This window comes from Micromys minutus (assembly GCF_963924665.1).
Source record: "Micromys minutus genome assembly, chromosome: 21".
Classification (NCBI taxonomy): Eukaryota; Metazoa; Chordata; class Mammalia; order Rodentia; family Muridae; genus Micromys; species Micromys minutus.
Window position 1 is genome coordinate 44,158,658 of NC_137956.1, and position 71,655 is coordinate 44,230,312.

The 71,655-nt window shown below is 48.5% G+C and overlaps 1 protein-coding gene across 1 annotated transcript; it reads right to left on the reverse strand.

Annotated features, from left to right (window-relative positions):
• Window positions 1–7,071: 7,071 nt before the first annotated feature.
• On the reverse strand, window positions 7,072–36,276 carry GPD1L (glycerol-3-phosphate dehydrogenase 1 like). The gene is made up of 8 exons (XM_080934142.1): window positions 36,090–36,276; window positions 27,033–27,210; window positions 24,415–24,555; window positions 22,028–22,166; window positions 18,435–18,547; window positions 11,895–12,128; window positions 10,867–10,973; window positions 7,072–9,603 (listed from the first exon to the last, which is right to left on the reverse strand). The coding sequence occupies exons 1-8, from the start codon at window positions 36,134–36,136 to the stop codon at window positions 9,507–9,509; spliced, it is 1,056 nt and encodes a 351-aa protein (XP_080790268.1). The 5' UTR covers window positions 36,137–36,276; the 3' UTR covers window positions 7,072–9,506.
• Between the last annotated feature and the right edge of the window lie 35,379 nt (window positions 36,277–71,655).

Here is a 71,655-nt window from a genome sequence, read left to right on the forward strand (position 1 = left end):
AGGTAGAAGACCCTGATGCTCACCTCTGCCCGCTCAGGCACACAGACAGGCGTATGCACAGGTACTTGAAGTTGAGCGAGGAGCCAGCAGGTGCCACACACACAGGAGAATTAACACTTGGCGTCTGGAAGATGAGGCTGGGCTGCTTGGCCCCGTAAGAGAGATCTAGATCAGGTGAGCAGCCCAGTCACCGGGCGCTGCTGGCGGGAACCCGAGAGGTTATTGGACACCTGAGAGCACCCTCCCTGGTGTGGATTTCAGCGACCTCCCGGCCTTTGATTCTTAGTGGTCACTGGTTCCCGAAGCCAGAGGGACATAGCACAGCTTTAAAGGTGTCTTGGAACACCACAGCCAGAGAGTGTGCCAAAAAACAAATATGCCCCCCTCCAATTTCTTTTGTTACTTTTAAAGTTTTAAATTTGCGCATGTACGTTTTGTCTGAATGCAAACATGTAGCACTTGCATGCAGTGTCCACAGAAGCCTGGAGAGGGTGTTGGATTCCTTGGAGCTGCAGTCGACAGTATCGAACCATCATGTGTGCACTGGGAATTGAACTCAGGACCTCTGGAAGGGCAGCCAGTATTTTTAACCAATGAGCCATCTCTCAACCCCATATATATTTTCAAAACTTAGGTTCAAGTTGTTTTGAGTCAGGGTCTCACTTTGTAGCCTTGGCTGGCTCAGATCGCACTCGTTAGCCCAGGTTGGCCTCAACTCCTAGGGATCCACCTGCTTCTGCCTCCTGGCTGCTGGGATTAATGACGTGTGCCATCCCACCTGGCAGGGGTATTCACAAACATCTCAGAGTTTTTATTTATTTTATTTCATGTGTATGTGCACCATATATGAAAGTTGGTGTCCTCTTAAACACAGATCCTCGGAACGATACAAGCTTCTCCGTATGCTTGGCTTTCTTCGTCTGTAAGGGTGGCATCCCCACATTTCCCTGTACCTCCTTGTCTTTCCTTCCTTCTCTCATTAACCCTGCTGGCCTCTTAGGCTATTGGTTCTCAACCTGTGGGTTGAGCCCCCTTTCCAGGGGTAAGGCCATCAGAAACCACAGATATTTACATTATGATTCATAACAGTAGCAAAATTACAGTTCTGAAGTAGTAATGAAAATAATTTTAGGGTTGTGGGTTCCTACAACATGAGCAAGAAGGAACCTTATTTAAGAGGCCCATCTTTCAAGTGAGTCTGATCTCATCAAGCTGAGAATTGAGATTAAACATCACACACGTGACATTTACGTTCCCGATTCCTGATTCTGAAAACCACCTTCAACCGAGGTGCTTGGTCAGGCTATGACGTCACACTTGACAGGTGGAGAGCAGGTTTCTAAGTGATAAGGGGATAGAGATAACCACCTGAGGAAAGGGAGGTGCTCCTGTCTGTGAGGTCCCAAAGACAGATCAGAACACACACACACACACACACACACACACACACACACACGTACAATGGGGAAAAATGTTCAGAGGGGCTGGAGAGATGGCCGCCCATGGTGAAGACTGCTCCTCCAGAGAATCCAGGTTCAATTCCCAGCACCCACATGGCAGGTCCAAACCATCTATAACTCATTATGGAGAGCTGATGATCTTCTCTGGATTCCTGGGGTACCAGGCATGTATGTAGCACATAGACATATGTACAGGCAAAACACCCATACACATAAAATAAATTTGGGGGTGGGGGGGCATGCAGAGATGGTATTACACAGGCTATCCTGCAAGCTGAACCACCTGACATCTTCAAGGTCAGCCATGCCTGCTTGCATAAGATCTCCACAGCTGGGTTAGTCGCATTTCCACTGACACGGCTCCCGACATGGGTGAGACCACACAAAGGACCCAAGGCCAGGGTGATGTCTGCTTCCCCTGTCCTCATGGAAATCTCACTGGTTCCCCAGGAAGAGGACCTCATTGCTTAGTGTGTCGCGCACACCCCCCAGGCCACCCCCATCCCTAAAGGAAAATCTGGCAACGGATGGGAACGGCGGGGAATAGACTGACAGGCAGCCGGTGACTGCAGTCCTTTCCTTAGTGGAGATAAGACCTGGAGGTTATTTAAAGAGACAAACTAAGATGTCCATTCTTACCGTGTGTGATCTATTGGCAGGAGCATGGATGTTGTTTTGGGTAAACAGTGCTAAATGTAGTAACCATACCTCACCCTGTACGTAGGTGAGTTAGATACTGAAAATGAACCCAAAACAACAACAACAACAACAACACACACACACACACAAACAAACCCAAAGCAAAAAAACAAAAACCTAGCTGCTCTTCGGAGGCATCTTTGTCAATAAAACTCCAAGCACCCATTCACCAGCAGGGGTCAGGGTGGGAAGGTAGAAAAGTACCATCAAGCTCTGGCTCCTTAAGAAAGGTCTTTTATTTCATGTTTTGAGATAGGGTCACAGCCCAGGCTGGCCCTGAACTTGTTCTACACCACAGAGAAGCTTCTATTTCTATACTGTGTGCGAGCCTATGGAGGTCAGAGAACAACTTTGAGTAGGTGGGTTCTAGGAATTAAACTCCGGTTAGACCTTACCCACCAAGCAGTCTTTCACCTTGACCTTGGATTTCTGTCCCTCTTGATGGGATCAGGCATGCACTGCCCTGCCTGTCTTATGTGGTTCTGAGGATTAAATTCAGGGCTTCATGTATACCAATTAAGCACTCTACCAAATGAGCTATACCCTCAGCTTGGCTTTATTTATTTAGATACTGTATCTAGCCACGTAGCCTAGGTTGCCCTCAAATTTGCAGTGCTCCCTGCCCTCAGTTTCCTGACTGCTGGGATCGCAGGAATGCACCACACCCTGCCTGCGCCTGCTTGGTTAGCTTTGATAAAAGTTCCAGAGCCAGTAGATTAACACAAACACTAAACATTCTTTTTGTTTGTTTGTTTTTAAGACAAGGTTTTTCTGTGTAATAGTCTTGCTGTCCCGGAACTGGCTCTGTATATAGCCTGGCCTCAAACTCACAGAGATCTACTGTCTCTGTCTCCTGGGTGCTGGGATTAAAGGTGTGAGCCACCATTGTCCAGCATAGTATTTAAATTGTCAACTTGACACAATCTAGAATCACCTGAGAAGAGAGTAGCAAAGAAGAATTGATCAGGTTGGCCTGTGGGCGTGTCTGCAGGTTATTTTTGTCCTAATTGAGGCAAGAAGAGTTGTCCACCGAAGGCGGCACCATTCCCTAAGCAGGGGTTCTGAACTGTGCTCTCTGTTCTTGGCTGTGGATGTAACATGACCAGTTCTCTCAGGTTTCCGTCACTGTCATGTCTACTGTTATGGACTATAACCTGAAACCATGAAACAAAAGAAATTCTTTCTCCCTTAAATTGCTTTTGTCTGGGTATTTTATCCTAGCAACAGAAAAGACTAAGATAGGACTGGAGAGATGGCTCAGTAGTTAAGATGACTGTTCTCCCAGAGGTCCTGAGTTCAATTCCCAGCAACCACATGGTGGCTCACAACCATCTGTAATGGGATCCAATGTCCTCTTCAGCTGTGTCTGAAGACAGTAACAGTGTACTCATATACATAAAATAAACAAATCCTTAAAAAAAGTAAAAAAAGAAAAGACTAGGGCACTGACTGACCATTGACTATGTTCGTAAATTCTCCTAGGTGACTTCTGTATGGAGCAGTGTATGTGTGAGAGAAAAATGCAAGGGGACTGAGCCAAAGATGTCTTAGAAATTAGTGGCCATTCTGGAACAGGCCTGAGCTTTGGTTTCAGTCTGTGTATCTGGACTGCAAGCTTTAGACCTAAACAGGAAACTTCAGCATAGTAGGCATAGGCTTGGGTTAACTTCCGTAGTTCTGAGGACTGGTTGGAACAGTGCCTCAGCAACAGAATGTAGCTCAAAGCTTTTTGATCACGGGGGTGAAAACATCTTTCTAGGTGGTGCGGCACTTGCTTGTAATACCAGCATTTACTGAGGCTGAGGCAGGGGGATCTTTGACACATCCAGCTTGGTCCCAGGGACAGTTTTGACTGGGCAGCAAAGGAATGAAGAAAACACAGGCTGTAGAAGAACACACAGAAATAGCTGGGAGTTGGATGAACTGGGCTCCCTGATATGAAACCTCAGTTCCCATCTCAGTGCCTTTATTATATCAAATTGGACAGAGTCGGGGTCACTGCATACTTCTGAACAAGGAGGCGAGGTTTTTAAACACTGATAAACAAGGGAATAGGGTTACTTATATACAGCTGACCAAGGAGACAGGCTTAACTACACTCAGTAGCAGCAATCTCTGTAAGGGAGCAGTCTTGGGCTGTAAACATCAGTAGCCAACTATGGCAGACATTTTCTACACACACCATCAACATCCACACGTGGGCCAGAAGGGGAGAAAGGCTTTGCTGTTTTCCCGTGAGGCTAAGTCTGGGGTCCTGGACATAGCCAGTTCCTTTCAATAGCACACATTCACTCAGGAGGACCTATTCAGGGCTTCCTCTGCTCCTCACAGATCATGAGCCTGGGCTGACAAAAGGCTACAGAACTGGAGAATGCAAGGTGACAGCCAGGCTCATAAGGGACAGTTCCCACAGCTTAGGACCTCACAGTGGACTAATGAAAGCTGTGTGTGGGGTGAGGGGGTGTTAGTTTCTGTTGTTGTTTTTTTTCACTTAAAAAAAATTTTTTTTTAGTAAATTTGAAGTTGAGAGCTTTGCCCGTGTGTGTGGGAAGCAGGCATAGAAGAAATGATTCTCACATGTGTGTTTGTGTGTATCAATGCAAGACAACAGACAGTTTAAATCTCAACGGTGTAGAGAATTATTGGAGTTTATTGGTGCGATAGAAATTTAGATAGCAGAAAAAAAAATCTGAGTTTGGGCTGAGGATAGAGCTCAGCTGGCAGATCGTTTGCCTGGAACACACAAGGTCGTGGTTTCGATCCCCAGGACCACTAAATACAAAAGCAAACTACCACATGCATTAAAAACACTTCAAGCCCCGGCCATAGACTGGTGCTGCCCACTCAGGGTCAGCCTTCCTACTTCCTAACTTTAACTTCCCAGTCTAGAAATACCTTAGACATGCCCCATTTTTAAAGGTTTATTATTAAATCGTGTGTGTGCATGTGTATGTGTGTGTGTGTGTGTGTGTGTGTATAAAATAACCCTTGCAAAGTGCTGTCCTCAAGTACTGACTCTTGGCAATACAGGAATTAACTGACCCACTCCAATGACTTTCCACATTGGGGCCAGATCCAAGTAGCACACAGCCTGGTAGAGAACTCTGAAGGATCAGGTGAGAGACTTCGATCCCTAAAACACACATGGTGGAAGGAGAGAATTCCCAGCCTGACTTCCTCAGCCTCCTGAGTTTGGGGGTCCCAGGGTTACATGCTTGGCTGGAATATTTCCCTTTATAACCAAAGTGTCTTTAATTTAGAAATGCAACACAATTCAGTTTTTTAAAAGAAAAGCTGACCTAAATGGATTTAAAAAAGAGAGAAATGGGGACCCAAGTATGTAACTCAAGTAAGTCTTTAGGAGTCAGAGGGAACTCCTTCTGTTTGAGGCTAGCCTGGTCTACATAGGCCTTATATCAGGAGGGGTAGGGAGGGAGGAAGGAAGGAAAACAGGGGACTATGGAGATGGCTGAGTGGATTAAAGTATATACTTGCTATACAACTAAGCTGAGTTCGATTTTTAGAGCTCACAAGGGAAGGAAAGAACTACTTCAATTGTCCTCTGAGCTCCACATTCACTGAGGCACATGGGTGCCCACACTCACACAGGAAGAGAAGAAAATAAAGAGAACTAGGCATGGTGGTACAATCCCAATTGTCTGGGAGGTAGAGGCCCAGGAGGTGGAAGCTGCCTGCAGCTATGTAACAAGTCTGAGACTAGCCTGAGCGACATAAAACCCAGAGGCATGAAACCAGAGGTCAGGGAGACGATGGCTCAGCACAGCTCTTCCAGAGGACCTAGGTTTGAAACCGTCTGTAACTAGAGGTGCCTCTAGCCTCTGTGGGCACCAGGCACACTCATAGTATATTATATACATGCAGGCCAAACACAACCATGCACATAAAATACAATAATAAAGGTGTAATATAAAATAATTTAAATTCTGTATTTATTAATGAATGCTGGAATATGACAATTATCCCTTTCCAAATTTCCCCAAATAATCACACAGAGACCTTTTAATATTTCAAAGCTTTAGTCTTAAGCTGGGGACTCTCAACTAACGCATCTAACACAACCACACAGCCCCATTCAGCCACGTGGCTACCCTCCACTCTCAGTCATGTCTGTCTCCTCTCTCGCCTTCTTCCCAGACTTCTCTTCTTAATTTCAGGGAGTCCCATCTTCTACTTCCTGCCCAGCTAATCGGCCATCTGATCTCCCCCACCCCAATTTTCTTTTTATTGGAAAATCTCTGCATTTACATTTCAGATGTTATCCCTTTCCCACAATTCCATCCCCCCCCCCCCCATTGCCTCCATGAAGGTGCTCCCTCTCCCACCTGAGCACCTTCACTGGGAAAAGAAGCCTTCACTGGACCAGAGACTTCTCCTCCCATTGATGTCAGGAAATGCTTTCCTCTACTGCATATGCACCTCTGGCCATGGTTCTTTAGTCCCTGGGAACTGTGGTTGGTTTGGTTAATTGATAATTTTGCTCTCTCCATGAGGTTGCAGACCCTTTCAGCCCCTTCAGTTCTTTCTATAGCCCCTTCTTTGGGGTCCTCATGATCAGTCTGATGGTAAGCTGCAAGCATACGCCTCTGTATCAGTATGGCTCTGGCAGAGCCTCTGAGAAGGCATCCATATCAGGTTCTTGCCAGTGAGCACTACTTGGCATCAGCAATAGTGCACGGGTTTATTGGGCACATATGGGATAGATCCCCAAGTGATGCAGTCTCTGGATGATCTTTTCTCCAGTCCCTGCTCCTCTATTTGTCCCTTTATTTCCTCCCACTGATTTTTTAATTAGTGTCAATCAAAAGATGCCTTAGGTAGGTAAGAACAGAGACACAATTTCACCCAGCATACCCCAACATAAAATAATAATTTATAAAAACACAGGTTTGAGAGGTTGTGTTTATTAAACCAAGCCTTCACACCGTACATCCACCCACAGTCCGTAAACAAATACAGTACATATGGAAGTAGGAGGCTAGCCAGTCAGAAGTGGCAGAGAAACAACTCTGTTCAGACTCTGCAATCTCACCACAGCACCCTCCTCAGGCCAGCCGTGAGAACACCAGAAGGCGGGCTTAGACCCCAGGAGAGGATCTCCAGAGATTTGTCCAAAACTGCCGTGGAGAGGGACAAGGCAAGAGCTTAGCTGTACATTCACAGGTGGAGTTTCTAACCTAGGTGTCCCTGATCCCATCACCACGAGAAACACCGATCAGCAGGTGGTTACAGAAATAGATAAACAAGAGGTTCACCAGTTTCCACCATGGGTGGGTTATGTGAGGCACATCACTGACTTCAGGGGGTGTGAGTCAGTGAGGGGCACTCATGAAGGAAAGGAAGGACCCGGATGTGCAAGGCCAGAGAGAGGGTGAATGTAAGTGAAGATACCAAACACCAACGTTAGCAGTTCTGCACTGTCCTACTTTGTAGACACCACGGTTGCTAACAGCCCTTTGGATATCTTAAGAACAAGAAAAAATTGATTGACAGCGTCATTATGAAAACTGAAATATTCAGCCTGCTGTGCGTCTTAGGTATGGGACTTTATAATGCCCCCAAAGTCTTCTTGGGTAGTTTAAAAATTCCCATAAAAGTTTATTTTACAATCATTTTCAGTTATATAAGGGACTTAGAGTAGGGTGGGGGATATCAAACCCAGGCTCTTCCCACCCTCATGGGGCGCCTGGTTTTTGAATAAAGATAAAATCATTTGTGTTCTAATTTCAGCATCCAAAGCACTCACTCCATACAGTGTGCGTTTCAGCGAGGTCAACAGACTTGTCTGTGTCTGACCCTGTCTCCTGAAAGCTTCCTCAGGGATTCAGAAAGGTCAGAAACTGCAAAACCCAGGCCACTCAGGAGACAGAGGCAAGAAGGTGAAGAAGGCCAGCCCAGACTACATAGAACAAACTCTCGCAGGAAGTCAGTCATCCTGATTTCCTGTGGAGAGCGAGGGTCATCTCACTCTATAGCAGTATACTCTAGAAATGTTGATTAATATTCTAGTAAAAACCAAAACTCTCATAGTCTAATGTGTTTGGGACTTAGCAGGTTCCTGGCATCAGGCTCCCCCGTCTAGTAAAGTGTGAAGAGGCAGGCAGGTAACTGGAATGTCCGAACTCACCTGGCCATTCCAGGGTCCCCTGGCATAGCCAGGAGACTGCAGGACACTTGTCTCTTACAGAACATTGTGAAAATGCAGTGGCTCTCACACTGTAGTGAGCATCAGAAAAGCAGGGAAGGCATTCTGAGCCACAGGGGCCATTTTTGAGGCCCGGGGACACTCTTTATTAAGAGTGCAATGGCCCTGCCAATTGGGGACATCACTCAGAAGTGGTGACCTTTCAACTCTTGGCCACACAAATCTCCAAGGCGGGAAAAAGCCTACTGAGGCTTCAGGAAAGGCTGCACATATTCCTACAAACAGCAGGTCAGAGAGGCCCAGTGACCTCATAGCAGGTCCCGTGCTGGAGGGACAGAGTGTCCGTGTCCCTGGGTGACTAGGTTCAGCAATGGCTTCTTACATGAGAGGGGACAGTAAACCCCTTCAGGGTTCCACCAGCCTGAAGAGACACGGCTGCAGAATGGTCCCACCTAGAAATGAGCATGATAAAGTGTCCCCAGGAAAAGCCAGTCACTGCAGGGGTGACTTCTTCCTCTGCCTTGCTGGGTCTGTATAAAAGCCCATTCTAGCAGCCAATAAGGAGGAAAGAGGCGAGAAATGTGGCATCTGTATCAAGAAGAAACGTGTATGTGGAGTATCTAATTAAAACACCTGATTGTTAAGATGTCAATCCACAATCCAGGAGCTTGAGCTGCTGAGATGCTGTTTAAAAGTGTGGTGGTCTTCAAACACACACACATGCAGACTTTTTAACAAAAGGTAACTGTTTCAGAGGGAAAAAGCCGTTCCTCCCTTCACTGGCATATAAACGAGTCACAGCCATAAAATTTAGCTGAGTTAGTTCTAATCTCACAAGCTTCCCTGGAGGGGAAATTTAAAATGTGATCATTAAAATAGACACCTGATTTGGAACACTCACAGAATGAGAAAGGTACACACTGGTACATGCTTGCACACACACACACACACACACACACACACACACACACACTTACTCACTCATGTGAGTGTGTATCTGTAGCGGTTACCCGGACATATCTTAGCCAGAGGAATGCCTCTCCTGGCACAGAGACAAAGCTGTGACAGTTTGGATGTGTTCGGGTCAGAGTGCAGTTCAGCAGGACCTCACCGCCCAGCACTGGTTTTCTGGATGGTCCACTATGGGCAAGGCAGAGCTGTTCCTGATGGCTGCCTGACTTCCTTCAGATGTGCTCCGGGTGGCTCTGCAGGCAGGACAGCATCTCTGAGACAGGCTTGCCTTCGTAGCAGATCTGATACACTGCAGTGAAGAGGGGGAACCTGCGAGTGGCAAGTGGGAAGGACATGTTAGGTTGTGTGCTGTGCCTCCTGCAGTGGGTTCCTGTGTGCGTGTGTGTGTATGTGTGTGTGTGTGTGTGTGTGTGTGTGTGTGTGTGTGTGTATGCGTGCACGGTAATAGGCCCACAGACAGACAGTAGCATAACCAATGTCATGATTGAGGTGTCATCCAGGCCTTATAACCCAGGATGTAGGCAGCCTAACCAGCCCAAACAAGAACAAACACCCAATCCTTCAAAGTCCCCAGATGTTCTAACTTTGCTGTTTTGACTTCTGTGGTTGCTCTTCTGGCTCACTTTTTCCTGCTAACTGGGGTGTATCAACCCAGGATCTGGTTTCTGTGGTTAAAGACCAATCACCCTGAGAAAGGGTCAGGGCTGCTCTGGGATCCCAGACTCCCAGTATAGTCACAGGCTGGCAAGACTTCCTATGATGCTGTGCTGAGAGCTGATTCCTCATCCTCCTGCCTCAGTCTGCTGAGCACTAAGGTTTCGGGCATGTGTCACCATGCCCAGATAACACCCCTCCCAACACCCCCGTCACCCTTCTAAAAAGACATGGTTGATTTTGAACACTTTGTAGCCTCACCTAGCCTCAAACTTGCATCAATCTTCCCATCTTGGTTTCCCTAATGCTAGATTTTCCTCCATGAACCCACCACACACGGCTCACACTTACATCTCTTCTCAAAAACCAGAAGTAGCTGGGTGTGGTGGCACACATTTTAAAATCTGGCAGCTGAGAGGCAGAAGCAAACACTTCTCTGTGAGTTCAAGGCCACTCTGGGTTATGTTGTGAGGCCCCTTTCTAAAATCGAACCAGCCACAAAGGTAATTCCCTATAGAACAAACCAGAACCTAGCATAGGTGTGTCCATAGCACCTTGGCACGCTAGGGATGTAGCCCAACACAAGAAATTTTAAGTTGACTTAATGTTGAGGCTTTTTTTTTTCTTTTGCAATTTTTCTGGCTGTTACTGAACTGCGAGGTTCTCAAACATGAAGCTTGTAAATGACAAGGTTATGTCACAACATGAAAATTTCATATTCCATAGCATGCTTAATCTATAGAATCAAGCTCTTCTCAATGAAGTTGAAATCCGTTTTGTGTAACAGATGTTTCCCAGCAGAGATGTCCATAGCACACAAAAGTCTAAATAGATCCTAAGCACTCTGGCCGAGCCACTTCCCTCCTCTGCCCGCTGGGACCATCTGAGGACCAGCAACGGAGACAACGGGGAACTCACTTGTCCAGCAGCCCCTTTTGCTTGAGGATGCGGTACACCTCCGCGGAGGTCTGAGGGCCCTGGAGCTTCTGCCCGTTCAGCAGCTCCTTCTCCAGTTCTTCGATGGTCTAAGAAGCAAGGATAAAGAAAGCACCCACTGAGAGAGTTGTTCCTTCTGAGAGCTGAGATGTCCTGTCTCCAGTCAAGGAAAGGGTGAGGACATCTCGTGAGGAAACACGAAACCATGACATTTACAGGCAAGTGGGACTGGACTCACATTAAATGAAGTCACCTAGGCTCAGAAAAACAGAGTGCATGACCTCTCATGTGAGGTTCTTACCTCCTGTGTGTGTGCATGTGTGTGCTTTCGTGTGTTTGCATGTGTGTGCTTTCATGTATGTTCGTGTCCATGCCCGTATGGTATGCATGCATGGATGTTTGATGTCACGTGTCTTCTTAGTTACCTTCCTCCCTGAACCCAAAGCCCACCAACTTAGCTGGTCTCGGTGACCAGGAAACCTCAGGGCAACCTCCAGTCTCTGCCTCTCCAGCACTGATATTACACCGTCATAATGCTGCACCCAGCTTTTTATCTAATCCAACATGGTGGTCCTCATGTTTGTGTGGCTGGGCTATCTCCCCAGCTTCCTGGTGCCTAGTTTTCATATCTGTGTATTCATACTGAAAAGGTGTGGGAAGAGGCCAGAGACCAGAAAGCCCCTCCCCACAAGAAGGAACAGAGGAGGGAGAAGGCATGTGATATAAAGATGGGAAGGGGAATTCTTCTGGCCGTAGAAGGGCAAAAATCATAGATGGGGGGGGGGGAGCGGGAAGCTGAGAGAGAAGTAACCTAAATTAAGTATTATGAAAATGTTCTTGAAAGCCGGTTACTTTGTATGTTAACCTTAAAAATTAAAAGAAAAAGATAAGGGTGTTTATCTTCGCCAGAAGTCAGGTGAATACAGTCAAGACAGTACAGGTATCAATGTTACGGGAAATCTCAGTCTGGGGTCTCAGTATCAGGTAGAGCAGTTTGGGGTTCAGGGTACCTTCCCGGTTCTGGCGAAAGCCTCCGCCACCTTGCGGTTCCGACCTCCGTAGCAGGTGGTGATGAGGTCAGCCACTCCGCAGCTCTCCAAGAAGGTGGCCGTGGACACCTGGCCCTTGCAGAAGATTTTGGCGAAAGCGATCATTTCCATGAGGCCCAGGCGGATGACGGCCGCCTTGGTGTTGTCCCCACAGCGGAGGCCATCGCAGAAGCCGGCTCCCACGGCAACAATGTTCTGCAGAGACACAGGGCAGGAGCTGACATGGGGCACACGCAGCCCCGAAAGGACCAGGATTTGAGCATCTCGGGAGGTGGGCGGGAGTGTGTGGGGCATCAGGTCAGCTGACAGGAGCCCTTGGGTGCATTCTCTCTGGACAAACTAGTTTGCCTTTCAAGTTGGTTTATTTAATCAGGAGGCAGAGGCAGATGGACGGCTGCAACTCTGAGGCCAGCTTGGTGTCTACAATGAGTTCCACCACCCCATGCACCCCCACTCCACACCACCTCACCGCCCTGCAAGACCACTAGCACATCACACCTGCTTTGCAAACAAACCTAAGGATATGAATTTGATCCTCAGAACTCATGTTTTTTAAAAAGCCCCCAAACTGAGATTCACCCCGTGCACAGTGACAGGAAGGCGGGTATGTCGGAATACTACAGCAGCGAATCAGACAGGGAACTCCTTTTTCACAGGGGATAAGCTGGGATAGAAGATGCCAACGTAAAGGCTGTGTTTGTCAATTATGGGAGCCAGTCCACACCACCGACTGTTGTCAGATGACTCAATTACCACAGGCTGAATAACCAAGACAGTCTTTGTGGGCCACAAGCCCAAAGCATTCGCTATCTAGTCCTTGTGAAAAATGCTTGTCAGTTATAAAAGGGACAATAAAATGTGTGCAAATGACAGTCCCCTTCTTTCTAGAGGTCCAACAGCATGTTTGATTCTTCTGGAGGCTACCTCATAATGAACTTGACCTCAGATGATGCTGTCTGAACAGTGGGCTCAAAGATAAGGGGTGTAGAGAACATTTATGGCCCTGTTTTCATGACTCACATACCCCATGGCAGCTTCCTTTTCTCTATGCCTTTCTCCTCGAGGCTCTCCTAGGACCCCAAACCTGGGAACCCCAAACCCCACCCTTGTCTCTCTTGCCCAGCTATTGGCTACTGGCATATTTAGCCAATAGTTTTAAGTCGAGAAGAAAGGTCACATTGTATGTGTGGAGTCTCTTATCCCCAGGAGGAAGCAGGCCTTGGGGGTCAGCATTTAGCATTAAAAAGCAGCAAAAACCAAACCTCAACAAAACTGCTACACCCTGCCTGCAGGTCAGACCCTGTATCAGGGAACTGGCTGAAGAGTCTAGGAAGGCCAAGGTTAGACCCATGCTCAGGGTGCTAAACTGGGACATCCTGATGTTTCATAATTGTCCCATCTGATGCAGTGGTTCCTCATAGTCATTAACCCTTTCTTTGCAAAGTTAAATGAGCAGGCCAGTGGTCCTCTGAAGTCATGTCAAAAACCGAGTCCTACAGGGGATTTGTGGCTAAATGATTGGAATTTAGAACCTTTCTTCTATCTCTTGGATGATGATCCTGTCTTAGGGTTTCCTGCAGACGAAGGGGGGGGGGGGCACACCAACTGCCGTCATGACCCTGCAGCCTGGGCTTACCCTTCTCTCCTGGCTGAGAGAAGGAAGAGGCAGACTCACCCCTGAGGCTGCACCCACAGACATGATGTGTGTGTGCCCCATGGGTCACCGATCCAACGCCTAGGACGCTTGTCCTCTTTCCTCTCGGGTTGGAGAGGCTTCACACCCCTGCAATTCTGTGTCGTGGGGACAGGCCTCCACGCCTTCTCAGAGACAGAGGGGGTCAAAGGGCAGGTGGAGAGGAACAAAGCCAAACAGCAGCAGCTAACCTCAGCTCAGTGCCTGCCTGGCAGCCGCAAGGCCCTGCCGCAAAAACCAACAGTAAAAGAAGTTTGCACCTCACAGAGTCTCACATGGCAACCCCTTTATCACGGGCAGTGAAGGATGAGGAAGCAGGAACCAGCCTGCCAGGAGATACGCCATACCTGCAGGCCCAGGGAGCAAAAGACACGAGGAAGCTCCCCCAGAGGCCAGGCAAGGGCTTTCTCACAGGAAGAGCGGCTCAACCGAAAAGATTTGGCAAGAGTTCTCTGTTCACTGGCTAAACAAGGCAGCACCAGCAGGCCAAGCGGGCCTCAGGCTTAGCCCAGGCCCGCCAGTTGTGCACTTTTTGAAAAGACAGACAAGCAAGAGGGGAGTGGGGAACAGAGCTGTGATTCCTTCCCACAAGACCCTGGGGTCTGTCCAGGGGTCACTAACTTCCCCACGAGGGGGCCCTGGGCAGGTTGACTCTTCTAATAGGATCCTGGGCATCCACCCAGCTAAAAACTAAATAAAAACAGCGAGCCAGGTAGCGTGTGTTTGAAACAGTAGCTGAGCAGTCTGCCCAGCGGCCATTATCTTCCAGCTCATGCAAACCTGCTGTAAACCAGCCACAGCTAAAACCGTTGGGTATTGGAAGGCTGTGTTAAACGCTTCCCCAGGTCCCAGCAGAAGTAGCCATCCACCCAGAGGGGCAGTGCCTTCAGTGGCACCCGACAGGGCTCTCTTCTACTCTTACCCGCCCACAAAACAGAAAGCTGGGGTAGGATGCCCCCGCCACTGAGTCTGAGCCTTTGCATTTCTGCCAAAGGGAAAGGGTGAGCACCAGGAGGAGGGGCACCTACCCAGGGCTGAGAGGCAGAAGTTGGGTGGAAGGACACTGAGGTCACTTACTCTGAATCCCGATCTCCTTATTTGTGGGATGGGATACCATGGCCAGACTTGGTGGAAAGTCCCCACTTCTCAGTTTTTGAAATCTCCAGTCCTGGTTCAGGCTCAACCCCAGGGAAGGATAATGAGGGGCCTTCGGTACCCCCTCTGCCTCCACCAGCCTCTCTCTCACACTCTCTGTCCTGCGGCAGGCACAAAGCCAACCACAGGTGCCCTGACAGGGGCACCACAGCTCCCATTCACAGAAACTTTCTGGAACCATCCACCTAGACCCCTCTCACCCAGAACCTTCCATTCGGAATGAAACTCACACCAGCTCCCCACCTGCAACCCAAAATATCCAGTCCCTCAAAAACAGCTTTGTGCAGCTTATATGGCCAATGCTAAGCAACTAGGCATCCATGACATTGCCTGTTGTTGAGTGGTCGTTAATTTAATAGATTAAAAGCCATAAAACTCTCACCCAAAACAAAGCCAGAGCCAGGACCTTGTTGACTGTAAAGAGGCCTGCCAGCGGAGCTGGAAAAGGGTCCCCCACGCACAGGGATGCAGAGGAGTGCCACCTGGAAGCCAGTTCCGAGTTTTTAAATGTGATTGCATGGTGTTAAATCTAAAAGCCGGTTTTAAATTTTGACCAGAAGAAAAGATGTAGATTTCCTGAGAAAGAGGGGGTAGGTGCTCCTCTTCCTGTCCGTGCTCCCAGTCTCACCAGAAGTAGGCAGTTGGATGTTAGCTGCCTGGCTCCCTTCCCAGCTGCTCCAATTCTAGAAGCAGTTTTAAATTAAACAGGGAATTCAGTGAGAAGTCAAGGGGGAAGGGAGACTGGCTTCTAACTCCCTGTGTAGCCAAGGATGACCTTGAACTTCTGATCCTCCTGCCTCCATCATATCTTGCTTATGTGGTGCTGGGGATTGAACCCAGGGTTTCCTGCATGCCCAGCAAGCATTTGCTACGTCACTACCACCCCCTCCTCCTTTAAAAAAAATTTACCTTTATTAAGTCAGGTGTGGCACACAACTTTAATCCCAATACTGTGAAGGCAGATCTGTGAGGACAGCCTGGTCTACATGTGGTGTTCTGGAATAGCCAGGGCTACACTGAGAAACCTTGCTTCAAAAAAATGCAAACAAAACCTGACATTTATGTATGTGCTGGGTATATATTTAGTGTGTGTGCACACCATAGGTCATATGTGGACGTCAGAGGGTAATGAAGAGTTCTCCCACCACATAGATCCCAGGGACTGAATTGATGTCGCCAAACTTGGCTGGAGGGGCTTTACCAAGAATCATTTTACTGGCCCCTTCTCCATTTGCACCCCAAATACTCAGGGTTAACCAGTCCTGACTCCTGGGAAGAGAGCCTGATTCCTTAGCTTCCTTCCTCGGGAAAGGGGGACAAGTATAGAAACACTCCCCTTGACCCGTTCTTAATTAAAATAGTGAGAGGCCACTGCTTTGGGCAACACTTCTACGTGAGACCCCCACGGACCAGTCTTGCCAGAATGGAGCCATTCAGCAAGTGCAGCAACATCAGACTGACCATTAGGAAGCACCAGATCCCAAAGCTTCTCCTGGGAACAGGAGTCCACCATGACAGAAAGTGCCAAGCGGGGAGGCAGCATTCAAGACAGGGGAAAAAGTAGCTTCGGTCAGTCTGGGCTACATAAAAGGTTGCAAGCCACCCTGGGTATTTTCGTTGGATTTCAAAATAAAACCTAGAGAGCGTGGGGGTGTATCTCACTGGCAAAGTGCCTGCCTTGGGTTTGTACAAGGTCCTGTACTCAGCAAAGGGATGAAGGCTGGAGGTGTGGCTCAGTGGGTAGTGTTTGCCTGGCAGACAGGAAGCCTGGGTTTGGTCCCCAGCACCACATAAACCAGACAAGGTGGCACACGCCTGTAATCCCAGTGTTTAGAGAGTAGAGGCAGGAGGACCAAAATGTCAAGGTCATCCTCAGCTATAGAGTTGGAACCCAGACAGGGCTACTTGATGTCCTATCTCAGCCAATCAACCAACCAAACACCCCAAAACCAACGGTACCATTTTGAAGTAAACCGGATCAGCTTTTCTCCATTGCTGTTTCCTAGTTTCTCTCCTTACGAAATCCTCAGACCTACCCCACCCCCAAGGACATAGCCCTTGGCAGATGCAAGCTGCCCTCTGCACACTTGGGGCTACAGGCCTATTGACCAAGTAATTAAATTTGTTGTGATCTGTCTCCTGACAGCCCCCGGTCACTGGCCAGTCGGAACTCTTTTTACTCTAGGGAACAAAGATAAAACTGTCCTTTGAAGAAACCTCATCAGCAAGAGACAACTGTTCCACATGAAAAGGAAAGAGAAGCCAGAGTGGGGGGAGAAGAAAGAGATTCCCACTAAAGATAGCACGTGGATGAGGAAGGCGAATGGTGAGACCCAGAGAAGCCAGACACAAAGGTTGCCAAGCCCTCATCTCCGAGAACAAGGTGTTGGAGCCAGAGGGACAGCCAGGGCCCATTCCCAGCACCTCACAGCGCAACGCCCTCTTCTGACGAGCATGCAGGCACATGTTTATAAATAAATAAATAAAAATCAAATGGGGATTGGAGAGATGGCTCAGTGGTTAAGAGCACTTGCTGCTCTTCCAGGACTTGAGTTCGATTCCCAGCACAACCACCTGAAACTCTAGCTCTGGGGGATCCAGTGTTGCCTCCTGGCTTCCGTGAGCATCCACACACGTGCCCATCCTCAGACCGACAAACCTGAATAAGAGCAAAATCTGAAAAATCATCACACCCCACACGCGTGCCGGTTAATTTTAAAATGCCATAGCTACCTCAAAGGCTGGCCATTCCTAAACCTTTCCCTGCTACCCCAGGCCCAATCAGGGAAGTGGCCAGTGGGTAAGAATTACCCAGAATTCCTACATGGCTCCTTGGCTTTATCTCCTGCCGCTCCTGTGTCCATCCCATCACTTCATGGCGGTTTCTACCCCCCCACCAGTCCTAGTGTGAACAACTGAGGGTCCCGCCCCATCTCCCTTTGCCCAGCCATTTGTCACTAGCATCTCTATGGATTGATCAAAAACTAATTGGGGACAAGAAACTGCAGATTTCCAACGGAATCAAAGCGTTAGACACAATCTCCAATACAATTCACAACCACCCAGAACGCCAGGTCAAGAAGGTCTGATGTTCTCTTCTGACCTCTCTGGGGAACAGGCCTGCATGTGGTTCACGTAGATACATGCAGGCAAAGCATGGAAACAAATAAGAATGATCTAAAGGCAATTAAAAAAAATCACAATTCACTGACATTTACAAATAAATAAGAGCCCGGCCGAGGAAGGGGCAGTCAGGCAAGAACAAGGCTCGCTCTTTTCCATGGGGCCTGACAGCACGCAGAGGACCTCTGCGGAGATAGCCCAGTGGGAAAACACCTGTCACCCCAGCCTGACAACTGAATTTAACCCCAGGACCCAGGTCAAACTGGACACAGCAAGACGAAGGTGTAACAGGGAGAGGGGTGATGAAAAACAATCCCAGAGAGCTGCGGGCTAGCCTGGTGTACCCGAGGATGAGCGACAAAGAGACTGTCAAGGGAAGTCAAGGGCACACACTGCAGATGGTCCTCTGACTTCTGTGCATGCACACACAAAAGAACCAACACACCATCCAGTTGAAACACAGCCCGTTGTCCCATGTCAGACTGTTGGCGTCGGTCTAGCCTCAGTACCTCCTCCCCTGGGTGGGATACCTTAAGAGCACCGCAAAGCTCCACAGTGTCTGCATCGTCTACCACGGTGATTCTGAAGTTGGGTGTCTGCAGCAGCTCTTTGAAAAGAAGGCCGTTCTGTATCACTTTGCTACCTGTGGGAGAGCGAAAGATTAGCGATGTCCCTCCCCTGCGTCCACTTCTGCACCTAGCAAAAGCAACACCGGAGCTGCACATGCGCACAGGCGTAAGCAGGTGAGTGACTATGACCTGGAACACAGATTCGGGCTGGCCTGAATACCATGTGCCACCATGGCAGTAGTGGGCCTTTTATAGACCTAGAAGTCAAGAGTCAAAGCACTTTAACAACAAGCCAGTGGGAACATCAGGAGGGGGTTTCAACAGCGGGGGAGAAGCTTTGTTACAGTTTCTGGGTGCCACCTGGTAATGTCTCCTTAGCTTTTGGGTTGGTAGATGTCAGAAGTCTGTTAAGTTGGTGCATTTCAAAAGGTTTTACCTGGTAGTCACAGGATGTTAGAGCAGACACACGGGTGGCTAACACTGGGCTATAAAGGGGGCTAAAGATAGCCCAAGATAGACCCCAACAGACTCCACAGAGTTAAGTCAATTGTGGCATCTTTAATGCAGGTGTGATCTTTTTAGGGTAAACCTCAGTTCAGATAGCCAAAGTAGAGCCCACGTAAAGGTGGAGAGAACCAGCTCCTCAGAGTTGTTCTCTGACTCAACTTGTGTGCTTGGCACAAACATTAACTCCACACAATAATAATTAGTTGATTTTGAAAAAAAACCCATAAAATTAAGCCATACATTTTAAATCTATTAGACCAAAAAGGTTTTCTCCAAACGGTACCTCAGACCCATGTGTTTTAGAGTGCTGTCCACAAACACTGGAAGACAGGGTAAGGCCTTGTGTTGGCCATGGCCCCTCCTCTGCAGCAGCTTTTATTCTTTTGTGTGTGTTTGGACGCCTTTGATTAAATAGCCAGGCATGATGACACGCCTTTAATCCCAGCAGTTTGGAGGCAGAGGCAGGTGGACCTCTATGACCTGGAGGCCAGTGTGATCTATAGTGAGCCTGTGTCTCAAAAAATTAAATAAGCCAGATGTGATGGTTTGTATATGCTTGGCCCAGGGACTGACACCAGTAGAAGGTGTGGCCCTAGAGTAGGTGTGTCACTGTGGGAGTCAGCTTTAAGACCCTCATCCTAGCTGCCTGGAGGCTAGTCTTCCACTAGCAGCCTTAAAATGAAGATGTAGAACTCTCAGCTCCTCCTGCACCATGCCTGCCTGGATGCTGCCATGTTCTCACCTTGATGATAATGGACTGAACCTCTGAACCTGTAAACCAGCCCCAATTAAATGTTGTCCTGATAAGACTTGCCTTGGTCATGGTGTCTGTTCACAACAATAAAACCCTAACAAAGACACCAGACCAGAAGAAATCAGTCCTGATGGCCGATATGTTGCATGTAACCACAGTATCTCTGAAAGCTGAGACAAGAGCCAGGGGCTTGGGTTAGCCTGGGCTACATTGGGAAACTGCTCTCCAAAATGCAACAGCAACAAAGGAAAATCAACCCAAAGCAAAACCTTAGCCATAATGCTTGATGTGAAATCTGCTGTGGCCGATGGGGTGCAGGTGGGTTTGGTGAACCCCTCCCTGGGTTCTAAACACAGGACTTTGAGTCTTTATAGGTAAATCCTGCCCACAGGCCAAGAGCAGCCGTCAGGTCAGAGAGCCCCAGGACTCTAGCCCTGGGCTCTGCCTGTCTCCAGGTTGGAGGCCAGCTGTTCTCACGCTTGCCCACACAAGCTGCCCTCCTCCCCTCCAGCTTTAAAAACACTCAGAACCAGGCCACGGCCCAGATCTATTAAATCACAGCTCTGGATCAGAGCAGTGTGGCTAGCCTTTGAGGCTCCCCAGGTGATTCGGATAGAAGCCAAGTTTGTAGATCTTTGATTTAACCTCCTCTGGCTCCCTCCTAAGAAGAAAACATTTGGCTCTCCCGGGGATGGCTTCAAAGTTAAATAAGAATCAGAAAAAAAGTCTTGGTGGGAACAAGGCTTGGGCCCCTGTAATTAGTTGGCTGATGTTTGCTGGTGTGCATGTGTGTGCATGCTCACATGTGTGTGGAGGTGTGTCTTATCTGTGCAAGGTGTTTATCTCTGCTTGGGGGTGGTCATTGATGCCAACGGGGGGGGGGGGCTTCCATATTATTTTTCAGATCACACATACATCAGGAACAATGTTAGACATCTAGGTGTGTGGCCTTTGCAGGAATGAATGAATATGGAATCATTCAGAATCATATTCAAGAGAGCTCTATATGACTTAGCACTGGTTTTTTAAAATCAGGAGAAGAAACGGCATGTTCACCACAAGGGGGCGGCAGATTCTCAATGATAGCATTTCCATCTGGTGCTCTGAATTATGCTGATTTTCCCCTCCAGAGAATTCACACTAGGTACAGAGATTTCCGACTGTACAGTTAATCAGCTGCTGGTCCTTACTGTCATCAACCCAGAAGAGAGGATGTAGCCCAGTGGTAGACCACTTAGCATGCCCACGGCCCAGCACCATCATAAAGTGAGCTATTGGAATGGCTCAACAGTTGAACACTCACTGAGGACTGAGTTCAATTCCCAGAAGTCCTTTTGGGTGGTTTAAAACTGCCCCTAGGGCCGGAGAGCACTTCCCACGGTCCTGAGTTCAAATCCCAGCAACCACATGGTGGCGCACAACCATCTGTAATGAGATCTGATGCCCTCTTCTGGTGTCTGAAGACAGCTACAGTGTACTTAAATAAACCTTAAAAAAAAAAAAATCTTAAAAAAAAACAAAACAAAAACTGCCTTTAAATCCAGCTCCAGAGGTATCCAACATCTCTGGCTTCTAGGGGCAGCGGCATTACACGTGTACAAACCCTCCACATACATAAAGATAAAATTAATCTGGAAAGACGTGGAGGCCAGAAGTCAATACTCTCTTCCTCGGCAACTCTCCATCTTGTTATTTTTACATTTGTGTTCCTTATTTATAATGTGTACAGGTGTTTTGTCTGTAGGTCTGTATGTGCAGGGTGTATATACCTAGTGGTCACAGAGGCCAGGAAAGGGCATTGGATGCCCTGGAACTGAAGGTACAGGCATATTTGAGCCTCCACGTAGATGTTGGGAATTAAACCTGGCTCTTATAACAGGTGCCAAGCCATTTCTCCAGTGTCTCCTGTGGTTTTAGAAGCAGGGTCTCTCGTGGAACCTGAGGCTCACTGGCTGGGTAGGCTAGTTGTCCAGCAAATCCTTGGCATCCTCCAGTTGCCACCTCCCAACGCTGGGGTTACAGGCCACCAATCCTGCACTGGCTTTCTTGTGAGGGAGGGATCTGGACTCAGGCCCTCATGCAGACACTTCCCCCACTAACCCCATGTAGCCAAGGCTGACCTTGAATCCTTATCCGCCTCCACGACCTATACCAGGATCACAGGCCCAAGTTTATAGCCGTAAGTGCAGCACATGAGCCCCTGAGCCGCCAGGCAGAGCCGGGAACAACCAAGTGGGGGTAGGAATGGCACTCCCTAAGCACCCAGCACGGCCAGGGCCCTCTGCAGTCTCACCGATGGTGGTCTCGCAGAACTTCTCCGCAGCAACCTCACTGGCGATGTTGGCCCCCATGAGCACGCTGATATCAATCCCCATCTTCTCTCGGATGATGTCGGAGATGAGCTTCAGTCCGTCCGGGCCCTCATCTATGCCCTAGAAGGATTCAGACAAGTCAGGGGGACTTGCAAACCAAAGAGGCAAGAGACAGTTGTTCCATAAGTAATCCTAGCTGGATGGGAAGGCTCACTCACACGCCTGTGATCCCACCATACCTGCATCCAGCTGAAGCAGGAGACTGCATGGGGTTCAAGGCCAGCCTCAGCCACATAGAAAGTTGGGAGTCAGCCTGGGCTACAAGTTGGGAGTCAGCCTGGGCTACAAGTTGGGAGTCAGCCTGGGCTACGGAGTGAGACTGTCTCTATCAGGCACTGACAGAGGATAGAATGATGTGGGTAAGATGGCGTGGGGGGCCACAGAGGTGCTTGTGCTCAGAGATAAGCACTAGGGGGACAAGCAATAATTAAACGCTCAGGGTTGTCTCAAAGAGAGGCATATAAGCTGCTCTCTATGGAGAAGGCAGGGAGCAGATGTGGTTAACAGCCTGCTGACCTTCGTATCCACCAGGTGACACCAGATCCTTTCCCACACCCTCACCATGAGCATGTTTTCCCCAGTCTATCTATAGACTCTATCTTTGTGGGAGATGTCACATATGCTTTACAAAAAGTCTTGACAGTCAAGTCTCATGCTTTGCCGTGCACGAGGGGTTGGGTTCATTATCACCAGGCGGGCCTTTTGTTTGCCACCTAACGTGCTGTGCTTATATATGCCTAAAATAAACCACTTGGGGTCAGGCTCTCAAAGTTTAAACCATCACCAACCACTGAGTCCTGCTGAACCAGATTTTTTATCTCGACATGGTGTTTGCAGAGACTGACCCCCCTCTCACCCCTCACAAGTCAGTTAAGGCTACTTTGCAGAATGGGAGCTCAGGCCTGGAAGGCCCTGAGCGCACGCAGGCCTAGTGACACCTTCCAGGGCTTCTGGTGGCTCTCACTGACAGGGAGAAGATACTGGGATGGCAGGGAGATTGCAGCTGCTGTCTTAAGCACTCCCAAAGTCAGCTTCCGCCACCGGGGAAGACCCCAGCTTAGTTCTGTCCATTGTCAGCAGCGAACAGTGGGTGGCATCTGTGGAGAGGGGCAGCTGTGCTGTCATCTGCCACACCAGCTGGCCCATTCAGAATGTGACATAAAGATTCTCTAGGGCTGAAGAGATAGATCTGTGCTACCACTATCACCACCACCACATACTAAAATAAATCTTGGCTAACCACTGTATTGGCTCCTCTGTGTGTGTGTGTGTGGGGGGGGTGTCCTCTCTCCATGTTCCTCTTCTTCTTCCTACCCTTCTTCCATCTGACAGAACAGCCACCCGTGCTACATAACTACATTAGAAACACACATACATGGACACATGTATGTTGACTCTTCTTTTCCATGATGCATGGTCTTCCAAAATGAAAATTTCAGAGTTCATTACTATGACTCCCCTCACCATTAGCTGTCTGGTAAGATCTGTGGATTTGTGTTTGGAAGTCTAGATGAAGAAAACATACCTATAAGAATACCTAGGAAATGGGGCTGGAGAGATGGCTCAGTGGTTAAGAGCACTGAATGTTCTTCTAGAGGGTCTGAGTTCAAATCCCAGCAATCACATGATGTGTCTAAAAATAGCTACAGTATACTTATATTTAATAATTAAATCTTAAAAAAAAGGAAAAAAGAATACCTAGGAAATCAATTATGCCAGGCATGGTACTGGGGAATCGAACTTAGATCTTCAAGCCTCATAGCAAGCACCCACCAAGACATCTATCTCACCCACCATGGATGGTTAATTTCAACTGTCACCTCGATTGGACTAATCACTGGTAATGCGCACCTGAGTGTCGGAGAAGATAAACTAAGGGAGAAACACCTGTCCTGAAAATGTCACCTTCTCCTGGGCCAGAGTCCCAGACTGAATGAGAAAGAAAAAGAGGCTGGGATAGCGCTCAGGGCTAGAGGGCTTGTCAGGCAAGCAGAAAACAAAACTCAAGAAAAATGCAGCAAACCAGCTGATGCCGAATCCCAGTCTCTGCCTCGAGGTCTGTGAGCTGCTTACAATGCTGCCTCCAGGCAGCTGCCCACAGCCAGGCCTGCCTGGTCTCCCTGGACATAACGGCCATCTTGCCTCAAACAGTGAGCCGAAATAAACCTCTCCCCACTGAAGTTGCTTCCTGTCAGGGGTTCAGTCATGGCCGGTGCCCGATACACCTTCTCCAGCAGAGGAGAGAGGTCATGAACTCAGGAGGAGCCAGGCCCAGCGACCTGCCTACTCCACTCTACACGGAACTTACCTTGATGAGGGTGATCCCCAGGGCCTTCTTGGGCACCCTGCCTGTGATCTCATCGCAGATCTTGTGAATGAACTGGTGGGGGATGACGAACACCAGCAGATCGGCGTCCTGCACGGCTTCGCCGAGATTTGGGACAGCGACCTGCAAAATTGGGGAGACAGATAACGCCTGCAGAAATTCCATCAGTCTGCACAAGCACCCCTTTCAAAATACAGACCGTCATGACATACTGCCATCTCCACCCCCACTCTTTCAGGAAGGACCCTAACGTGTCCTGTTAATCAATTATTGCTAATTTTTTAAAATTATGTCTTAATTTTATTGATGGCTTGGTGTATGTGCGTGCACGCACTCACACACATGTATGAATGCATGTGGAAGTCAGAGGGCATCTTTGGTTCTTTAGGTAGGTCCTGGGAATCAAACTTGGGTCATCAGGGTTGCTTGCAGAGCCCTTTAGCCACTGAGCATCCCCCTCCCCCGCTCCACTGTTGCTCTTACTTTTGCTTTTTAAGACAGGATTGCCCTTTATTGCCCAGGATGTCCTGGAAGTCATTGTGTAGCCCATGCTGGCCTCAAACTGGTCATCCTTCTGCCTCAGCCTCTTACATCCTGGATACCAAGATGCTAAGGCAGAAGGGTCAGGAGTCCAAGGTTACCTTTGGCCAAGTAGCAAGTTTGAGACCAGCCCCGGTTACACAAGACTGTCTCAGAAGGCCAAACACCAAACCGAAACCCTATTCAAGTGTAGATGTGCGGATTTAAAGAGAACAAACAGTGTTCTTGAAAAACCTGGCAGAGCTCAGCAGTCACAAGTGAGAGACAATGAGACTAATCCCTGAGGGAGCTGTGACCAGTGGCTCCCGTGTGACATGGTTTTCAGCTGAAGTCAGAACTCCACAGCAGAAGAGCCTCTCTCCACTTGGCTGAGCTCCAAACACGAACTCCTGGTGAAGAGCAACAAAGCCAGACCAGCCGTTGCTCTAGAAAGGGCGGGGGATACCTGCTGTCCTCTCCATCCAGGCCTGCCAGTCACTGTCACACAAGGTTCCCGAGTAGGGGCCTCAGGCGGGTTAGGCATGCAGTGGTTTAGGATCCGTGCTGAGTAGACTTGGACCCTGGAGTCTCAGCCTCACTGACAGAGCAATCCTGGCTCGGTTGGTAGGGAGTCTTCTCAGAATGTAGGATGCTCTCAGTTGGACCCCCAGAACCATAAACCAGGGGTAGTTGGATGAGGAGATGGGGCAAGGAAGATCAGGAGTTGGATCATTCTCAGCTACATACCAAACTCAGGCCACTCTGGGAAACATGGGACCCAGTGCCAAGGGATACTAGAGATGCTAGAAACAGCTCAGCCTCTAAGAGCTTTCACACCCCTTAGGGAGGACCAGGGTTCAGTTTCCAGCACCCACACAGTGGTTCACGGCCATCTGAAACTCCAGTTCCACACTCTCTTCACACCTCCATGGGCGCCAGGTGTGTAAGCCACACACAGGCACGTAAGCAGGCAAGACAGCCTCACACATAAAATCCTTTTTTATATGCAGTTTTGGAAAATTAGTTCAAATAGTGAATAAATTAATAACAATCCTGTGTATCCTCTCAAACTCACAAGAAGACAGATCCTAAAACTGAGAAGCCAGGGGCGAGAGGACTGTATGGCTTATGGGAGCACTATCCAGCAGAGAGGTCACATAAATGTCCACCACAGAGGGCAGATGTGCATTTGGATGGAACCACAAGGCTGAGGCATGATCAGGCTTTCCCTCCTGTCTACAGTCAGCCTGGGGAGTGAGGAGGCCCCCGTTGACAGCACAGGTCCCCAGAGTTAAGCTGCCTGGCCCCGGTGCAGATTTATAGTCTCAGCTCCTCAGCGGGTTGAGGCAGTAGGATCACAAGTTTAAGCCCGACCTCGGCAACCTAGGGGGATCATGTCTCAAAACAAAAGGAAAAGCACCAGGGTAGGTACTCTGAATACCCAAGTCAAAAGCAGAAAGCCAGAGCTCCACGCATGGGGCAGACAGAGAGAGCAAGTTCCTGGTTACTGGCACAAAGAAAGACAGTGACCTCCTAGCTCCGCTGCCCCACTAAGCAGGGGTGAAGCCCTGAGTTTGATCCTCAGCCCTGCATGACTTAAAGCTGTGGTAACTAATGTTTGGGAGCAAGAAGTTCAGTGCCATGTGTGCTTGTGTCTTGGGGGTGGGGAGACCTAAAAATTCAAAAAAGACTGTCAGTTAACTAACGTTAGGGAGTGGGGAGGGCTCTGATCCACTATGCTTGTCCTTGGAAGAGGCAATGAGGGTGGGAGGGGCGGCTACACAGTTAAGAGAGCTTGCGGCTCTTCCAGGAGGACCAGAGTTTGGTTCCTAGCACAACCTCCTGTAACTCCAGCTCCAAGGGACTCAATGGCTGAACTGAAAGCACACATGAACACACACACACACACACACACACACACTCATTTTAAGAGGTAGTAGCATAGCACCAACAGTACCCACAGAAGAAACACAGACAAACCAACCCGAATCCAAGAAAATCAGAGCCAGCCAAAGGTTGCTTTACCACATCTAGGTCCTGGTGCCACTCACAGGATATGCCCCACCCCCGCCGAGTCTTACCACATTTTCTGGCAGCTTGTGTCCTGGGAGGTATTTCACGTTCTCGTGGTCATTGTTGATGATGTCAGTCAGCTTCCTCCCGTTCACGGTCTCTTCGAAGACCCACATCTTGACGGTGGGGGAGAACTTCTGCAGGTTCTTCACGTTGCTTCCGATGATTTTTGCAACAGCTGATCCCCTGGAAGATGGAGAGGAGAAAGAACATTTGACTGAAATGCAGAAAGTCTCGAATTTCCATTTTGAGTCCACAGGAGTCTGCTCAAGCCTCCAGCGGTGAAAACTCTGCTTTTATAGGAAATGTCTCCCTCAAACCATCCTGTTATGGGAAAAGGCAGCAAACGGTTCACAGTTTAAAATGAAGTCAGGAGGCTGGGGTGCAGCTCAGTCAGTCGTGTGCTTGCTTATCGAGAACAAAGCCATGGTGTGGGTTCATGTGTAGGAATGTGGTAAAGAAAGTGGGTGTGGTAATTCCTCCCCGTCACCCCAGCATTTAGGAGGCTGAGGCAGAAGATCTCCATCACTGATTCAAGTGGGTTCCGGAACAACCTGGATTGATTGAGACCCCATCTCACACTCAAACATGCAAAGGTGATGGAGTTACCCGAAAACCCAAGGATTCCAGCATTCAAAGTGTGTGTGTGTGTGTGTGTGTGTGTGTAAGCAGTACTTCCGGTGAGACAAGACAGGTGGTGGGCAGGGCCTGGCTCAGTTCCTTGGACCTTGCCTTGGGGGAGGTTCCAGATAGGTCTAACCTGGGAAGGGGGCTAAGCAACTGTGGAACCAAATCTAGTCCAGAGTGTTTGCACAAAAGCATGGAATCCAATTCCCAACATAAACAAGAATTAACTTAAGCCTTAGGCCTCAAAACATACACTAAGTTATCAACTATGCAATGCTGTGCAAATGAATTTGTAATTCTGCACTGAGAAGTGGAGCTTGGTGGGGATAAGGCACTGAGGACATCCTCGGCCACTTAGGGGAGTTGGAGGCTAGCCTGGGCTATAAGAGATTTCTTTTTAAAAAGCAAAGTCAGGTGTGGTGGTCTATGCCTTTAATCCCAGCACTTGGGAGGTCTGAGTTCAAGGCCAGCCTGGTCTACAAAGTGAGTTCCAGGATAGCCAGGACTACACAAACAATTTAGGGGTGGGGAGGACAAGGACTTGGGCCTAGATATGTTTCCCAAGAGCCCTTGCCCATTCAATTCTTAAGCACCCTTGCTTCCTGATAATATATGCAAAGGCCTCATGTGTTGCAGGGGGTGCAAGGGAGGGAAAGTCACAGGTCTGTGTGTGCCCAGCTGGTGGCTATTGTATGAAGCCTTTCTTTCCCTGAGATCTAAACAGCTGCTCCCCCCATTCCCCTCACCCCCAACAAACCAAAGCAGATTCCAGGGCCCAAGGGGGGGGGGGATGAGTTTCCTAGCCTCATGAGTGACAGGCTAATCATGGGAGCACAGTGACCCAGCACCTCAAAGTCTCACCCCAGGGCAAATGGGATGGGAGAGGAAAAGGCTCTTGGGAAACATCTGGGTTAGAACCTGGGCCCCCTGGTGCTCACAGGGTGTTGTGGGTGGGGGATGGCTCAGCAAGTAAAAGTGCTTCTCACAGGAGTCTGAAGGCTGGAGTTTGATCTCAGGAACCTACCATGAGAGGTGTCCTTTGACCTCCACATGTGTGTCATTGGCACACCCTCTCACATGCGCAAGCAAACACACAAACAGTGATAAATACATGAAGAAAACAAAGCTCTGTTTGATTTCTGGCACTGGCTGGGGCTGTAGTTCGGTTGGTAGACAGCTTACCTAGAATGTATGAAGCCCTGTGTTTCATCCCCAATCCCACTAAACCAGGTATAGTGGTCCACACTTGTCATCCTTGCACGTGGGAGGTAGAGGCCAAGGATTGGAGTTCAAGGCCAGACTGGTGTCCTATCTCAAAGAAAGCAGCAGGAAGAAAGGCTGGACTTGCTGGCCACCGAGGGAAGGCAGCGAGGGAGGCCAGCGAGGGAGGCCAGCGAGGGAGGCCAGCGAGGGAAGGCAGCGTGGTGGTGAGGGTGTGCCGGCCGGAGGATGGGCGGATGGGCTTCATGACCCATTTCAGGGCAGGGGCTGAAGGGGGGTGGTTGGGGTTTCTACAGTTGGAGGCAAGGACATCCGAGATCATGGTAGAAAAGTACAGTTCAGAAGGACCTGCACCTTCCACCCCTGGGTGTGAATCTGACAGGCAGATCTTTGGCTTCAATTTTTTATCTAAAGGGGACCTATGACAAGGTGGGCCAGATGGCTCGGTGTGGTGACCCACGTGGTGGCAGGAGAGAACTGGCTCCTAAGTTGTTCTCTGACCTCCACTGTGGGGTGTGTTCCCCTCCCCACCCTAAATAAATAAATTTAATGGCGGAGTGCTCAAGAGCCCTGGCTACTCCTCCAGAGGACTAAGGGTTCGTTCCCAGTTCTCACATGGCGCTCACACCTGTCTATCCAGCCCCAGGGATCTGGTGCTTTTTCTGGTCTCCGTGAACAAGGTCTGTATAACACCTGTACACATAATAAAGTATAGGTACATATTTTAATGCTGGATTTACTACTGGGCTCTGGGCATATAACTTGGGCCTCCTGCTTGCAGGGAAGGCACTTTCCCAACTGAGCCATCCTCCAGCCGTTTGTTCTCTCTAACGGAGAAAGAAAGAGTGCGGGGAGAATGAGCCCCTGCCCCTCCCTGGGCGGCTCTGAGCTGAGGTTCACTGGGTTAAACAGTCTTCAATCCTGGGAGCAATACACGGGCGTCAAAGCATCATGAATAATCCCATCTCCACCCAGGCAGAGCCATGATTAACACAAGTAAGTGCCAAATATGAATATATATGAATGTGGCGTGTGTGCATTTGTATGTGCTTGTTTGCATGTGTGTACATATGCGTGTAAAGCTCAGCTATCAATGTGAAGAGCAATGTGAAAAGCCCAAGATTAAGACTCCACTCACGCTGTGCGATGTTTATTTGATCTCTGTGTACAAGAAGGAGCTTTCCAAGCCTAAAACCAAAAGAGGAAATCACAGAGGGAGAGGGAGTTGGTGGGGGGAGTTGGAGGGGTGTGGGGGGGGGACCAATGTGAGCACTTCATTTAAAGGGCAGGAGGGAGGCGACAGGGCTTCTGGTGACTCACTGTGCACCAGGCAAGGGCACCCTCCAAAAAAAAAGGCAGCTCGTGGCTGGGGACGAGGCTTGGTTGGTAGAGTACATCCTATCACGAAGCCCTGGTTCCAAATGCCAGCACAACAGAAACTGGACTTCTAGGTAGCAAGTTGGTTTACCTGCTAAATAAGTCTCCCCTCCCTCCCTTTGCAACAGAGTATCACATGGTCCAGGCTGCTCTCTAACTCCTGTGTAGCAGAGGAGTTGAGGGTGGCCTTGAACTTCTGTCTCTTCGGTCTCCACCATTCCGTTCCATAGTATCACAGGTTTGTGCCAGGATTTCCTACACACTAGACAAGCCCTCTACCAGTTGAGTGTTATCTATACACAGACTTAGCAGACACTCAGTGTGGAGAGAACAAAGACCCAGCTCTTGTAACATACTTCCTATGGCTGCATCAAGCCACCTTAAAACCCAGTGAAGGGCTAGAGAGAAGTGAGACAGCTCACGAACGAACACCTTGCCACAGTGAGGACTGGAGTTCAGATCCCCAGGACCCACGTAAAGCCAGGAAGGGGAGGTGACCACACGAGGGGCAGAGACAGGATCCCAGGGCAAGCTAGACAAACCGGAATGTGTGAGCTCTGGGCTTAGGCATGGAGACCCTAAGATGGAAGACAATGTCTGATACCAGCTTTAGGATTCCACATGCATGTGTACACACATGCAAACATGCATACACACACACACACACACACACACACACACACACACACACACACACGAGGAAAAAGACCCCATGAGTTACAGAAGTTCCCCTCTAATCTTAAAGGAAGGAGGTTAGGCTGTGGGACAGCCCAGGAGTTTCTGTGCACACGGCCAGAGTTCAGGCTGTTAGGTCAGAGTTCTTGAAGAAATGAGCTCTTTGTCTTCACTGCTCTTAGCCCAGGCAAACGGCTTCCTTTTTCTAGAGCTGGGGGAAAAAGCAGGTAGAAGCAACCAGAGGATGAGAAGCTACGTCACCGCTTGGGACGTTTCTCAAGCTTGGCAGGAAGCGGGGACTTGAGCAGGAGAGATGGAGGCCAGTTCCTCATCCCACTGACACTAGCTACAAGGAAGTTGTCTCCATTTGCATGTTACCCTCCTGGGCATGACATTGGATGCTAGTCAATTATAAACCAAGAGTTTGGGACGGGGCTAGGTTGGTGCTAAAGGCTGAGCCACACCCTAACAATAAACAGATTAAGATATGCTATAATAATCATGGACTAAGCTCAGGTTCTTGCATGTGCTAGGAAAGAAAGGGTTCTGCCAATGTGACACACCCCTGCCCTTGAAATGTTGAGACAGGGTCTCACTGTGTAGCTCAGGCTAGCCAGGAACTGCCTTGAGGGATGACCTTGAGCTCAAGATCCTCCAGCCTCCACCTCCCAAATGCTGGAATTAGAAATGTGGGTGTTCCGATGGGTGTTCAAGGCACCTCTGGGCTCTGCCGCCAATCTAGTTGATTCGTACCCCCAGCCCTCAAACCCCACATCCAGGATAAGAGTACCTTCTCAGTCACATGGCGGCATGGGGGAGACTCTTGGGCCTGAGAGTTACAAGCCACTGCACCTCTGTTTACACAAATACTCAGATTGCTGCTTGTAAAGATTGCTTGAGCAATATTTACATTCCTGTGGTGAGGACCAGATATTGTGCTGGAAGGTCTGTCTCATGTCTGAAAATGAACAAAAGGCCTTACAGGGGGGAGAGTCTGCTCTTCTCTAAGGAACTCACCAAGATTCGATACGGAGACGACCCCGGGGAAAGGAGCCCTGGGCCACGTGCCATGTGGAGCAGAGGCAGATCTGAGTTCAAGTCTAGCCTGGTCTTCAGAGCGAACCCATTCTTGTCTCACAAAAACAAACTCACAACCAACAAAATCCCCACAAGGTGTCCTTCCTGGAATCTTGGCACTGGGGAAGGAGAGGCAAAGAGATCAAAAGTTCAAAGTGGGGGCTGGAGAAATGGCCCAGGAGGTTGAGAACATTGCGAATCTTCCAGGGGGGGGCTTGGATTTGATTTCCGGCACCCACGCAGTGTCTCACAACTCCAGCGAGAGGATCTGATGATTGCTTCTGCCTCTGAGGTCACCCGGCACACATGTGGTATACAGATATACAGACAAGCAAAACACTCCTTCAGAATACATAAATTCTCTTAAAGTTACATAAATAAAGCCCTACGAGATATAGTAAAAATAGTTCAAAGGTCATCCTTTGTATTGAGTTTATGGCCAGCCTGGGCTATAGACCCTCCCAGAAATAAGAGGCAGAGACACACAGAGACAGACAGACAGAGAGAGACACAGAGAGAGAGAGAGAGAGAGAGAGAGAGAGAGAGGGAGAGGGAGAGAGAGAGAGAGAGAGAAAGAGAGAGAGAGAGAGAGGGAGGGAGGGGGAAAGGGGGGGGGAGAAAACTACATTGCTTAACTTGTTCACTATGTAGCTCGTTGGCTTGTGCCAGACCCCAATTCACAGTTTGTATCTTTGAATCTCATTTTCTAGGTCTTGTCTCACTCACACCTGAGTCACTTAATGGTAGAGACCATGTCCTGTTCCTGAAAAGGGCACAGTACCCTAGAGAGCACGAGGGCACGGTGCCTTAAGGAACACAGCACCCCCCCAAGGAGCAAACACTGGATTACACACAATCCAGAGAACTGAACACCATCTCCACCCCGATTCTTTTGTGTGAGGTGGGATTTCATTGTATTCTTGCTGATCTAGATAGAACTTACTGTGTAGCCCAGGTTAGCCTCTTAATTGGGGTGTTCTTATCTTGGTTCTTTGTGTGCAGCAGTTACAGACACGAGCCACTCGGCTCCCTTCTGTCCCCCCTTCCCTGTTGTTCTCAGTTCTGGGGAAGTGGGAATCCTCTGTCTAGGACTGCAGTGACTGTACCCAAGGCAATGGCCTGAGGCCAACAACTGTTCGCCTGATCCGGTTCTTAAAGGAGGCAGGCAGCCAGCCTAAACCTTCCAAACATTTCTCAACCTCTGTGTCACAGGCCAAGTTCTACCCACTCCCAGAGCCAGATCGGACCAAGAACTCAGCCAAGTACATCAGAATGAAGATGCTTCGGGCTAGCAGCCAACCCTCCATGAAAGGCCAGAGTAGTTCTCTTGACAGCCCTTGTTCCAGTTCAGTCTAGCGTGGCAGAGCTGGGCCACTTCTGCGTGTACCTGACAACCTGGCTGAAAGGCTGCCCTCTATGGACTTGTACAGGAGAGGGAAAGGCCATCCGGGAGCCTAGCACAAGGGAGGCTAGGAGTTCAAAACCATCCTCAACCAGGACCAGGCCAACCTGGGCTAAATGGGACCCTGTCTTAAAAAAAACAGATGTGCTCAATGGGTGCTGGTCCAGTGGCAGAGCCAGGAAGGCAGCTGCCATTTCTCTGCAGTGACCTTGGTGTGAAGTCTAGGTGAAGCTCTGAGGAACAGATGGGAATCCTATTTAGTGTGGCACAGAGCTTTCTGCCTCAAACAGCAGACTAAAAGCACATAGTGGGGCAGCAGGTAAAAAGGTACTTGCTACACAAGCCTGAAGACCTGAGTTGGATCACCAGACTTTACAGAAGAAAAGGACTTCCATTCCTTGGCAGGAACTCCCCCCCCCCACTCTAACACAATAAAAATAGGAGGGGGGTGGGCTGGAGAGATGGCTCAGTGCTGTAATGGGATCTGATGCCCTCTTCAGATGTGTCTGAAGACAGCTATAGTAGACTCATACATTAAACAAGTACAGGAATACATAGGTGTGGTGGCACATGCCTTTAATTCCCGCACTCAGGAGGCAGAGGCAGGCAGATCTCTGTGAGTTCAAGGCCAACCTAGCCTACATAGCAAGACCACCCAAGGTAACATAGTAAGACCTAGTCTCAAAAAAAAAGGGGGGGGGGACTGGAGAGATGGCTCCGTGGTTGAACACTTGCTGTTCCTGCAGAGGTCCTTTTTCTAGCACCCACATGGTGGTTCACAACCCTGTAACTCAGTTCCAGGAAACCCTCTGCCTGCTTCTGACCTCTGCAGGCACCAGGCACACGTGAGTACACTTATATACATGCAGGCAAAGCGCTCATACCCATACAAATAAACAAACTGTAATAAAAATTAAAAGAATGACTTTGAATTCTGATTTCCCTGACTGCCCAAAGGATTGGAGTTCCAGGCAGGTGTTACTAAGACTCTTGACTTAAGAGATTTATTTATTTTATGTGTGTGAGTACACTATTGCTTTCTTCAGACACATCAGAAGAGATCATCAGATTTCATTACAGATGGTTGTGAGCCACCATGTGGTTTCTGGAATTTGAACTCAGGAGCCCTGGAAGAACAGTCAGTGTTCTTAACCACTGAGCCATCTCTCCAGCCCCCAAACCCTTGATTTTTAAAACACACAGCAGTCTGGCTGGGAGTGGAACTGCTTCCTAGGAGGAGCAAGGCCCCAGGGTTTGAATTTTAGTAGCACAGAGTATATGTATTAACTTAGCAACAAGTAGTTTTATGTTGAGTGTGGATGATGTGGGGAGTTTCCTCCATGATAGAGCATTTGTTACTTCTCAAGAGGCCCTGGGTTCGATCTCCATCACCAAAAGGAAAGGGGTGGGGGTGGGGGGGAAGCTGGTCAAGTGGCCCTTACATCTCCTTTAGATCGGAGTGGTCTTTTTCTCTTCTCTTCCCTTGACCCTGACCTTGTCCCCATTTTATTAAAACTCTCCACGTTGGAAAAAAAAAATCTCTGTGAGTAGATCACTTTGTCTATACAGTAGTACCAGGCCAGAGCTGAAGTAGTAAGACAAACAAATAAAACCATTAAGTAAGCCAGGCACCAGGTAAAGGACTGAGCCGGAGGGAGAGCTCCCCAGGGACAGACAACTAGAAGGTGAGGCCAACGCAAGGGTAGAGGTCAGCAATAGGAGGCCGGGGAGAGGCCACCTGTCCAGCCGCAATGGAAAAGAACAGGGCAGCTAAGGTTTCCTCCAAAAGTACTTCCAGAGCCAAGTCTTCAAAGACCAGTCAGGTGGCTCCTACGACTCCAGTACACTACAGCTTCTAGAAGCCTGGGCTGGGGTGTGAGTCAGACCACAGGAAAACAGGAGGGGACAGGAGCCAAGAGAATGGCCCTCAACTGTTCCACCCCCGGGCAGCTGGAAAAGTCTGGAACAAACCGCATTCTGTTTCCTTCTCACGGAGACCCTAACTTATCCTGTGTTAAGGATCATCAAGACATGTAAACTACTGGAAGGGCTTAAAAGCCCTCGAAGTACCAAGCGCTTTACAAGTCAAAACCAGCTCAGTGGTGACGCGAAGCTCTGCAAACACCTTTCCCTAGGACCCTCACGTCCCGGCAGCCAGTGCCCCTTCTCGATACCGCGTTAACAAGATCTGGGAGCCACTCGCCACAGGAAGTGAGAGAGACCTGTCTCGAAGGACAGCATTGCCCCAGGTAACAAGGACCCTTTTCATTCTCTGTGCCTCGGTTTCCCCAACCCCCAAACTACTGTAAGAACTAAGCCTCTGCAGATTCGTCCACGGGAGAGATCGACAGGGGAGAATGGAGAATGCCCTTAGGTTGTTTTGCTAAGTACCGGGGCGTAGGGAGCAGGTGGCCGCAACAGCAGTTACCAGGGCGCAGACAGGTGCCCGCGGGCGCTGTGCGTGTTGCCACCCAGGCCAGCTTGGCCAGGCACCTCGCGCGCTGGTGCCTCGGCGTGGCCTCTGTGCGTGCAATGCCCAATCGGGACAAGCGATCGCAGGCCGGCCCCTCTGCCTACCCGCGGTGCCCCGGTGTCCACGCTGAGGCAGCGGGCGAGCAGCCCTGGCCCTCCCGGAACCGGGGCTTCCTGGAGGCGGAGCCCGCGCCGCCCACCCGCCTCTGCTCACCAGTTCCCCGAGCCCACGATGCACACTTTCAGAGGCGCCGCTGCCATGGCCAAGCCGGATCGCTGCTGCACACAGCCTTCTTCTCAGAACCAAGCCGGATCTCTGCTGCAAGCCGGATCGCTGCAGCACACACGGTGCCTCCCAGGCCAGCGCTCACCTCCACTGGAACGGCCTAGAATAGCAGCTCCGGGCGACCCCGCCCCGCCCTCCTGTCCGCCAATCGCCACCGCCACTCCGCCTAGGCGCCTAGGGCCACAGCTGACAGCCGGGAGGACCCGCCCCGCCCCGCCACTCCCAAGAACCACTGCGCACGCCTGGTCCGGGCTGGTGGCCTGATGAGCCTCCGGTGTCGCCCCACCCCTACCCAAGGAATGTTGGGATGTGTAGTCCACCTCCCTGCGGGCTCCCTTTCAGTTCCAGGCGCGCCACATGCAGGCCAATGTTATTGCGCAGACTGGAGCTCTGAGCTCCTGCTGCTTGTGTGTCACTATCCCGGAAACAGCAAGCCCGCCCCAACCTAAAGAAGTATCACCTATTCGCTCTCTGCACAGAGACAGCTGTCACTTAAGGGTGGCGCCCAGACAGCCCTAAATAGGTGACTGTAATTCACCCAGATTTGGGCTCGGAGCCTGTACCTGCTTTAACAACGGCTGCCAAATTCGTATAAACAGGACAGGTCCAGGCACCTATAAATTTTCTGCCCTTGATCTGGCAGTATCTGCTCTACAAGGGTGGCGTCGTAGTTCAGTTGGTAGAGGGCTAGATTGAACACAGGAAGTTCAATCCCCAGCGCCTGGTGGTTCTGGGCTGTAATCACAGCACGTGGGAGATGAAGGGAGGCAAATCTGAAATTCCAAGTTATCCTTGGCCGCATAAAAATGAGAGGCCCCCTCGTCGCCTTGTCTCAAACAAGCAACCTTGCAATTCAGGATGGAAAACTTGTCTACACAGGGTCAAAAAACCTGACCTTGAGGTAACTTGAACTGTCCCCTCATACGGTTTCTCATAGGGCAGGACATGCCCCTTTTTCGCCCCTTCACTGACTGACCTCTGCTCACAAAACATCCACCCAAGCTGTTGTACTACGGACTCGAACGCCGAGGCCACGGAAAGTGGTGATGGTGAAATGTATGGCAATCTCAGCGCCAGAGAGGTAGAGTCAGGAGGATCGACAGTTCAAAGTCATCCTTAGCTGCACAGTGAGTTTGAGGCCAATCTCCGGGCCCGTGGAAGTGGGAGAGAACCAAAGCCCAGCAGTTGCCCTCAGGCCTTCCCTGTGCTTCACACAGCTTAATAATAGTAAACAAACTCATTTTAATTCATTCATTTATTGAGTCAAGGTCTCACAGTGTAGCCTGGCTGGTCTGAAACATGCTAAAGACCAGGCTGCCCTCGTACTTACTCATTTTATATACCAGGCTGGCCTCAAACTCACAAGAGATCTGCCTGCCTCTGCCTCCCAAATGCTGGGATTAAAGGCAATTACCTGGATTAAATTAATGCCTGATTTAGAATAAATTTAATGTTAAAACACAATAGGTTTATTTCTAGCACTCTGAAGGCTGAGGCAAATTAGTTTCTATGAGTCTGGGCTACATAACAAAATCCCTGGTCAGCCAAGGCCAAACAGTGAGACCATCTCAAAAAACCAAGTCAAACTGTGTGCGGTGATATACACCTTTAATCCCCAAGTGGGCAGGCTTCTATGTATTAGATCTATGTATTAGATCCTGATCTATGTAGCCTGGTTACATGGTAAGTCTCTGCCCTAAAATAAAAAGGAAAAGAAGGAAGGAAGGAAGGAAGGAAAGAAGGAAAGAAGGAAGGAAGGAAGGGAGGAAGGAAAATAGAACAGACCTAGAATTCCCAAACTGCTGCATCTTAACCTTCAATCCTGTGTAGACAACACCTCAAACCAATTATGTCAGAGTCTCCAGGGATGAGGTGGGGTGTGAGTTCAGAATTTTTAAAGTCCAAAGGTGGTTACTTGTGGTGCATAGAGACTGTAATCTCGGTGCCTGGGATGTGGAGGCAGGAAGATCAGGCCATCGAGGTTGTTTGAAGAGTTCCAGGCCTGCCTGGGATGGGGGTGGGGAGCACAGGAGACCCTATCCCTCCTCCCCCAGCTGAGTGGTTGAGAAAGGAGCCTTGCAGAGGAGGGTTCCCCACTGGGTTCAGGGGACACCAGCACCAAGTGAGCACCATGGTGACCTAAAGGGACCATTTTATACTACATGGAAAGGAGTGTCATGAAGAGGTGAAAGCACTGGGTGTGCTAGCCCTGTGTGTGGGCTAGCCTCAGCCCTGCCTGTGGGCCAGCCTCAGCCCTGCGAGTTGCTCAGTTCGGTCTGTTTCCTTCTGAGTTCAGAAGTGGGTGAGTGAGTTGCGCTTCCAGAAGGTGTTGATATAAATAGACAGCAAAAGATGTGAGTTTGGCTGCTGGGACTAAACGGCAGTGTCAAGGGCTCTTTGTGAGGTCAGAATTATTAGAAAACACGACTCTTTTTTCAGTGGTGTTGGGGTTAGATAGTAGGCTGTGTGTGTGTGTGTGTGTGTGTGTGTGTGTGTGTGTGTGTGTGCACATGCGCTTGTTAGGCAGGACTTCTACCACTTAGCTATGTAGCCATCCCTTTCTTATTCTGCAACAACCTCTTGATAAGTTGCCTAAGGGTCTTCGATATACAGCCTGCTCTGACCTGGAATTGGTGACTCTTTCTCCGCCTCCACAGTTGGGGACTAGGGTCCCAGCATGCACCACCCACCACTCCAGGCTCCCAGTCTACCCTCAAGTATTTGTTTATTTTTATTTGTTTTTTGGCCTTGGTATTGGTGTGCAATGTGTACCCTTGTAAGTGCACGTACAGGCCTGAGGTCGTTATCACGTTCCCTCCTCTCTCCATCTCTAGTTATTGACACAAAGTCTTTCACTTTAAGGTTGGCCAGCAAGGTCCTTTGGATCTTCCTGCCTCTAACTCAAGGCGCAGGGACAACAGGGCTTTTGAAGTGGCTGTTTGGGGTCTGAATTTGGGTTCTCAGAGTTGTAGAGCAAACAGTATACCCACTGAGCCATTGCCCCAGCCTTATTTTTATTCCCCCCTTTAAGGTTTATATGATTTTCCTGTGTATATATGCGTGTGTATGTACACGTCACTCACATGCAATATCCACGGAAGCCAGAAGAGGGCGTCAGATCCCCTGGAGCTGGGGTTACAAGCGGTTTGGAGCTACTGACATGGTCGCAGGGAACCGAACTGTCCTGTGCGTGAGCGGCAAGTGTTCTTAGCTGCTGAGCACCTGCCCAACCCCTTGACTTTATGTACTTATTTATTACGTAGAGACAGGGTCTCACTACGAAGCTTTGATGGACTCTCAATGCCGCGCGCCCACTGCCACTTTTGGCCTCACCGAGCCCTCCCCTCCCACAGCCGCTGGGGTGTGATCTTTGTACTCCGTACAGCAGGCAACAAGAGGAGTCACCCGTCTTCAGCATTGCTCTAAGAGCTTTTATCTCTCCTTTCATGGGGGACATACAGACGCAATGGATCACAAAGCCATTAAGAGTATGGCTGCTCTTCTAATGGACTAGGGTTCAATTTCCGGCACCCATATGGCGGCTCACGGTTGTCTGTGGCTCTCTGGCTCCAGTTTGAGGGGATCTGACACCCTCACACAGACATGGAAAGCAGGACACCAAATGCACATGAAATAAACATAAATAAGTTTTTTATGAAAAGGGAAGTTCAAGGTCATCTTGAGCTAGGCTGTAAGAGAAATTTACATCTTGAGAAACTAAGAACTAAGAAACTAAGCAACAGAAGGGCCTCCCATGAGCCAGGCCTGATGAAGTGCCTGAATCCCAGCTACTTGGAGGGGTGTCAGGAGAGTGGCAAGTCCAAGAGCTTCCTGGGCTAAAGAGGGAGTTCAAGGCCAACATGAGGATCTAAAGAGATTGGGTCACAAAACAAAAAGCCAGGGGCTGGCAAGATGACTCAGAGGTAAAGGTGATTGTGGCTAAGCTTGATGATGACCTAAGTTCAGTCCCCAGAACCTCCATGGTGGAATGGACTTCTGAAAGTTGTCCTTTGAACACTGACTGCTCTTCCACAGGTCCTGAGTTCAAATCCCAGAAGCCACGTGGTGGCTCACAGCCATCTGTAATAGGATCTGACACTGTAGCTGTACTTATATATAATAAATAAATAAATCTTTTTTTAAAAATGTAAATAAGAATAATAAAAATAAAAAGTAATAATAAAAAGTAAAATCAAAATTTAGGGCTGAGCATAGAGCCAGCAGGAGGCATGAGGTTCAATCCCTATTACTACACATGATAATAATAAAATAAGTTGCTTTTAAAACTCCACCATTGGGAAGCAGAGGCAGTTGGAGCTCTGTGACTTCGAGGCCAGCCTGGCCAACAGAGTGTCTACATAGTGATTTTGATGTCAGCCAGGGTTACACAGTGAGACTCTGTCTTAAAAAACAAACAAACCCCAATAACCAACAGCAGCAACAACAAAACAATCTACCATTATAACATTTATGTATGTATGTATGTGTGTGTATGTATGTGCATGTATGTATGTTATGTATGTATGTGCATGTATGTATGTGTATGTGTATGTGTGTATGTATGTGCATGTATGTGTGTATGTATGTGCATGTATGTTATATATGTATGTGCATGCATGTATGTGCATGCATGTATGTGTATGTATGTATGTGTATGTGTATGTGTGTGTATGTATGTGCATGCATGTGTATGTATGTGCATGTATGCATGTGTATGTATGTATGTGTATGTATGTGTATGTGTGTATGTATGTGCATGTATGTATGTGTGTATGTATATGTATGTATGTGCATGTATGCATGTGTATGTATGATGTGCATGCATGTATGTGTATGTATGTGTATGTATGTGTGTATGTATGTGTATGTATGTGCATGTATGTATGTGTATGTATGTATATGTATGTATGTGCATGTATGCATGTGTATGTATGTGCATGCATGTATGTGTATGTATGTATGTATGTGTATGTATGTATGTACGTATGTATGGATGTATCAGAGCCTCCTGTTACCTAGGGTGGCCTGGAACCCCTGAAGCAGTGAAGGATGACCTTGAACTTCTGATCCTCCAGGCTTAACTTTCCAAGTGCTGGGATTGCAGCTGTGAACACAGGTTTTCTTAGCCATGAAGTAGCATTTTGACTCCACTGAGAGCCTTAGTGGTTAAGGGCACTTGTTGCTCTTGCAGAGGACCTGGGTTTGATTGTCAGCACCCACATGGTGATTCATAATCATCTACCATCCCTAACTTCAGTCCAGGGGATCCGACCCCCTCCAACTCTCAAAAATCTGCTAGACCCTGCTTCTGCAACCCCTCAAGTTAGTCTCTCTCTGTCTCCGTGTATGTGTGTGTATGTATGCGTGTGTATGTGCACAAATGCGCTTGTGGGAGTCGGTTCTCTCCTTCCACCACATGGGTCCTGACTCGAGTCTTCAGGTTGACACTGACACGCTGAATGAGTCCCCTGCCATCGTCCTCATTATTGTTAGTACGGCGAGTTCTTACTATGTAGCCATGGCTGCCCTCAAATTCATGTTCCGGCCTCGGTTAGCTGAGGGCTGGAATTACAGCCATGTATTACATACTTGCCTAAGAATTTGAAGGTTTTCTAATAGAAAACCCTAAAGCCAGGGGTGGAGGCTCCTGCCTGTAATCTCAGCATCTTGGAGGCTGACCCAGGAGGACCATAAATTCCTGCTCTACTGGGATAATATGAAGTAAAACAAAAGGGGTGGGCAGAGCCGGGTGGGAGGGGCAGAAGGGGCGGGATGGGGTGTGACACAAAAGATGATTAATGTCCACAGAGGGTATTTGATATCAGATATCAAATATTAAGATATTAAGAAAAGTACTTAATACATGTGTGTAATAATGTCCTAATGAGAGCCGGGAGGTGGTGCCACAGCCTCTAATCCCGGCACTTGGGAGACAGAAGCAAAGTGGATCTCTGAGTTCAAGGCTAGCCTGGTCTATAATGTGAGTTCCGGGACAGCCAGGGCCACACGGAAACCCTGTCTCGAGAAACAAAAACCAAGAGACAAGAACAACACAAAAAAAGAGTCATAATGAAATCTTTTACCTTACAGAATAATCTTTTTCCTCCCTCCTTCTCTCCCTCCCTATCTCCCTATCTCCCTCTCTCCTTCCTTCCTTCCTTCCTTCCTTCCTTCCTTTCTGTTTTTCACTATTTAGCTCAGGCTGGCCTGGAACTCAGAGATCCTCCTCTGTCTGCTGAGTTCTCAGTGGCTGCCTTAGAACACATGATACCTATGCATGGAAGACTGTCTGGGGACATGGTTTCCCTCATCCAGGACTGCAGTGCTGGAAAGGGGTCGTGGAGGAAGACAAATAAATAAAACTTAAAGAAAATTACACTCATTTCTTTATGCATGGCGTGGTGGTGGGAGTGTGGAGGAGGCCCTTACTTACATTGAACGGCACCATCCTCTCAGCCAAACGCCTTGGATCAACTGCAAAGGAACATTCCAGAGGAGGCCTGATGACTGTTTATGTCCCTCGTGGAGGCGGGAGGGTCATAAGACTCTCAATTCAGTCTCCAGCCAGTCTCTCCCACCCTTCACTGCTCTGGGAAACCCATCATCTCCGCTGGCTTGCAGCCTTTTGTGGATCAGCCCCCCACCCTGTAAGGAAGCCCTATAAACTCACGGGTTCACGAGAGGGCACCATTGGTGGAATCCTGCCTCTGTTTGACTTGGGACCGTAGGGGGAGGGGCAGATGTTATTTGTATCTCCCCCAGGGAAGGAATTTTATCAACAATGTGTGCCAAGGTGCACACATGGAGGTCAGAGAACAACTTTCGAGAAATGAGTTCTTCCACCAGGTGGCTTGGGGTTGAACTCAGGTTGTCAATGTTTGGCGGCAAGCACCCTTTCCCACTGAGCCATATTCCTCCTCACCCAACCACACACTGTCACTGGCCCCTTAAATGTTTTCAACCAGAGGTGACATATATCACTTCTACTCTGGGACTAGATGAAAGGGCAGCAAAAGCTTAGTGTGTCCCCAGGCGTCCAGCCACATGAATGGCGCCCAAGGCTCATGTCTGCAGCACTCAGCACCATGCTGGCTTCAGTTATGAAGAAAATGAGTCACGGGCTGGGCACAGTAGCGCACAGCTGCCTTCTCAACTCCAGGAAGCTGAGTTCGAGTCCAGCCTGGGTGATAAAGCAGGAGGAAGCCTAGAATAAACAAACCAGAATAAACTCTGCCGTGTAGGTAGAGGAGCCCCAGAACACAGGCAAGCAGGACTCCCTGAGGAGGTGTGGTGCTTAGAGATCCGGCTTCCAGAAGGAAATAGGGTCTGAGGGGAGGCTGACTGCTTGCCCTATGGAAAGAGACTTCAAAGGCCTTGCTTTCTGCTCGTGTGCCTCCATGTAACGACCTCAGTGGAGAGTCTTCTTTGCTTCCAGACGGGCAAGACTTGGATTCAGGCTGATCTGTGCTGTGAGTACTTAGTCTGCTGCTGTGTGCTCGGCCTTGAGCTGACCGGGAGGAGGGCACCAGTACCGTCCTGCCCGCTGAAGCGCCCTCACCCACTGAGCTGCCTTTTCCACAGTCTGCCCCTCTCTCCCCACAAAACAGGTAGAATAAAACCCCCTCCCTGTCCGGAAAATAAAGTCAGACACGTGGCAGTTCCAATGGTTCCATTGGTCTTGTAGCCCAGGCTGGCCTCAAATTGACTATGTAGCTGAGGATGACCTTGAATGTCTGACCTTCTGTCTGACCCATCTTCAGAGCTAGGGATGGAGGTTTGGTGGCTCTAGGGAATGGAATTCGGCTCAGATGCTTGCATATCAGACTTGCATCTCCCAGTCTAGGTCACAGTCTTAACAGATGATCTGCATAGTTATTAATGGATTTTCAGTCAATTCAGAAGGTCCCCACCCAGGGTCAGAGATAGGATCCCAGTCTCCTGATAGGTAATTAGAGTCATATAGCTTCTAATCCTTGATTTTCAACTTGCTTCCAAGGGAGGGGTCCCTCCCCAGGGACCTTAACGTTTGCTAATATTTAGATAGCTAGCATTCCACACAAGATTCAGAGTCTCCTCAGGTGCCATGCTTTCAGAGGCCAGGAAGATGGCTCTGCAGGTAGAGACACTTGCCACACAAGCCTAAGGGATCCGAGTTTGAGCCTCAGAGGCTGCAGGAAGGTGGAAGAGGTGGAAGGAGAGAATGGACTCCATTAGGTTGTATCTGACTGCCACACATGAACCATGGCACCTCGAGCGCACACACACACACACACACAGTACCCACATGATCATAGCAACACTTTTTAAAAAGTTAAAAAAAGCATTATCTGACGAGATTTGAATGTCATTGGTTTTAACCTCCTGATGACACCACAAACGATTTGAATAGTATTCCACCTCTTAAAAAACAAACAAACAACAGCTTAAAAAAAAAAAAAACAACAATTATCTTGGCTATGGGTTGTGTTCTTTGCACAGGTTGTGTTTCCTCAGCCTTAGATTTGAGGGCACATGTGCCAGCCACGTGTCTGACTCTCTCTGTGCCATTTCACACCGTGTAGGTCCACAACAGAGTCATTTTAGAGTGGGTGTTGCTGCTCTTGGGGCTCTGGGGCGGGGGGGGGGGCGTGAGGAGAAGAGCCAAGCTGCACTGGCAGTGCTGGGGGACACTGCGTGTTGTGCACTGATGTTGTGCCCACAGCCCCCCCACCCCCGTGTTCGTCCGGCCGTACTTCCTGTCAACTCCCTGTACCCCGACTGTTCATGCAGTGTGCCTAGCCACGTCGCCCTCTGGCCACCATACTTTCTCCACCATGAGAGGCCGCAGCCCTTTGAACTGTGAGCCTGGAGAGTCCCTCCTCCCTCGAATTGCTTCTTATCAGGCATTTAGTCACGGCCACAAGGAAAGTAACCAGTGAACACAGGCGACCTTTGAAGTCTCAGTCACTTAGAGCAGAGGCTGAGAGCTGAGAAATCAGGCTGGAGAAGGAAACGTCAGCCGGTTGGAAGCACCCCGTGTAGTGGATATGCTGAGGTATCCACCAGCGCAGACACAGAGCTTGGACACAGGTTTAAGCCAATAGAAAGCCGTTATCTGTATCGGATATGCCAGTGTAGCCCCCAAGCCTTTCAGGTACAAAAATCCACATTCTGGGTTTTCAGTTCACAAATCAGTCAGTCAGAAGCAGAACTTCAGAAGCTAAAAGCCAAGGTTAGTACATTAGAGACTTTCCCAGAACTCTGTGGACTCGGGTGGACCGGGCCTTCGTTTGAGTTTCAGCGGCTGTCTAGGTGCTGAGTTTTAAGGCCTGAAAGGTACTTTGCTTATGAGGTCAGTTGTGTTGAGGCCTGGAGACTTTGTTACACTTAGAGGACCTGATCTTGAGGGAGCTTGGTTTCTGCTGCTCCACATAGTGGGGTTCTGTGTTCAATGTGTGTATGTTTAATCTTTATTATTATTGTACATATGTATGCATGTGTGTGTATATGCATATGTATATACATGTATATGTGTGTGAATACAGCAGTTTGCATAAGGAGGCCTGAGGAGGCCAGAGTCTGTCTTCGTCAGGGATACTATTGTTACGATGAAACACAATGACCACAAACAACTTGGGGAGGAAAACATTTTTTTGGCTTACACATACACAACATAGCCCACTGCTGAAGGAAGGCAGGACAGAAATTCTAGCGGGACAGGAACTTGGAAGCAGGAGCTGATGCAGAGGCCATGGAGGGGTGTGACTATAGCTTGTATCTAGTTAACATAAAACTAAACAGTACAGGATCAGGATCTCTTACTAATCCTGGAGCTAGGCTGGTATCCAGCAAGACCCAAGGCCTCTCCCAAGGCCCTCTACAGTGCTAGATTATAAGGGGGTGTGGTCACACCTGACTTTGTGAACTCATGCCCTTGTGTTTGTGCAGCAAGCACTCTTTCTTACTGAGCCACCCCTACACCCTTTGTTTTGCTTTGAAATGTGGTCTTGTGTAGCCTAGAATGGTTTCGAACTTGCTACGTAGCCAAGACTGGCCTTGAACTCCTGCGTCTACCTCCCAAGTGCTGGAATTATAGGCGGCCATCTCTGGCCTGCAGTATTAGGTATTGGACTCACAGCCTTAGGCATCTGTGGTGAGTGTTTGATGGTTGAGCCACACCCCTCCCCAGTAGCCACACAGCACTTGTGAGAAGCACATGGGATCTTCTAAGATGGTAGCATCCTCACACCCCAGCCTCTGGTGTGTGCTGTGCGGGGGGGTGGGGGGGGTGGGAGTAGTTACATTTTGCATAAATCTTGGGCACTTAGAATAAGGGCCTCTTGCGTTCCTATCCTCGTTGCACACACACACACACACACACACACACACTCCAGCTGCTGATAGAGCCGTGACTTTAATGGAGGTGAATTTCATTGAGAAAGCTAAGAAGAAGTGCCAGGCATGGTGGTGCACACTTTTAATCCCAGCGCTCAGGAGGAAGAGGCCAGTGAAATGTTGTGAGTTCAAGGCCAGCTTGCTCCACATAAGTAAGGAATTCGAGGCCAGTCAGGGTGACAGAGTGAGACCCTGTTTAAAAAAAGGTAGAAAAGGGGCTGGAGAGATGGCTTAGTGGTTAAGAGCACTGACTGCTTTCCCAGAGGTCCTGAGTTCAGTTCCCAGCAACCACATGGTGGCTCACAACCATCTGTAATGGGATCTGGTGCCCTCTTCTGGTGTGTCTGAAGACTGCTACAGTGTTCTCATTATATATATATATATATATATATATATATATATATATATATATATATATATGTATATATGTATGTATATATATATTATATATGTATATATATAATATTTTAAAGGTAGAAAAAGAAAAGAAGATACAAATAATAATCTTCAATTGTTAAATTATTTTCTAATTTAAATTTTTATCTATGTATGTATGTATGTATTTATCTATCTATCTATGTATCTATCTATCCATCCATCCAGACAGACAGGGTCTCACCATGTACCCCCACTTGGGATTTGGAAGAGATCCACCTGCCTCTGCCTCCTGGTGCTGGAGTGACAGGTGTGTACCATGGCATCCTGCATGCGCCGTGACTCATCGGATCCTTGGATCACATTCACCCTGCCCATGGCTCTCTCTCTATCAGGGCATCTTTGCAATGCAAAGCAAAACTATAGTCATAAAATGAAGAAATATGGTCTAGCAAACTTGCTTTCCCTGTTGGGATGGAAAAATTCTGAAGTCCTATTTTATGGGGGGCTGCCCATCAGCCGTGGTGCACACCAGGTGTTAGGAGCGGGCAGGACTGGAGAACCAGATGGCTATGAATTACCCAGGTGAGATCTGGAGCTCAGGGCATGCTGAGGAGGATGGGAGGTGCCTTTGCCAGAAGGAGTCCAGCTCTTTGAACTCTACCTCTAAACAAAATGGGTGCTACTGTCACCAAATGGACTTCCCAACCACCCAGCAGCAGAAAACACCCATTTGATTATGCTTACAGGTGTGTGTGTGTGTGTGTGTGTGTGTGTGTAAAATTCGGTAAGTCAGGGCAGGATGATTGTGAGTTCTGGGCTAGCCTGAGCTATCTAGCAAGCTCCTGTTTGGTTTTTAAACTATGTCTGGCTCAGAGATAGACCGCCCACACACTGTGGGCAGCTTATGTTAACAGAGCACTGCTGGATCTAGAACAAGAGGACCCTGAAGAGATGCCTCTTTGGTTAAGGGTGCTTGTCACTCTTGCAGAGGATCAGAGTTCAGTTCCCAGCCTGGGCTGCACAGTGAGAGCCCGTCTCAGCAGCAGTGCAGGGGTAGGGGTGGGGGTGGGGAGGACAGAGAGGTGGGAACAAGAAAACACAAAGATCCTTACTTGTCCGTGTCAAGGATGAAGCTGGCTCTTGAGCTGGTAAGGTGGCTCAGAGGGTAAAGTTGCTGTCATTCAAGCTCGAGGACCTGAGGGTGCCATCCGCAGGTCCCATGTGGTGGAAGGAGAGAAAGTCACTGAAGATTGTCCTCTGAACTCCATAGCTGCTGCATGGTGTATGTACCTGTGGCCCACCCAGTCCCCTGCACCAATAAGCAAGGGTTTAAAAAATTAGAAAAAAAAAAGATCCAACTACCTTGGATAGAGGGAAAGCACGCATGCGCCGTGGTGTTTCTGTCCAGCCTTCAGCAGTCGGTTGAAAATAGGCAAAACCACAGTGTAATCACGGTTTCCCACCGCTGCGACAAGAAACACGTTCTCACAGAAGAAATTCAACGTTTGTTTTTCTGGGCAGCTTTTAGTCTCTTCCCCAACACTCAACGTGGGACTCAATCAGTTCTGGTCTGTCCGTGCCACTTGGCTCATCCTTTGGCCACTGTCCTCCAGTGGGTCGGAATGGGCGTGGCTGGCGGAGACTGGCTCTGGCTAATTTCCGTCAGGGCTAGTTTCTGCCTAGACAAACCTGGACCCTTTGAGTCCAGGGTCACTGTTGTTGGCTGGTCTCCCTGTTGCTGTTCCTGACGGCAGTCTTCTGGAGGCCTGGCTTTATTTTGCTAAGTCCCTGCAGGACTGCAGGGGAACAGCAGGAACCCAGCCTAGTCTTCCACTGCCGGCTCTGCAGGCGCAGCTCTGAGAGCAGCTTTGGAAAGGGAGCTGCTTGTCACCGCCCAGCCCCAGAAGTAAACAGAGCTGGGAGTTTCTGTTCGATTCGAGAGATACCTCTGCAAGGCCTGGTGTGATGTTGTACACCTGGCACCAACAACTCTGGAGGTAGAGGCAGGAAACATAGAAGTTCAAGGTCATTGTGAGCTCATTTATTATTGTTACATGTGTATCTGCATATGATACATGTGTGCAGGTGTGATGTGTGTGAGGTAAGACCTAAAGTGTCTGGAGACAGGTCTTGCCTTCAGCTTAGTTGAGTTGGGTCCATCTTGTTTCTGCTCCATGGTAGCTGGCTTGTGAGCTGCCAGCCAGGTCTGTTCTCCACCTCCCATTTCTCTACAGGAGGGCCTGCTCCTCTCTCTCTCTCTCTCTCTCTCTCTCTCTCTCTCTCTCTCTCTCTCTCTCTCTCTCTCCCTCCCTCCCTCCCTCCCTCCCTCCCTCCCTCCCTCCTTCTCTCCCCTCTTCCTTCTCTCTCCTCTCCCCTCTCCTCTCCCCTCTCCTCTCCCCTCTCCTCTCCTCCCTTCTCTCCTTTCTCTGTGTGGGACCTGACACCTCTCTTGTTTAGATGACTGTGACTCTGCTACATTGTTTCAAAATGGCTGCCGTTGTTGCCCTGATTATTTCAAAATGGCCGCAGTTGTTGCCCTATCCTCAGCTCTGAATGCTTTCCCAGGAAGCTCAGGTGGAGGTCATGCCTGTAATGCACTTGGGAGGTGAAGCAGAGGGACTTGGCAGTTCAAGGCCAGCCCCGGGCATCTGTAGTTCCATTTGTTGTGATTAACCCCGGAAAAAGTAAAAGGAAAAAGAAAGGGGGGAGGTGGGGGGCGTGAGGGAAAGATGCTGAGGGAGAGAGGATGAAGGGTAACCAGGCAGGCAAGCTTACAACAGTGGCTCCGGTTGGCTCACTCTCCGGAGAGCTCTCACCTTCTCTCTTTGGAGCTAGCTAGCTGTCCCAGGAAGCCCATTGTGGAACACAAACAGCCTCACAGGAATCTTGTCTTTGTTTTAACCTGTGTGTGTGTGATGCCACTGTGACTAACTGGGAAGTTCAGGTCTCAGTGATCTCCAGGATCTTCTGTCACAGTGTCTTTGGCAAGCCAACATTCTCCTGTGTCCTTAGTAGCTAGCTGTGTGTCTGCCTCAGTCTCTCCTGGCAAGCGTGTGTGAGCTTCCCAGGTACCAGAGACTTTGTAAAGAATTCTATTTGAAATTCTGCAGGATCATGTAAGTTCAAATTCATTAATTTTGGGCATTAAAATGTCAGTCTTTCTGCTTGATATTTAATCCTACAAGATTGCCTCAGATTTGAAGCCCTTTTGGAATTTAAACCACTTGGGTTGTCAGTTCAGTGCCTACAGCTGAGATGATTCTACAAAACAAACAGCCAGGCAGCAAACTTTGACATATTTTAAGTTGTTGTATGGTGTTAGAGGTAAGCTAACTTTTCAGTAAGATGAACTTGCATAAATCATGATGGGGGTTGTTCTGTTTTGTTTGGTTTTTGAGAGAAGGTCTCATGCTACTGCTGCTCAAACTCAGAATCCTCCTGCCTCAACCTTTCAAGTGCTGGATCACAGCATGTTACTTTTAGTCATTAATAATAATATTAACAACAACAACAATTATTATTATTATTATATTTCCCTATTTTACAAAGTATTATGTAGCCCAGGTTGGTCTCTATGTAGCTGAGCTAGCCTGGACCTTCTGATCTCCCAGCCTTCACTTCCCACTTGCCCCAGGCTGGCCTCAAACACAAGACAAGCCTCTTTCCTCAACATCCCAAGTGCTGGAGATTATAGGCAAGAGCCACCACACACTATTCCAGTGTGCTACTGGAATGGCAAGTCAAGCTCAAATGTATTCATTCTTTTATTTCTTTACTGAGGGAGAAGAGATGTCAAATCAGAGGGAACTTGTCCCTTTCACGAGACAAAGTATTTGGGTTGTCTTGAGATTTTTATTTGTTTTTAAAATGCATTTGTTTATTTATTATTTGGTGTGTGGACACCCCTTGGCAGGGTCACTTGCTCCCTGATGTACACACCGGGCTGGCCTTGAACTCCCAGAACTGTTGTCTTCCACCTCATATCTCACCAGCGGCATGCTGGGATTGCAGATGTGCCAAGGGAGCTAGTGATCTGAACTCCAGTCCCCACACTTCTGTAGGAAGTGCTTCTCCCATGGGCCGATCTCCCCAGCCACATTTCCTGTAGTAAAGGCCTTGCCCATTACATTTGCAGATGTGGCTTGGTGATAGCGCAAATGTGCATGTCTCTGGGCTGGACCCTCAGCACTGCCAAAAATAAAGAGTAAAACAAGGGCCCAGATTAAATAACTGAAGACAATCTTTTTCTCTTTTCTTTCCTTTCTTTTCTTAAACTCTTTTTCAAAACTACTCTGATTCTAGTAAAAAGTTCTAATTTTGTTTCATTTATTTTTTGAGTTAGTAGTCCAGGTTGGCCTATTTTGAATGCTCAACCATCAGAGCTTGGAACTACTCAGAAGGAGTAGGGGGTGTGTCCTTGTAGAGAGGGTGTGTCACTGGGGGCGGGCCTTGAGGTTTCAGAAGCTCAAGCCAGGCCCAGTGGTTCTCTCTCTACCTGCATGCCACCATGCTTCCCCCACCCCATGGTAACAATGGACTATAAGCCAGCCCCAATTCAATGCTTTCCTTTGTAAGAGTCACCTGCTGTGGACATGATGTGTCTTCACAGCAATAGAACACTGACTAAGACACTGACCTAGAACTTAGTATATCGCTCAGGTTGGTATCAAACCTCATATGAAGCCCAGTGAACCTCCTGCCTCAGCCTTCTGACTGCTGGGATGAATTATAGGCAGGCCCCGTCAGGCCTGTCTTGTTTTACTTCTCCTCCCCTTCCCTCTCCCCTCCTTCCTCTTTTTCAAGACAGGGTTTCTCTGTGTAGCCCTGGCTATTCTAGAATTCACTCTGTGTAACCCTTGCTATCCTAGAATTCATTCTGTGTAGCCCTGGCTATCCTAGAATTCACTCTGTAGACCAGGATGGCCTCGAACTCACAAAGATCTGCTTGCTCTTGTCTTCCAAATATTGGTATTAAAGGTGTGTGCCAACACTGCTAAGGTATTTTACATTTTTAAAAAGTTAGTTATTTAGTGTGTGTGTGTTGTGTGTGTGTGTGGTTTATGGTTGCATGAGTCAAGAAGCACTTGTATGGAGGTCAGAGGGCAAGTTGTGGGAGCTAGAACTTTCCATGTGGATCCTTGGTTGTCAGACTTGGCAGCAAGTGTCTTTACCCACCCAGCCATCTTACTGGCCCCTTATTTTATTAAAAAGACGATGTAGTTGTTTCTGGTTTCTTTGTATAGGTGTTTTGTACCACATGTGCGTACAGTGCCCTAAACTGCCAGAAGGGGGCATCACACCCTCTAGAACTGGAGTTACAGCTGGCCGTGAGCCATAACTTGGGCTCTGGGAACTGTATGGAACAGTCTCACCATGGCTAGTCTTTTCTGTTTTTTTTTTTGTTTGTTTGTTTGTTTGTTTTTGTTGTTGTTTTTTTTTTGTGAAATGTAATTTTTTTTTTCTTTTTAAGATATTGTCTCACATAACCCAGGCTGGCCTGGGACACACTGTGTAGCCTCAGGTGACTTTGAACTTCTGATCCTCCTGCCTGAGATTATAGGTGTGTACCACCGTGCCCAGCTTAGAGCCTTACCTTCATCTATGCCAGGCAAACACTCTACCAACAGCTATGTCCTGGTCCTCTTGTTTATTTTTGCTTTTTTTTCTCTTCACATAACGTATCTTATAAATTTTCACAGTGTAATTTATAGTTTCTGTTTTGTACTCTTGGGGCTGTGCAGAGCTTCGATCTAGCTAGCCTCTGCCACCTTCTCATTCAGTGTCTTCTGAATCATCCTATGACATCTCTTCGCTGAAGCCAAGCCCCACCCACTCATACTTGGTTCCTGGGAGTCTTATACAGTGACACAATCAGATGGCACAAGCGCCCTTACTTCTCCTGGGCCACCTGCCGGGAAGGCTCTGAGCTGGGTCTCGTGATGGACATCTGTGTCTGACCTGTTTGAAGAGTGGAAGGCTTTCAAGAATTGGGCTTTGCATCGACGATCCAATTGCGGTCTGTTTCCCTCCTCGGCCCTTGTCCCCAATGGTCAGCAGCTTTTGGAACACCAGACATCAATTCTCACGGAGCTCCACCCTCCTACGTTTTGCACCTTCCTTTTTTCTGTCAGTCTTTCGTCCCTTTGTCAAAATCTATCAGGTTAGCTAGGCGTGCCTGTAATCTCAGCATTTCCAGAATCGAGGAGAAAGAATTGGTGATTGTTTTTGAGGCCAGCATGGATAAAGTGAATTCAAGTTTATCCTCGACTACATAGACGCCTCAATGCCAGTCTGGCCGAGAGACTAAAAGCCTTATTTAAAAAAATAAGAAAGCTGGGTGGCCCATGCCTTTAATCCTGGTACTTAAGAAGCAGAGGCTGGTGGATCTCTGTGGGGCGCAGGCCATAATTGGGAACCCTGATTGGGAAGCCCTGGGGACAGTGAGTGAGACGGCAGGTAGCTTCCTGAATCAGGGACCCTTGCCATGGGCACCATACTGCCCCTTTGGGCACTGGTGACACCTCAAGTTCCTCCCCCACAGGTAGACATGACCACAAGTCATATAAGTTAGGCAGAAGCTCTAGGCAGAAGCAGGGCCACCCCCAAATATGTAGACAAGGTCTTCTCAAGCCCTCAGGCCAAGCCAATGGGAAGTACCAGTTGTCAGACTCTGAACCATTTCAAAACTGTATTTATACGGGAGCTGGGTGTGAAAGTAAAGAGAGACACATGTAAGAATTATTCCTCTCCCTGAGATCCTTTGTTCTAAAGAGCTGATAACACCTCCGATTGGGAAGAGATTTTTCTCTCCCCAAGCTTCTTGCATTCTGTGCCAAAGCCTCTCATCAGTTCTGTTCACCTTGGTCCCAGCTCCTGGACCCAGCTGTGAAACAGCAGCTAAGCTGGGTCTACCCCCACACCGTCCCTCACTCTCACCTGAGCTCGCCCACACCAGCCAGACACAGCAGCGGAGGTGGCAGAGGCCGCCCTTTCTCTAGCCAGAGAGCTGTGTGGGATTTCTGGCACCAGGTACCACAGATCTCTATGAGTTTCAGCCCATCCTGGTCTACCTAGTGATTCCACATTAGCCAAGGCTATGGTGAGAGCCTGTCTCAGACCCACAAACAAAGATCCTAACGGCCAACACTCCCAAAAGCCAATAAATAAATTAAAAAAGAGCAAGACGAAGCATTTTGTGTTAGTGTATCATTCCCTTTAGCTGGTGTGATCCAGCATAAGTGTTTTTCATATAACTTATGGATTATGCATCATAAAATTTTATCATTGCTTTAAGAAAATGTAGATACTATAATTTAGCCTCCAACCTTCCTCTTCAACCATCCCCTCTCTTGTTTTATGACACCAGCTCTTCTGTTCTTATTTAATGGTTTAATAGAGCTGTGTGTGAAACTGGCCAGAAGGCAATTTCAAGAGAATGTGGCAGGCTGCTGTTAATGGGCACTCTCAGTATTTACTGCCCTCAGACAGAACAGGATTATTATTATTATTAAAAATCATTTGTTGATTGCCATGGGTCTCCCCACAGCCACATAGACATAAAGAAATCCAGTTTCTTTATGCCCAGTTTGCCCCCTGCCCCATTAGCTAGCAAATAAAAAATGTGCTTTCAAAAGGGTTTTCTGGCTCTATGTCAGATATTTTTGCTTTGGGGGATGGGCCCTTTGAGTGTGAGGGTTAGGGTTAGACCCTATGGGAGCAGGATGATATATCTGCTATATTAACTAGTTTCTCTTACCAGTACTAGATTACTCCATCAGACAGAGCAGGTTCTGCAGTGGGCACACCTAGGACCTTTGTAACTATAGATTCATAAACTCAAAGCCTGCCCTGGGTGTGCAGAGCTCCCAGCTCTAAGTAAATGCTGAAAATAACCTCAGAGGCCAGGGCCCAGTGAAATTCATGGGAAAACACATTTGTGGTTCTATTCAAGGGGGAGAGGCAGGGGGCTGGCCTATGCTATATACTGTGGAGTGCTCTGAAAAGAAAACCAAACAGCTGAATCCAATCCAACACAAAACAGGAAAGCCAAAGCCAACCAGCCAAGCCCGGGATAAACTAAGAATGCTAGTTATATAATTAAAAAGTCGATCCAAATGCCACCGAGAGACTGTCAAGAGAAAGGCACCTGCTGCCAAGCCTGAGGACTTGAGTTGTTTCTGAGGCCCACAGGTGGAGGGAGAGAACAGACTCCTAGAAGTTGACCTCTGACCTCCACATGCATGCACGGAAGCATGGATGCCCTCCCACCCCCAAATCAAAAGAAAAAAAAATCAGCAATGATTGCTTGATTCTTCAAGTGTGCTAAAAGGCATGCATTATGACTTTTAAATTAAATAAATAAATAAAAAGTGCATGGGCATCCACACCAGTGCCCCATTCAATATTTAATTTATTCTTTAAATACATGAAACCATTTTCATGCATCGTCAGGGTCACACCAATGTGGAGGCAGGAGAACAAGGTCTCAGGACTTGACTTTGGTCCCTCAGGCTGTGGACAAACTCTGTTAGCCCCCGAGTCCCCAGATCACTGCCTTTTGGATGACACAGTCAATGGCTGGCTTTAGAGAGCAGTGCCTCCCCTGTCTCAGGGCTCACCTGTGAATCCTGTGGCCATGGCCACCTTACTCGCCACTGTGGCTCACGACGTGCCCCTGGTTTGTTGAAATGAAGGTAAGTAGGTCAAGCAAGCTGACGGGGAGCTACGCTCGCTGTCCAGTCGTGTTATTGATGATGGGGACACAAGGGAATATTATGGACTCACCCTGGTCCTTGAGAAGAGACACATACTAATCATTTTTTTTATGTGATCAGGTTATTAGGGGACATAGGACATTTCTGTAGCCTAGGCTGGTCCTTACTCAGAATCCTGTGTCCAAGTCTCTCAGTGTTGGAATTACAGACCGACGTCCCGAGAACCCAAATAAAACTGCTGGCTGAGGTGGTGTACATTGTAATTCTATCTCTGGGATCGTTAAAAAACTGGGCCAAATCTTTTTAGGAAATGAACTCCTAGTATTTAGTCATTTACACATGGGGACAATCTCCCTTCAGCCGTCTGTAGGTGTTGAAAGTATGAGAACAGAGTGCCTTCCTCTCCAGCTCTGAGACGCGCACTCCATCTTTGACCTTTCCCCTCACATGTTCCGTGTTCCTCTCATCACAGCCTTTCTAAGGCAGGTCTTCCGTGCGTTATGACTTCTGTCTACACAGCCACAGAGCCTGGTGCACCAGCGGTTCCAGGGCTCATTTCTCCTGGAAGTGTCATTCTCTGAACAAATAAATTATAGCTGATGCATGCGCCCGTGAAGTGACCTCTTGTCGGAGTGGAGTCCAGGATGCGCCTCTCTTTGGTAATCCCGGGAACCACATCCTGACCTAAGCTTGGAGGTGGCCAAGTGGCCATAGTTTTGAATTGAATGGGGTATATCACCCCCTAGTGGCAGAATAGGAGAACAGCCTCAGGCTTTGCCTCTGTCCCAGCTACTGGACTGTCGGCTGGGGAGGAGGTCAGTTTGTAGAATTCTAACCACAGTGATGTTTAAAGTTTGAATGTGGTAACCCACAGCCTCCATATCAAGGGTGACCCAGACCTTCCCCGAGTGGAGCTTACCGATTCGGAAAGGCCCACTTCCATGTCTGCCTCTGTCTCTTTCTTTTCATTATTTCTGTGAGGCCACAGTGGGGCTGGGTATTGAGTCTCTGTCCTGCATGCTAGACAAGCTCTCTACCATGCCATAGGGCTACATCCTAAACCCAAGACTTCACTGATCTCTCTCTCTCTCTCTCTCTCTCTCCTCTCTTTCTCTTTTATGTGTATGAGTAGTGTGTGCATGCTTGTGTGTATGTGTGTTTGCATGTTTGTGGGCCCACGGATGTGGGTATATGTTATATCTCCATATGAAGATAGTTAATCCTATTACCTGGTGTTGGAGACAGACTAGGCTGTGTTGTAGGAAAGCTTATAGAATCTCAAACTCTGGACCATTCTAAGAGCCACCATCCCCAGAGAATGTTTTCTGATCTCCATATCTATAAGGAGGAACTAGGGGGGATGATCTAGTGGTTGACAGTGCTTACTGCTTTTGAAGAGGACCTGGGTTTGATTCCCAGCACCTACAAAGTGGTTCATAGCTACTTATAATTCCAGATTTAGGAGAGCTGAAACACTCTTCTGACCTCAAGAGGATATAAATTCATACAGACAGACAGACAGACAGACACATACACACATACACACACACACACACACACACATTCACTCACTCACAAACAGGGATACAATACAGAAACACATACACTCACACACACAAGCATACATACAGACACACACAAACATCCATTAACTCACAAACACAGGGATACACACAGAGGCACACACACTCACATGCACAGGCATACCCACAGAAACACACAGACACACACTAAACCGATCGTAAAATTAAAGGAAGAAACCAAAGGGAGAAAGGTACAAATGGGGACAAGAGCCCATAATACTGTGGGACAATAATAAATCAGGACAGGATAATATTGATGAGTCTAACCAGTGCAGAAATACATAAAGAAGAAGAATGGAATATATAAAAGACTAAGGCAGAGATGAAGTTGCCATTATTTTCAGTGATATAAACTGTATGGAAAAGCCAATAGGATCAATAAACAAACTATTAGAATCTAGGCGTTTATTGATCTTGCTGGAAGAAAGATCGCCCTCCACCTCTCAGTAGGCTTCCTTGCTCGTGCCTGGTGAACAACACACAATTGAACAGGAAACATGGTGCCATTCACAAGCACAAAAGTTATGAAGCACTGGGAATTAAAGCATCACAGAGGTTTTTGTTTGTTGGACTGTTGTATCTTTCTTTGCTTCATTCATTCATTCATTTTTCTTTCTTTTGGTGTGTGGGGGAGTGACTAGTTTCCTTCCCCTGCTGTGATTCCAAAATCTACTTAGAGAAAGAGGTTTATCTGACTTACATTTCTAGGTTACAGTTCATCGCTGAGGGAAAGTCCAGACAGAACCTTAAACAGAAACTTCAAGCAGAACCCACAGAGGAATACCAACTTGTTGGTTCACTCTTTGGCTTGCTCACTGGCCCATGCTCAGATAGCTTTCTTATGAAGTCCAGGCCCACCTGCCTAGGGATGATGTCGCCCACAGTGGGCTGGGCCCTCCTACATCAATCAAGACAATCTCTCACAGATGTGGCTATGGACCTGGATCTGGGCAATCTCTCAACTGAGATTCCTTTGGATGGGTGTAGGCTGTGTCTAGTTAATAAGAAGTTAACTAGAACAGGAGGTTGTTTCTTTCCTTCCATTTTGTGGTTTACAGGGATTGAACTCGGGCCATCGGGCTTGTCAGCAAGCGCCCTTACCCACTTATTGTTCTTGTTTCTTTCATTTTTTAAACAGGATCTCCTGTAGGTCTGGGTGGTGACCTTGAATTTCTGACACTTCTGCCTGCACTTTCCAAGGCTGTGATTTCAGGCAGGTACAATTACATCCAGTTTATCCTGTGCCCGGGATCAGACACTGTGCATGTTATGTCTATATATACACTATATGTATACTAGGCAACCACCTAATTACTGAGCTACATCACCCTCTCCCCAGCCTTGATTGATTGTTCTGGGACAACCTCACATAGCCCAGGTCAGTCTTGAACTCACAATTCTTTTGCCTCTGCTTCCCAAGTGCTGGGATCACAAACACACATCACAGTGCCCAGCTCAGAGGGAGATGGGAGAAGGAGCTGTCATTAAATGGGACAGGATGAGATAGATGGACAGATGGCAGCTCAAGCCATGAGCCACAAACCAGAGAGTGTAATTAGCTCAGTTTTCTTGCAGCTGCAGAAATCCCAGGGCTTTTTTTTTTTTTTTTTTTTTTTTTTTGTAACGTATGGTTTTTAAGTATATGTGTATGTTTGGTGTGTCTGTGCACATGAGTTCAGGTGCCCTTGGAGACCAGAATATGGTTTCAGATCCCTCTGGAGCTGGGGGTATAGAAAGTTGTGAGCCATCTGATGGGTACTGGGAATTGACCTCAGGTTTACAGTAAGGACAGCCAGGCATGCACACATTTAATCCCAGTACTTAGGAAGCAGAGGCAGGTGGATTTCGGAGTTTGAGGCCAGCCTGGTCTACGTAGGGAGTTCCAGGACAGCCAGGGCTACGTAGAAAAACCTGTCTCCAAAAATAAACAGACAGACAGACACAGAGAGACACAGACAGAGTATTGTGAGGTCTTAAGTGCTGAGCCACTCCCTAGCCCGGTGTAGATAGATTTAAGAGACCAATGTCTACATTTCTTAGAAACTTAGGAAAATATCTTCCTCCCCCAAGACCACAGCAGCTGGAAGCGAGATTTTCCAGTTTTGCCACTGTAGATCTTTAAGGCTCACGATCAACAGGGAAGTTGTGTGTGTGTGTGTGGTTTTTTTTTTTTTTTTTTTTTTTTTTTTTTTTTTTTGTTCTAGGTCTGTTATTATTGGTAGTAACTCCTTTCTTTCCCCTCCTGGTCTCCCAGGCTCAAGCTTGGTCCGCCTTCTTCGTCTAGGCAAGGAAGTCAGGTGGCAGAGGCAGTATGTTCCGGTCCTCTGATGGGCGGGCGGGCTGGCCCACTGCCCGGCACCCAGCAAAAGCAGGTCAGCAGCTGCCTTCTGCTCAGCCTTAAAGGCAAAGTCCCCACCTGACCTTCAGAGTCTATTGAGACCTGCGAAGGCCTGGCCATGCCACTACCTGTGTGGCTGCCGTCTCCTCCTCCTCCCCTTCCTCCTCCCCTTCGTTTGTGTTGGTTAGAGACAAGGTCTCATATGCTATCCTATGGGCTGGCCTTGGATTTCTTGCACTACTCCTATCTCAGCCTCAAGTGTGATGCTCAGCACACCTGCTGTGTCCCTCTCACACACACCTTACCTCGCCCCCAGGGTCTCATGTAGCCCAGGTTGGTCGCAAACTTGCCACGTGTCTTAGGGTAACCTGCCCAGCACTGAGATTGAAGGCTGTGTGCAGCCCCCTCTTCCCTCCAGCTTCTCATTTCTAGACTTCGACAAGTAAGTGTTTAAAACGAAACACCAGGGATGAAAACCGATTCCATGAACCGTGAACATTTTCTCCTGCTTGGCTTCAGCAGTGGCGGTTTCTCGAAGACACTGGTACTGGGTCTGCTGTTTCCTGCTGCACTGTGAAGGACAACCCTTCGAGTTACTTTTCTGTCAACCTCTGCGCTCCGGAGAAAGGGAAGGAAAGAGCTCTCAGCTTTACCTCCTGTTTAGAACTCTCTTGCCTCCACCCTACAGCTCCACTGTACCAAAGTCTGGAAACCCTGCTGCCTCAGTTTCTCTGTATTTCAAAGAAATTAGGAAACAGGAATTGGTAACGGAAAATGGATCTGTTGATAGTTTGTTTAAACTGGAGAGCTGGCTCAGTGGTTAAGAGCACTGGCTGCTCTTCCAGAGGTCCTGAGTTCAATTCCCAGCAACCACATGGTGGCTCACAACCATCTGTAATGGGATCTGATGCCCTCTTCTGGTGCGTCTGGAGACAGCTGCAGTGTACTCACATAGATAAATAAATCTAAAAGAAAAAAAAAATTAGCCTGCCCCCTCCTGGCTGCATACACTCATTCTGGACCAGGCTCTGCCGTGCACACACCCACGTGTGGTGAGGAGGTGCATTTGGTGGGGCTGGGACTGGTATCCGTGCTTCGTCCAGTGTGAAAATGTGGAAGGTCTCTCACCTCCGGGGACCGTGAGGTCAAACCATACTTCAACCAGCCCCTCTCCTTGCCATGCTTGGCCCGAAGGCTGTGTTCAAGGAGCCCCTGAGCGGCACACGGTGAAGCGGGGTTGGGTTGTAGAGACCTTACTGTACGGCACGAGCCGGGCTCCAAACTTCAGGCACCCGGGGTTCCCAGGATTTCTTTATACCCTCCATAAACCTGAACCTTTGGGGAAAAAAATATAAAAATCACATTTTGTGTATTCGTGTGCGACTGTCAGAGGACAAGTGTGGGAGGCAGTTTTCTGAAATGGAAACTTCCGTTTTCCTCGGAAAGTTAGTCGTGTCGAATGCTGTTTTGCCGGGGCACATGGCTGACAGGATGTCTTGCTAAAGCAGACACGTGAGAGACTGTTTTCCTGAAGCAGACGGGGGACAGGATGTTTGGATGTAGCAGACAGGAAATGACGTTTGATGAGGAAGCATAGATATGACCCCATGAGCCTGCGCATTGGTTTGCTCTTGTTCCTCACTCACTCCATGCGTGCGTTGGTTCGCCTTACATAGCGCTGTTGAGCTCAACCTGTGGTAACCCTGCCATTGAGAGAAACTCACCCAAAAACTGTGAGGTTCCGCTTGCTGCTCCCGAGGTCTTGCCGCAGGCCAGTTGCTGAGCTCTGGGGTTTCTTCAGGACTGAACCACCGCTGCTGGTTTGTGCCTGGTGTCTGCTCCCTGTAAGGACTGGTCTGCAGCTACCGAGTTGTATCTGGTGCTTGCTAAGGGACCGAACTGCTGAGAAAAGAAGATAGAGTCCCCAAAGAGCTATTGCTGAGCATTTCCACTTCCTCCACATTCTAAGAACTTTTACATCACTTCTGCTGGGTGGTGGGTTAGAGGAGAGTTTGTACCCTTATTAGAAGTAGGTTACAACAAAAATTGATACTTACAGTTCTCTCTTTTCACCAAGTGGGTCCCCAGGGTCAGCGAAACTGAGCTGTCCAGCTTGGTGGTAAGTTCACCTGCTGAGCTCACTTGCAGGCCCCATGTATGTTTTTCAATGTGGAAAGATAAGCGTCTCAGGGTCATCACGGGTTCTAAGGTCCATGCTGTGTTTGGCCAAATTCTTGTTCCGTGTGTTCATTCCTTTGACATGGAAGGGAGTGGGACCCTTCTGTATCTTTTTCTTTTCTTCTCTTCTTTTCCTCTCTCTCTCTCTCTCTCTCCTTCCTTCCTTTCTTTTTCCCTTTTTTAAAGCAGGGTCTCTTCTATCCCAGTCTGACCTTGAACTCCCTATGTAGCTGGGGATAGGAATACCCTTGAATTCTGCTCCACTTTATGTACCCAGGGCTGGAGCTGCAGGGATATTCCACGGTGACTCACCTCTGCAGTGCTTGGTGTGGAGCCCAGAGTCTCCTGCTTGCTGGGAAAGTCCTTCTGCAACCCAGCACATTCCCAGCCCTTGAATCCTTTCCTTGGATGCAAATTAAAGCTCTGCTTTCTACATAAATATTAAACACACTAATGTTGCAAGTGACTAAAAGGTGATAGTCTTTATCCTTGACAGTCAAAGGGCAGAGGGGGTGTCTTTTTATCATCCTCCTTGCTAGGGCCTCAGCTTGGGATCAAGGTTTCAACCCACCCTGCCCCCACTCCGTTGGTCTACAGTGAAGAGTTGGGCAGGAGACTGCTTCTGTTTCACTGTGGGGTCTGTTCCCTGCAGCCCTTTCAATCTGGAGCCCTCCCCAGTAATGTGGAAACATTATTTCTGGGGTCTTCTTGTTCTTTCTTGACACTGGGTAGTGACCAGAGGTCAGCCTGGCTTCCCAAACACTTTCAGGAAATAAGGGGGTCTGGTTCAGGGTAACATGTACCAAAAGGCTCCACTCCCAGAAGGATTCAACGTTGCCAGCCTTAGACCCACCAGCCGAGTGCTATTTAGAAGTTATTTTAAAAACGTATGTATGGATGTTTTGACTCCATGTATGTGTCTGTACATGTGTTCCAGGTGCCTATGGAGGTCGGAAGAGGGCATCCAATATCCCGAAACTGGAGTTGTAGATAGCTTCGAGCTATGGTGTGGGTGCTAGGAGTCAAACACAGGTCCTCTGGAAGCAGCCAGTGCTCTTAACCACTGAGCCATCTCTCCAGCCCCACAGAGGCTATTAGCTGACGCTCCCATTGTCCCTGCAGAGGCCTGACAGGCAACGGGGTGCAGGATGGTCACCTCTGACTCCATTTTGCACCTATCTCTTTCACTGTTTCAATCTTGGGGTCCGATCACTATTCTGTATGGATGTTAGGAGCATTCCTCAAAAGCTGGGGCCCCTCCCATTTCAAGGCCAAAGACACAGTGATAAGAGGAACCGAGGTCTTCTAGGCTTTGCAGGAACAGCATAAGGAACAGCGTGTCCTGTGTGCTGTTCCAGATCAGCAGAGGGACTGGATGTCCCCAGCTCTTGTATAGACCGACTCTACCTTTGCTCCCCCATCGGGATCTTCCTTAGCATCTTGTCTCCCAGCGAGGCCCACCCTGCAGGCTCCGTCTCTGGGTCCAGCAGCACACTCAGACCCTGACCCGAGATGCTGAGACGGCATTCAGCTTGTTCATTCCCGAGACAACAAAAGATTTGTTAGTGCCTCCCCCTCCCCCACACCCTGCTTCGATGGTCTCCAGTTTAGTGATCATGGGGGTTGGTTGGGACCAGTGTTGGGCCTCTGTCATGACACTGGGTAACCTGCCCATCTTTTGTGTATGCAGAGAAGTGCATGCTGGGAACTCTGCTGAGCAGCAAACACACACTACAAGGGACTTATGCATTTTCCTTCTGTAGGTAACTCTGGCACCTCTTAAAACATTTCCTTCTCCTCCTCCTCCTCCTTTTCCTTCTTCTGCATCACCATCATCATGTATATGTGTAGTTCATTCGGGAGTGGCTTCTCTCGGTCCACTGTGGATCTGGGGATCCAGCCATTAGGCTTAGAAAGAAAACACTTTTATCTGTTCAGCAACCCATCCCCCAACACATACTTCTTAATGCAGTCTCAGGCTGACTTTTAACCCAGAGAAATTCCCTGCTGAGATTACAAGTATCTATTGTCATGTTAGGATGGTATAGTCTAAAAAATGTATTTATATGTATGTGTTATGTGTGTCATGTATATGTGCCCAAGGAGGCCAGATAAGGGCATTGGATCTCCTGGGGCTGGAATGGCAGGTGTTGTGAGCCATAGTGTAGGTCTGAGAACTGAACTCTGGTCCTTTACCAGAGCAGTGTATGCTCCTAACCACTGGGCCACCTCTCCAGTCTGCTATAAATGTTTTTGTTTGTTTTTTAGATTTATTTATTTTATTTTACATGTATGTGTTTTATCTTGCATGTGTGTATGTATGTATGTATGTATGTATATTACATAATTGTATGGCATTCAAAGAGGTCAGAGGAGGGTACAAACTCCCTGGAACTGGAGTTTAGGCAGTTGTGAACCACCATGTGTGTGCTGGGAACAAGAACTGAGTTCTCTACAAGAACAACACCTACTCTTAACCGCTGAGCCACCTCTACAGCCCTCCCTGGTATGTCTTGTGATGAGTGACTCTGTGCAGTCTCTCCCAGCTCTGGACGGTTTGTGTCACTGTCACTAGTACGTGTTTTTGTATGTTACCTTCCTTAGTGCTGCGGCTTCCCAAACGGCAAGGTGTCTGCTTACCTGTGGTTTTCAGAAGTGAGCATTTCTCAGGGAGGCAGAAAGCAAGGCTCACACTGGGCCTGGTGGGACAGGCCTGTCATCCCAGCACTTAGGGCACAGAGGCAGAAGGGCCCTGAGTTCGAGGCTAGCCTGGGCTACATAGCAATCCCCTGTCTAAAACACTAAGGTGTGTGTGTAGGAACACAGAGGCAGATGAAGGGAAGCCCTCACCATTCTGGGAAGGGTTCTTGGTTTGTTTCGTTGGTTTTGTAGTGTTGGGGCTGGAGGTCAAGGTCTGATCATGAACCAAGCAAGAGTTCTACCTCATTCCACTGCATGGTGTTTTGTTTTAGCAATATGGGAAAACTTGGCCAAGTCCTCATGCACTGTGCTCCCTGGACTCTTTCCCTCCTCCACTTGCCAGCCTGGTAGTTTGAGAATCGTCCTTCATGACAGATAATCCACAATCACATGCTTGTTTCCCTGCGTGGGAAAGTGAGAGCAATCAAGTTGTCCTGAGCAGATTGTAGCAAAAAGAAAATCCCAGTACTTAGTTAAATGTAAGTTTATTCCAATGGATGTTTTCTTTATAGGAACAGTGATGCCTTTATTCTTCTTCTTCGTCTTCTTTCTCCTCCCCCGTCTCCCATGTCCTTGGCATGTTTTGTTTGTTTTAATTATCAACTGCTTTGCTCAGGTGGGCTTGCTGAGAAGTTGTTAGTCTTCCAGACAGAACTACCATTGAGGGTGGGGTGTCCCTTCATGGTAGACACCACTGGTCCTCAGTTTGACTTCAACACTGAAAAAAGAAAAAAAAAAAAAAAAGAAAGAAAAGAAAAGAAAAGAGAAGAAAAGAAAAAAACACAGGGAAAATGCTGGGAATAGAATTCAGCCAGCATTCTTCTCCTGTGTTGAGACAACTTTCGCTTCAACTCACAGTACGAACTCTGTTTATTTCTGATCTTCAGTTTTATGCTATGAAACCGTCAAGGCCACACATTCTTTGTTTCCAGCCCTCTAAGAACAGTTTGTCGCACTGAAACAATGTGTGCTGGTTTGTATCTGTGATCCCACTGCTAGGAAGGCTAAGGACTGCTAGGTTCTTAGAGGCTATCCTGTGCTACAGAGTGACTTCTAGGCCAGCCTAGGCTACATACGGAGACTTACCCACCCCAAAATATATTTATTCGGCCATCCATTCAACCAACCATTCAGCCATCTAATATCATTTACTGACAGTCTTGCCCCTCAATCCACTGATCCACACATCCACTCACCCACCTGATATTCCTCCCTCCCTCCATCTACCCATCCATACCCAAATCCCCAAACAAACCTAAATATTAAAAAAAAAAAAAAAAAAAAAAAAAAAAAAAACAAAAAAACCAAGGTAAGTCGTGTTGGGAAAGGGACATGGTGGACGGCCATTGTTGGCGGCTTTGCACTGCACTTACCACAGTGCCTGCTTACCACGCATCTTTCTGTGCACGCCCCGAAGCCTGGTGTATTTGCTTCTCGGTCTCTCAGGAGCCTCACTGTTAGGAGACACTTGAGCGTCTGCATTGTTCCTTTTCTCCACATGTCATTTCTGGCATTTGAGGGTTATTCTCAGTTTGCAGATAATTTTAAATTTGGTTCTGCCTTTTAGCCTGAGATCTTCACAGCCCTGGAGCTTGAGGGGGCTGTGTAGAAAGTTCTTTCTGCGTGTTCTTTCTCTTAGAAATAACCTCTGCGGAATCAAGTCCTAAGCAAGCTTTCGGTAAACTGATGGGCAAATGTTTGTTTACCCAACCACCTAGTTTTTATTTATTCATTTATTCATCTGTCCATCCACTCATCCATCCATCCATCTATCACCTACCCACCTCCTTTTCCCTCTATCCCTGATTTGTCCATTTATCCCTCCACCCATCCAACCATACTTCCACCCATCCATCTGCCCAGCTGTTCATCTACTCATCCATCATCCATCCATCCATCCATCCATCCATCCATCCACCCACCCACCCACCCATCCATCATCCATCCATCCATCCATCCATCCACCCATCCATCATCCATCCATCCATCCATCCATCCACCCATCCATCATCCATCCATCCATCCATCCATCCACCCATCCATCATCCATCCATCCATCCATCCACCCACCCATCCATCATCCATCCATCCATCCACCCATCCATCCATCCATCCATCCATCCATCCATCCGTCTGTCCACCCACTGGACCATTTATCCACCCATTTACCCATCTGTTCTAGTTAGCTTAAACTGTCAACTTGACACAGCGTAGAGTTATCTGAGGGAGTCTCAGCTGAGGGAACTCTTAAGACCAGAGTATCCCATGGCTACACTGTGAGGGATTGTCTTGATTGACAGCTGACTTGAGAGACGAGCCCCTTCCTGTGCTGTATAAGGAAGCCATTGAGCATGTGCCTGCGATTGAGTTGGTAATCAGCATTCCTCCATGGGTCCTGCTTTAAGTTTCTGTTTAAGTTCAGGTCCTGACTTTCCTCAATGATGAACTTTGACCTGGAAGTGAAAGCTGAAATAAACCTGTCTTTCCCAAAGTTGCTTTTGGCCATGGATTTCCTCCCAGCAACAGAAAGGAAACTAAAACACCATCTGTCATCCACTTGTCTGTCTAGCTATTCACCATCCGTCCACCCATCCCTTTGTGCTCTCTGGCATGGAAAAACCTATTTTCCTAACATAAAAGGTACACAGGGAAGCCAACCTCATATTTTATTTTCTATGTTAAAAAATGAAGGCTGCAGTCTGGGAGTGGCCTGAAGAAAGACACCCAAGTGCCTGCCCTGCCACACATTGGGTGCCATTTGATGCGTAAATATGTGATGGAGATTTGGGAGAGTAAGCTGAGTGTTTTGTGCACCTTTGTGTACTGTGGAGAGACGGGGAACTGGAGATGTGACGGCAGTGAGGAGCCTGCAACTACTTGATGTGCTGCTGGGGGCCATGTCTGGGTCCATGGTCCTACCACAGCGGGGTTTGTACTGCTGTCTGTGGCTCCAGTTGCCACGGAAGGCCATCTGAATGTCAGTGGTCTGGGATGCTGCCTGGAACCATGTTTATGGTTGGAGGCTGTACTGATGTGTGTGTGTGTGTGTGTGTGTGTGTGTGTGTGTGTGTGACCTCAGTTTGCTGCAATCTAAGGCCATCTCAAAGTCCTGGTCTGAGCTGTTGCTGAGGGCCATCTCTGGGGTTTGTGTCAATGTCTGTGGCCTGAGCTACTACCAAAGGTCACGTAGAGGCCATGGTGACATCTGGGTCCAATCGGTCTCTGCAGGTCATGTCTGGGTCTGTGGTCCTATGGGAGCCAGAGTCTGTGTTGATGATTGAGACCTGTCTTATCACCAAAGGCCATGTGGATGTCCCTGGTCTGTGCTGCTTCCTGAACCATATTGATGTCCAGGCGCTTGCTGAGCTGGCCCCACACTTAACCTGCTATAGGAGAGCTGCCCCTATTCCTTTCTGGCCACCGCACCTGGAGAGCTGGCCTTACTCCTTGCCCGGGCAGTGTGGGAGAGCCGGCTCTGATGGTACAGGTGAGCCCCGATGGAGTGAGTGCTAGAGAGCTGGCCACAGTACTCAGGAGAGTCTGCAACAATCAGGAAAGCCACCCCTCCACCTTGCCTGGGCAGCACAGTAGAGCTGGCCCTGGTGGCAGGGGTGGGACAGGGGTGGTATCTGTCAAGCCAGGGCATGGGCCTAGGAGAGAATCCACTCCTCCCCTGCCCCCTTCCCCTTGCCACCCATAGCAGGTGGGAGAGCCAGTCCTGGTGGCATGGGTCAGGAGAGCTGGTGGGTTGACACACTCAGCTTTTACAAAGACCCAGATCTAGGGTTCTGAGTTGGCCTACCCCAACATTTGCTGCATCTGAGAACTGTAGGACCACAGGAAGTGGTGGGTCTGGCAGACGAAAAGCTGAAAGTTCTCCGTGACACGGGACAATATCCGCAGGAGTCCCCGTGAGGGTCAGTATGTGGAGCAGAAGCCAAAGGATTTGAACCAGACCCATAATGACTCGCTGCAGTGAGCATTTGCAAGTAAAGCTGTTTGGGCAAAAATGTGACACACTGTGACGTACTGTAGCTTCCACGGCAAGGTGTTGGTTTTGTTGTTGTTATTGCTTTGTTTTTTATTATTTTGTTTTCTTTTGGGGAGATAGCCAAGGCAGAGAGCAGATATGAAAGCATGGGGGATGGGTGGGATTTGGGTACATGGTGTGACATTCACAAAGAATCAATAAAAAGGTAAAAAAAAATAATTTAGCTGGGCGGTGGTTGTGGCACAGGCCTTTAATCCCAGAATTCAGGAGGCAGAGGCAGGAGGATCTCTCTGAGTTCGAAGCCAGTCTGTTCTACAGAGCTGGTTCTGGGATGAATTGGGCTGTACAAAGAAAACCTGTCTCAAAAAGCCAAACCAATGTAAACAAAACGAAGCAAAACAACCCCTGACCTCATACACGGTTCTGGTTGTTAAGAGTTTTAGGGACATGCTGGGGCAGCGTTCTGCTGGGTGCTGCAACCCCAGCTCTAGGCTGAGCTCTGACAAAAGCACGGGGTCCTTGTCTCTAAGGCTGAAATGAAGACAGGACCGTTCACCACCCGGACTTCTCCGAAAGTCTTCTCTGCAGCTCCTCTCCATGTCAAGCCCATGGCAACCACCGATCTACAGTCCCTGGCTCTGCCTTTTCCAGAGCTTCACATGCATGAAGTCACGGAGTACCTGTGTGACTTTTGTCTGTAACATCGTGGACTCCTATGATGTCGGGGCACTAAGTAATTTTCTGGTATTGCGGCCATACAAATGGTTACCAGTTTGCTTTTCAGGTGTTTACACATTAAAAAATCAGTCACATTCTGCTGGGCAGTAGTGGTGCATGACTTTGATCACGGTGCTTAGTAGGCAGAGGCCAGAGGGCAGATGGATCTCTGTGAGTTCGAGGCCAGCTTGGTCTACAGAGCTAGTTCTAGGATGGCCAACACAAAGAAACCCTATCTACAAACAACAAAAAATTACATTTTATTGATTTAGTGTGTGTGTGTGTGTGTCTCTTAGTAATTATTTCATCATTCTCCCTCCTCCCGTCCCTCTCTCCCTCCCTCCCTCCTCCCCTCCTCTGACAGAATCTCTCCTGTCTCAGGCTGGCTTGGAGCTTTCTGTGCAGCTGAGAATGACCTTGAATTTCATACCTTCCTGCTTCCCCATCTTAAGTGCTGGGACTACAGGTACGTACCACCATGCCCAGTTTTATGTGATGGTTGGGATGGAACCAGGCAAGCACTTTACAATTTGAGCCACATCCTCAACCCTGTAGTAATATTTTATAGCAACGATAAACTTGGTTATGAAACAAATGGAAGACAGAGACTCCATTAAATTGCATTTGCACGCCTGTCAAAGATCAATTGCTGAGCTGGCGACGTGGCTTAGTGGTAAAGAACATTCTCTGTGCAACCGTGAGGACTTGAGTTCAGACCCTAGAACCTGTGGAAGCGGCTGGCCATGGTCCCAAGCATACCTTTAAACCTCAGTTCTCCGGGAAGTGGACATCTGAGCATCTGCAGAGTTGTCTGGCTGCCAGCCTAGCTCCATCTTTAGGGCAACCTCACCTCAAAGCAGCAAGGAGGAAAGTGAGAGATCAGGGCCCTGGGTACCTGCTTCGGCCTCTGCATGCATGCAGAAGCAAAGGCAGCTTGGTATACTCATGTGCACGAACCCCCCCCCCGGAATTATAAAAGGAGTTTCCATAACCAAGATCAGTTGCTGAGCTGGGTGTAATGCTGTAAGCCTGTAATTCCAGCTAATGGAGGGGCTGAAGTAGGAGATGGAGCATCCAGGGCCTGCCCGGGGAACTTAGAGACCCTGTCTCAACACCCCTCTCCTGCTGCCACACTGAAAAGGGGGTGGGGCATGAGATGTATCTCAGTGAAAATCACATCAGTGAGGCTCTGGGTTCTACACCCAGTAGCAGAGATCAAGTGACTTATGGAAGCATAGGGTGGAGGGTGGGAGGCAAGAAGGGAGGGAGGAAAGAAGAGAGGGAGGGAGAGGGAGGGAGGGAGAAGAGAGAAAGAGAGAGAGAGAGTAAGTGAGTGAGAGAGAGGGAAGGAGAGGGAGGGAGGGAGAGAGAGAGGGAGAAAGAGCAAGAGCAAGAGATCTTGTGATCTTGTGAATTCCAGGCTGGCCTTGAACTTGCTGAGGATAACTACATTTCTGAGCCTCCCTCCTTGCCATAGGTACTGGTGTTGGAGGTGTACCAGGCCCAGACAGAGTACTCTTAACGGAGCTGAAGGCTCACGGGGGGACAGAATGTCAACACCTTAGGTTTTGTTGTTGTTGTGTGCCCCCTCCAACCTCCCCCCCCAAGCTGCAGATAAAGTCCAGGTGGTGTGCTATGTCTGCAAGAATGCTGAGCTTGGAGTTAGGAGACCCTGGTTGTGCATGGCTCCTCTGAGGTTCTGTTTCATCCTGGTAAGGCCAGTGTGGTCCCTCGGGCAATAAACAGTGTTCTGTGCAGCCCCGTGCTGGATGGAAGAAGCTGAAGGACCTCTCTGCTTCCCTTAAATTGCTGATGGGAGAATAGATTCCTCGCTGAGTAAAATAAACACAATAGGAAATGGACTTCCAGGCAGCTGGCAGCACAGTCCGTAGTTTCAGTAGGAATAGAAGATGAAGCCGGACCCTTTATGGAGCAACACCACCAAGGATGTTAACAGTGGCTAAGAACTGAGGGTCAGAGCTGGGTGCGGTGGTGTGCACCTCTGATCGCAGCACTCAGGAGGCAGAGGCAGGGGGATCTCCAGGAATCTGAGGTCAATTGGGTTTGCATACAGAATTCTAGGCCAGCCAAAGATGTGTAGTGAGAACCTTACAAAAAAAATCTCAAAGAAAAACAAAACAAAAATGACTGAGGTTCAGGGCATGGGGAGATAGGTCAATCAGGAAAATGAAACTGTTCAATCCTTAAAACCCATGTAAGACATTGGGCATGGTGGCTCACACTAGCTGAACTGGCGAGCTCAGGACTGAGTGTCAGAAACAAGGTGAATTGCTCCAGGGAATGATACCTGACGTTGCCTGTCACCCACACATACATGCATGTGTATCAACACACACATACATACTCAAATATATACATACATACATACACACACACACACACACACACACACACACACACACACACACATATATATATATGGGGAAGGAGAGGGAGGAGTGGGTGGGCACTATGAAAGCAGGCTCTGGGGCTTGTGAGATGGCTCAGCAGGTAAGGCACC

Bases quoted from the DNA above. Each gene is read 5' to 3' on its own strand.
- GPD1L (XM_080934142.1), bottom strand. From the start codon at position 36,136: ATGGCAGCGGCGCCTCTGAAAGTGTGCATCGTGGGCTCGGGGAACTG. The intron at 22,167-24,414 runs GTAAGTTCCGTG...GAATCCTTCTAG, and splicing joins TGGGGATCACCCTCATCAAG to GGCATAGATGAGGGCCCGGA. The intron at 9,604-10,866 runs GTGAGTTCCCCG...TGCCACTCGCAG, and splicing joins CAAAAGGGGCTGCTGGACAA to GTTCCCCCTCTTCACTGCAG.